Below are 72,089 nucleotides of genomic sequence, written 5' to 3'. Positions count from 1 at the left end.
TAGGATTGGTGACTGGAAACCAAGGCAGCTCACAATAAGAAATAAATCCCTTTAAAATCCAATAACCATAAAGTAAGAATAAACCGTTGCAAAACAGCTTAAAGAGGCATGATTCTGAATTTTGGGTTGGGTGAATGAAGTTTATTTATTATTTGATTTATTATTTGATTTATATCCCGCCCTTCCTTCCAGTAGGAGCACAGGGCAGCAAACAAAAGCACCAAAAACACTTTAAAACATCATAAAAACAGACTTTAAAATATATTAAAACATGTTTACAAACATTTTTAAAAGTTTTAGAAACTTTTTTTTTTTAAGAAAAGGTTTAAAAACATATTAAAAAGCAGTTCCAACACAGACGCAGACTGGGATAAGGTCTCAACTTGAAAGGCTTCTTGAAAGAACAAGTTCCTTATCACTTGAGGTTGCAGTTCTCTGTACGCTTCCCTGTTTGAGCAAACCCCATTGAATACATTGGGACTTGCGTCTGAGTAGAAAAACATAGGATTGCGCCATAAATATCTTTACAGATTATGATTGTGTTTGCTTGTATTTTATTTTGTATTATGTACTGCTCTCTATTATTGTAAGTCGCCTAGGGTGTCCACTAACCTGGACAGATAGGCGACCAACAAATAAAATTTATTATTGTTATTATTATTATTACAGATTGTGTTGTTAATAAACATATTTGATAGTCATGCTTATACAAATATTTCTTCATACTGTGTCCCAATAAGTATTTGATTTCACACGATGGGTGTAGCTGATTTTTTCCTCTACATTTTAAGTGTGCGCTTCTTCCTGGGGGTGGTCATGGTTCTCCCTTGTTTTCATCCGGAGGGGCAGATAGGCTGAGAGATGGTGAGTAGCCCATGGTCACCCGGTACACTATAGCTCATCTCCATTTTAAAATGATTTACATGCAGGCAACGTTGATTAAGTAGATCAACACATTTAAAGCACATCCAACTCACATTTAAAGTGCATGATTTCCTCTAAAGAATCCTGAGAAGTGTAGTTTTCCCCTCACAGTTATAGTTCTCACCACTCTTAACAAACTGCAGTTCCCATGATTCTGTGGTGGGATTCATGTGCTTCAAATGGGTGTTGCATGTGCTATAAATGAATGGGTGTGGATCTGCCCTAAGTATGATGTGCATTCAGGAGTGAATTGCAAAGAACAATTTTAAAAGATACTTTTTTAAACAAGGGGAGGGTTGTAGCTCATTGGTTGCCTGGAATCCTGGAGAGCCGATGCTAGTCCATGTCATCAGTCCTGAGCTAGATGGTACCAAATGGCCTGAGTCAGTATAAGGCAGATTCCTTTGTTTGTAAAGTGGGAAGAGACTCAACGGCCACAGTGACTCCAGAATTTATTTATGTATTATTATTTACAACATTTATATACTGCTTGTAAGAAATCTCAAAGCGGTTTACAGAAAGAATTAAAACAAGAACATTATTGGCAAAAACAGTCAAGGACAGGTATTTAAAAACATTCAAAATAATAAAACCAACAATGAGTTAAAAACATTTAAAAATGCTTCTACATGCCTGGAGAGGCTTGCCTCAAGAAAAATGATTTTAGCAGGTGCTGAAAAGAGGCATCTGCCTAATGTCAATAGGCAAGGAGTTCCAAAGCATAGGCACTGCCACTTTACAGGACTGATTTCTTACAAGAGCAGAACAAGTACTGTACTATGTGGCATCCATAACATGGAAAGCACAGCTTGAACTTGGCCTGGTAGCAAATCAGCAACCAATGCAGATTTCATGTCAGCAATCGTGCTGTAGCATTCTGCATTAACTGCAGTCCCTGCGTCAGGTTGTGCTGCATGGGGATTTTTGTGACCTTGGCTGACTGGCTGCCAGGATTTTTTTTAATATGGGTTTTTTGTTTTGAATCATGACTGGTTGTGGGATGCTGAGTTTTCTGCCTTATTCATAGGAATCTTGTGGTTGGTATGGTATTGCATTTTGGAAAGTATCACTGCCTTTTGTTTTGTTTTTTTCTATTTGCATTTCACTTATCTTTAACCTCACTCCTTTACAGCCATAGAAGCAACAGCAGTGGTCGAATGTGCTCAGCTCAACCCTCTTAAACCCATTGATGATGCACCTTGTTGGTTGCATGGAAGTTTGTTTCTTGCCCAATAGTGGTAAAAGAGAATTCACATATTTGAAAGTGTGGCTGCAGTTGTTGTTCCCAAGCTGCTGCCTGTTTTCTCTCTGTCAATTATTACTCACTGGAATTGGGTTGGCTGTCAAAGTGAGTTTATAGCAGCCCACAGGGGAGACAGAAAAGGGTAGAGAATCTTCTTACTCTTACTCATTTCTCAGACCTCTTTCTGAAGTGAAGGGTCAAATCTGTAAAGAAGTTTGGAGCAGCCATGTTAAAAGATAAGGGCAGGGCATTCCAGGCAGGGGGTTGCCAACCCTGCTTGGATATGGATGTCTTTGCAGAGGATCCCTAGTTGAGCTTTACTAACAGCACAATCCAAACTATATCTACTCAGAAGTAAGTCCTGTTGAGTTCTATGGGGCTTAGTCCCTTAGTACATCTGTTTAGAATTGCAGCCTTCAGGGGCATCCATCTTTACTCCTCAGTGCTCCCATCTAACATCTCCACAACACTAGGCTCCTTTATTCCTACAATGGCCTTCTGGTGATTGGCCTGGCCTGAGGGCACTTAAACCCTTCTTGCCAAAAGCAGATGGGCTAGAGTAAATGTTCCCTACCCAGGCTCCATCTTTTAGCTAGGATTTCTATCTTAATTTCCAATCAGACAAACATTTTTTAATTGTATGCTCCAAGCAACTGTGATTGATGCTTAATGTATCATGCTTAATGACAGCACTCGGGCCAGCCCCTGTGACATCACTCAGGCCCACCCCCTGACATCACTAAGGCCCACCCCTGAAATCTCAGGTTTTGGGATGCTTCTGACCTGGCAACCCTGATTCCCACCTACCATTGTTGTTAGCCAATGAGGGACACCACAGTTGTCCTGGAAAAATCAAGAATTTTAGTCTGATTGCCTGCTGCATATGCAGAATCTAGCAGGTTAGAAAACTGCACATGCCCACTTGATCAACACCTGCAGCTGCTCCACCCCTTACCCATACACTTTCTGGTTGCGTCAGCAAGGAGAAGCCGCTTTCATCTCAGTTGCATTTCTCAGGATGTGTGTCTTAAGTGGCGAATGCAATGGGAGGGTCTGCCTGTCATCATGGAGGATGGAATAAAAGGGTTTGATTCCACCAAACACTCCCTCCCCTGAACAGATACAAGACATAAAAGCAAACCTCTCTGTAGAAAAGGCAGTGATACTAGCATTTGTATTTTTCAGCCCTGCACCCACCTTGTTAAATGGTGCTTACTCCTAAGTAAAGTTGCATTGGAATGCTGCCTCACTCACCCTGTTGCCTGACAGAGCCTCTGTTCAGCAATTCAGAAAAGGCTAAAAATTATTTTTTAATGCATACCCTTCTTCAAAATGACTGGCAGGCATCTCCCCACCAAAGATCACCCTACTTCCATCTCCCCAGGGATGGATATGTGTGTGTGTGTGTGCGCATATTATATATACATACACACATATTATATACACACACAGCCTCTCTCTCTCTCTATGCATATATTCAATGCAGTGGGGGTGTAACCTTCCCCCCCCCTTAAGACTAATAGGAATGGCACAGATACCCTATCTAATGCTACCACAGCTTGCCAGATCTCTAGAATTCACTGTATTTTTATTTTATTTTTTACAAAAGAGGTGCCAGCACCCGAGTCTTCATCAAGTTCCAGCCTCTATCAAAGAAGGCTGCATTTCCCCTCTCTCTGATTGGATGTGTGAGAATCAGTGTACTAAAGACAGTTCTTACATGCTCAGACATGCGCTCTTTAGATAAGATGATTGACAAAACTGATAATATTGAAATCTTGATTTCTATCTGCGTTAAAAGTAGAACGATTTTTATACTGCTGCATTGACTTGTTTTATGTTCGTTGTGTTTTTATTATGTTTTTACATTGATTGTGCATTTTTATTGTTTTTACTATGTTTGTAACCTGCCCTGAAATCCGTTTTTAACAGTGTGGAAAGGCAGGATATAAATCCTCTTAATAAATAAATATTCCATAATAGGCCTTTAAGGTTGAAAATGAAGGATTTTTTTAAAAAATCTTCACATCGTCCCCCAGTTTTTGGTGGTAGTTGCTAGGCACAAAAACAAAACAACAGGACAATGCAAATTAATATGATTAATTTGCCTAATTAGGACATGGTCTGCATAATATGGAAATTATGTAACTAATTTATAATTTGCATAGTATGCAAATCAGCCCCCCGGATTTCTGGAATTGGAATATTGCAACCCTACTCTCTCTGCGTCTCTTTTCACAACCTGTTACCAAGCACCTACTGCTAAAATAAATCTATACAAGGCCTCGAGCTTTGACATTTAAACTCTGATAGCAACAGAGCTCCCAGAAATATGTTTTCAAAGTACAAATCATAATATATTCACAGGATTTTGCCACAGCATTTTATCTCCTTTCTTTTTTGATTCCATTAGGATACATCTGGGGGGTCAAGGCTGAAGGAGAACTATCTGAAGTATCACTGGAAAAAGCTGAGCAGAAACTGAGGAGTCAAGATGGAGCAAAGAGACAAGAGGAGAGACAGACTCACACAGGGGACAAACCTCATACATGCTTCGAGTGTGGAAAGAGCTTCAGGTGGAGTAGCGCCCTTACTTTGCATCAAAGAACTCACACAGGAGACAAACCTTATACATGCTTGGAGTGTGGAAAGAGCTTCAGTCGGAATAGCACCCTTACTTTGCATCAAAGAACTCACACAGGAGTCAAACCTTATAAATGCTATGAGTGTGGAAAGAGCTTCAGTCGGAGTGGCCACCTTACTTCGCATCACAAAACTCACACAGGGGACAAACCTCATAAATGCTTGGAGTGTGGAAAGAGCTTCAGTCAGAGTAGCACCCTTACTTCGCATCACAAAACTCACACAGGGGACAAACCTCATAAATGCTTGGAGTGTGGAAAGAGCTTCAGTCAGAGTGGCCACCTTACTTCGCATCAAAGAATTCACACAGGGGACAAACCTTATAAATGCTTGCAGTGTGGAAAGAGCTTCAGTCGGAGTGGCCACCTTACTTCGCATCACAAAACTCACACAGGGGACAAACCTTATAAATGCTTGGAGTGTGGAAAGAGCTTCAGTCAGAGTAGCACCCTTACTTTGCATCACAAAACTCACACAGGGGACAAACCTTATCAATGCTTGGAGTGTGGAAAGAGCTTCAGGTGTAGTACCAACCTTAATGTGCATCAAAGAACTCACACAGGGGACAAACCTTACCAGTGCTTGGAGTGTGGAAAGAGCTTCAGTCACAGTAGCACCCTTAGTAAACATGAAAGAACTCACACAGGGGACAAACCTTATCAATGCTTGGAGTGTGGAAAGAGCTTCAAGTGGAGTAGCCACATTACTGTACATCAAAGATGTCACACAGGAGACAAACCCTATAAATGCTTGGAGTGTGGAAAGAGCTTCAGTCAGAGTGGCCACCTTACTTCACATCATAGAACTCATACAGGGGACAAATCTTATACATGTTTCGAGTGTGGAAAGAGCTTCAGTCAGAGTAGCACCCTTATTTTGCATCACAAAACTCATACAGGATACAAACCTTATAGATGTTGTGAGTGTGGAAAGGCCTTCAGTTGGAGTAGCACCCTTAGTAAACATCAAAGAACTCACACAGGAGAAAAACCTTATAAATGTTTGGAGTGTGGGAAGAGCTTCAGTCAGAGTAGCACCCTTAGTAATCATCAAAGAACTCACACAGGAGACAAACCTTATAAATGCTTGGAGTGTGGAAAGAGCTTCAGTCAGAGTGGCACCCTTACTTCGCATCAAAGATGTCACACAGGGGACAAACCTTATAAATGCTTGGAGTGTGGTAAGAGCTTCAGTGAGAGATGCTCCCTTACAGTGCATGAAAGAATTCACACAGGGGACAAACCTTATAAATGCTTCGAGTGTGGAAAAAGCTTCAGTCAGAGTAGCACACTTACGGTGCATCAAAGAACTCACACAGGGGACAAACCTTATAAATGCTTGGAGTGTGGAAAGAGCTTCAGTCAGAGTAGCCACCTTACTTCGCATCAGAGATGTCACACAGGAGACAAACCTTATCAATGCTTGGAGTGTGGAAAGAGGTTCAGTGAGAGTAGCTACCTTACTTCGCATCAAAGATGTCACACAGGGGAAAACCTTATACATGCTTGGAGTGTGGAAAAAGCGAAAATGAGATGCCTCTGGCACAAGCACTAAGTTCCCTTTATGACCCATTTTATGACTCCTATATCTTCACACCAGCCATGCAAGGTAGGTTAGGCTGAGAATTGGTGACTGGCCCAAGTTGGGAAGTGAGAAAAAACAATAAGTGACTTTAAAATACAAAACGGCACATGCTCAGAGTATTTTCTTTTTGTTTAATAAGTTTGCTAAAATATTTTGTTTGTGTTTTGCTGAGAGTTGTGAAACTGCACATGCTCAGAGTATTTTTTGTATTCTGTAAAAGTTTCTGTAAGAATAAATATGTTAGTCTTTAATACACCTCAAGACATATTTTCTGGTACCTTATCCCACACACTTCCTTTTGTGGGGAAAATGGGGCCCCTATCTGGGGAACTGTACCAGGGCCCCCAACCACCTTAATCCAGCCATGGGTTACAGCGGTTTAAAAATACAACTTTGAAATCAGTTAATAGTCTGCGTTCTAAAAACATCTCTCTCAGGGCTCAAAGGAAAGGGTGAAAAGTGTGTCTTCAGCAAATCCCCAGCCGTGGAGACTTTGCAGGCTAAAACCAGCACCTTCAACTGGGCCCAGATTCAAATGCCAGAATTTGGGCCAAGAGCGCATCACGTCTGACTCTGCCAGCCTTAACCACACAAGGAAGGCACGGATCCAGTTTAAAGAGAGTGGCCTTCACTGAGGAATCCTATCCACATTGCCCAGGAAAGAAGACCCAAGTGATGCAAGAGGTTGATTCTGTAGCCTCTGGGAGAGAAGAGCCTGCCTTCACTGCAGGGTCCACGTTGGGTCAATTTTAGCAGGAAAATGCCATCAGGCTTGAGCAGCATCTATGCCGGTCTTCCACTTTGGACTGGAGCTGCCATGGCCTGCATTGGGGGAGGGAGGGAAGTGTGCCTGGGGGAAGGACTAGGCCAGCCTTTCCCAACTAGTGGGCCACCAGATGTTGTTGGACCACAATAACCATCTTTCCTGACCATTGGCAATGCTGGCTGAGGCTGATGGGAGTTGTGGTCAAACAGCACCTGGTGGCCCACTAGTTGGGAAAGGCTGGACTAGGCAGTTCAGTATCAGGCTCTTGAGGTTGGTCCGGAAGCTGCAGCTGGTGCAAAACGCAGCAGCGAGTCTGCTCAGTGGGGCAGGATATCTTCAACATGTCGCTCCTGCTGCTGCTGCTGCTGAAAAAATTGCACTGACTGCCCATTTGCTACTGTGCCAAGTTCAAGGTTCTAGTTTTGGCATACAAAGCCCTGTACAGCTTGGGACCAAGATACCTGAAAGACCGTCTTATCCCTTATGCACCCAGTCGATCACTGCACGCTGCAGGTGAGGGCCTCCTGCAGATACCATCTCATCAGGAGGTCCGTTCTGCACAACGTAGGAAATGGACCTTTAGTGTGGCGGCACCTACCCTGTGGAGTTCCCTCCCCTTAAATATTAGGCAGGTGCCATCTCTGCTATCTTTTTGGAGCCTTTTGAGGACTTTCCTCTTTCAACATGCCTTTTAGCTTGAGACCTACCCCAGTCTGCGTCTGTGTTGGAATGGCTTTTTAATATGTTTTTAAACCTTTTTTTTAATAAAACAGAGCTAAGTAGACAACAGTGCACTAAATGGGCCACTTCATGTGTCGTCCTTTGTCCTTTAGTTCAGCTGTGATAGTTGAATAGTGAGGCTATTCTTTCAATACTGCCATTCTGCCAGCCCTCCCCAGTTTCCTATTCTGTTAGAATTAAGGTCACCCTTTAATTTAGGGAAGCAGAAACGTGGCCCTGCCCCCCTTGTTTTAGGGTAGCCTGGCAGACAAACTGTTTAGCGAGTGACATTTTTCCTGAAACAGGTGCAGATTGGTGGGAGCTACTTCCTACATGCCAGGTGTAAGTTCCCTACTAAATCAGAGGATATTATTCAGTTTCTCCACACCACGCACCTTTCTTTCTATCTATCTGTCTAACTGTCTATCTTTCATTAAAAACACTTTAAAATGTCATAAGGACAGACTTTAAAATATATTAAAACAAAACATCTTTTAAAGCATTTTTTTAAAAAAGTTTGAAGACATCTTTAAAAAAAGGTTAAAAACAACATTTTTATTAACAACTTGGATGAGGAGGTACAAAGCATGCTTATCAATTTTGCAGATGATACAAAGTTGGGGGGCATAGCTGATACCGTGGAAGACAGAAACAAAATTCAAAGGGACCTCGATAGGCTGGAGCATTGGGCTGAAAACAACAGAATGAAATTCAACAGGGATAAATGCAAAGTTCTACATTTAGGAAAAAGAAATCAAATCCACAGTTATAAGATGGGGGATACTTGGCTCAGCAGTATGACATGGGAGAAGGATCTTGGGATTGTCGTTGATCTCAAGCTGAATATGAGCCAACAGTGATGTGGCTGCAAAAAAGGCAAATGCTATATTAGGCTGCATTAACAGAAGTATAGTTTCCAAATCGCGTGAAGTATTAGTTCCCCTCTATTCAGCACTGGTTAGGCCTCATCTTGAATACTGCATCCAGTTCTGGTCTCCACACTTCAAGAAGGATGCAGACAAACTGGAACGGGTTCAGAGGAGGGCAACAAAGATGATCAGGGGACTGGAAAAAAAGCCCTATGAGGAGAAACTGAAAGAACTGGGCATGTTTAGCCTGGAGAAGAGAAGACTGAGAGGACATATCATAGCACTCTTCAAGTACATGAAAGGTTGTTACGTAGAGGAGGGCCGGGATCTCTTCTCGATCATCCCAGAGTGCAGGACACGGAATAATGGGCTCAAGTTGCAGGAAGCCAGATTTCGACTGGACATCAGGAAAAACTTCCTAACTGTTAGAGCCATACAACAATGGGACCAATGACCTAGAGAGGTAGTGGGCTCTCCAACACTGGAGGCCTTCAAGAGGCAGCTGAACAGCCATCTAATAAACTGGCTTCTTTTTGTTGTGCCACTTCCAGTGTGTCTCCACCTCTCTTTTCAAAACAGGGGCACATTATGCTAGTCAAACTCTGCCCCTTTTTACTTGTAAAACCTTGTCAGATCAGCTCATGACGTGCGGAGGACAGGGACTTTCAGTACCAGTGTTCAGTTCCCTTAGTTTTATCCCAGTTACTTTCCTCATTCAACAAGCCTTATAAGTTGAGACCTATCCCAGTCTGCCATCTGTCGGGAATGCTTTGATTTGGATTCCTGCATTGAGCAGGGGGTTGGATTCGACAGCCTTATAGGCCCCTTCCAACTCTACTATTCTATGATTCTATGAGCAAAGTTGGTTACCTCGCTTCTCATCCCAAATCACAGGTACTAATCCTGATGATTGTTGTGGGGGCACTTTTTACATTCCTCCATTGGGAGAACTGTTCATTTATTCCTGCTTTCTCCTTCCTGATCTTTAAACACTTCCTTATGCATGAGAGTGTATTTCCTCGTATCCCATGATTGCTGTGTTGTACTCCATGTTTGGTAATTCTGCTTTTGATAATATTTTCCACTACTTTTCCCGGAACAGCTAACAGGGCTCTGATTTCCCGGATACCTCCTGTGTGTCAGCTCTACACTACATCAGCAGTGTCAGGGGGGGCTGGAAATTCCTGGGTCTTTGGCAGGGAAGGAAAGTCCTTAGCCAGCAGTCGGGTTGTAAATCTGCCAGGCCTATCCGAAGCGTACTTGCCGAGTCAGAAGTCCAGAAGCGAGGTCAGTGGAGGTCCGGGATCAATTGCCAAGGGGGTCAGTCAAAGAGATGCTGCAGGGAAACTAGGTCTACACAAAGCCACGCCTGACGTTGCAGTCAGCCACAAGCTGCAGCCAAGGTGTGCCTTATAAAGAGCAGGATGGACAGCAGGTGTGAGCCCTCAGCGTTTGGGCCTTAAGGAGACAGGCCTGCCTCTCTTCTGCCTGACCTTCTGCTGTCTACGTTCTGCAGGTGAGGGGGGAGTATTCTGTTCACTGTCTGTGTCTGGCTGCAGGGCCTCTGCTGTCCCTGGGGTGCTCTGCAGCTGAGGGGCAGAAGGAGCTGGATTCTCAGGAGGCTCCTCCGTGTCTCCTGCTGCTCCTGGGTCTGCTGCTGTTACTCCCGAGTCGTCCTCATCTGAGGAGTCCTCTGACAGGGCCATGACACTGTGTCCATTTCGCTTTCAAATGCATTTGCCAGTCCATATGGTAGCAAGTCTTTGGGAGAAGGTACATATTTTTGTTAGAAGATCAGCAATGACACATTTAGGTTGGTTTCAGACCTCTCAGGTAGATGCCATCTGGACCTGAGATGATTTGTGGACACTAAAGGAAAAGATCCCGCTTGCCCCACCTCTCTTCAGAGTGCGAGTGGAGGGCAGATGATGTCCACGCCTTGCCTGGGAGTATTAATGAGGAAGGCAATGGTTTTCTTCTTCCAGGGTGACCTTTGAGGAAGTGTCCTTGTACTTCACCCAGGAGGAACAGGCTCAGCTGGATCCAGACTAGAGAGCTCTGTACAAGGAGATCATGCAGGAGATTCAGGAGATGGCGACCTCTTCTGTTAGAATTAGGAGAGGTTAAGGATAGCCTTCTTACTCCCTTCCTGGCACCCCTGCTTTGCAAATTTGACCCACTATGCATTTCAGATTATCCGGTGGAGCTGCCATCATTTCCTACACCCCCGTTTCCCTGCCAGGAAGACTCTGGGGGGCCAATTTAGTACCTATAATTCTGGGATCCTAGGACAGCACACCCTGCGCTTCCCAGCCAGAGCCCTCTTTAACTTACTGTAAGGCCTAAAACCAACACTCTCCCTCTATTGCTTCCACCAATCTGAAGCTTTTCTTTATCACCTCAAAATCCTTTTACTCATTAGTGGGGAACCAATGTTTCAGCTCAAGTATCTACCTGATCCTACTTACCTCCAGGATATTCGTCCTCTCATGTGTAAAACTGTTTGGCTGGTCCCCTGCAGGCTTTTTCTTGATGGTGGATGAGGCACAAAGGCTGCATATCACAGCCCACCTTTTAAGGATGTTTCCTCCCACATAAGTTTGCAGAGCACTGGGGTCTCTTGGATCAATTAAAGCTGAATTCACATAGTGTAGGTGTGTGTGCGTTATGTGCCTTTAAGTAAATTACAACTTATGGCGACCCTATGAATCAGTGACCTCCAAGAGCATCTGTCATGAACCACCCTGTTCAGATCTTGTAAGTTCAGGTCTGTGGCTTCCTTGATGGAATCAATCCATCTCTTGTTTGGCCTTCCTCTTTTTCTGCTCCCTTCTGTTTTTCCCAGTATTACTGTCTTATTTAGTGAATCAGGTCTTCTCATTATGTGTGCAAAGTATGATAACCTCAGTTTCATCATTGTAGCTTCTAATGGTAATTCTGGTTTAATTTGTTCTAACACCCAATTATTTGTCTTTTTTGCAGTCCATGATATGTGCAAAGGTCTACTCCAACACCACAGTTCAAATGAGTTGATTTTTCTTTTAATTGTCCAACTCTCACATCCATACATAGAGATCAGGAATACCACGGTCTGAAAGATCTTGACTTTGGTGTTCAGTGATGCATCTTTGCATTTGAGGATCTTTTCTCATAGCATTGATGTTGCAGATTGTGTGAAATTATTCTACAGGATAAACTGTATCTGTGGCTACTTTCCTGGTTCCTGGCAGATACTCCTGCAGGTGGGAAATTTAAACAAAAAGCCGGAGGCAGGCTCAGCGTCGAGGCCCTAGCAGCAGCAGCAGGCAAGCCGATCAAAGCCGCCCGGCACCAGCCTCCCAGCCGATGCGCGGGAAGCAGCTTACACACGGCTTCACCTCAATTCAAGCCACCCGGCTGGGCCCTTGAGGCGGGGTAGATAACGGACAGTGGGGTGGCAACTTAAAGATCCGGAGGCAGGCTCAGTGGCGCGACTCTGGCAGCAGCAGGCAAGCCAAGAAAAGCCGCCCGGCACGCGCCGCCCAGTTGGCAATAGAAGGCAACGAAGGTAGCCGCAATCAAGCGCAGGTCTGCCCTGTGAGGCAGACGGACAGGCGAGCTGAATAGGCCGGCCAGATGCCTGCTGCACAGCTGACACACAGGAAGGGCCCGGCAAACAAACAAATGTTAAGAGAGCAGCCGCTGCTCAGAGCTGTGGTGCAAGCCAGCAATAGGAGGCACAGATCAGCATTGTACTCAGAGCTTGGAAAAGTTACTTTTTTGAACTACAACTCCCATCAGCCCCAGCCAGCATGGCCAGTGGATTGGGCTGATGGGAGTTGTAGTTCAAAAAAGTAACTTTTCCAAGATTTGATTGTACTATAGGGCTGGTGGGCAGGGAGGAAAGCGACCCACCCCCCACCCCCCAGCTAAGACGTGGGGAAAGACAAGGGGGAAACCCCACACATACAGCCGCTCCGGCATGCCTGAACAACTATTGGGAACGCATGGGTTAAAAAGCAGGAAACCTCCTCAACAATACAGTCACCAATGATGACTCAAAACTGAGGTTAGTCACGATGAGCAGGAAGATCTGGGCCAGTCACGGAGCTTTTTCACAGTGAGCCGCAAGGCAAAAGGCACGTTTTTAGGGAGGAGCAGACTATTTATGGCTGCTCAATCCCTCACCTAATTGGTCAAAATGCCCCACCTGACCAATTCGAAACCTTCTGGAACCTTCCGAGTCTTCTCAGCAATGGGGTGGCAGCAAACACGCCCCTGCACAAGGCGGGAACACCATTATTTGTTTCCCCTTCCTTCCTTGTCCTCATATTTTGTTTAGATCTTACACCTTTATGGGGGAGAGATATATTTATTATTTTATTTTACGTACAGGCCATGTGCATCTGATGATGCTAAACAAATAAATCAATATGGTGCATTTATGGTTATTTCCAGTCATGATGGCATCAGGGTGGTTAGACATGATCCTTCTTCCAATACTGTTTGTACCTACAGAAGTTTTTGGATGGACATTGTTAACACATGTGCATTGGGGATGCTCCTGTGGAGCGAACACCCTTGTGATCCCAACCCCTAAAAATCAACTGATTGCCAGTGCTTGTAAAACACTGTGGACAGGACTTTGCAAGTTCCACCAAGCAGTTTATTGGTGTTGCCTGCAAACCCCTTTGGACCAACAATGCCTACCCGACCTATATCAGGATAACTTGATCCTGAAACTTGTGAAAGTGTTTCATCAAGGTTAGATATGTTTAGTTGTCCCCTTGTGTTATCCACCTTGGAGTTTAGAGACACATCTGAGAATTTTTGCAAACATGTTTTTCTTCAGTCATTCACCTGCGCATGGAGTTAGAGAAGATGATTCTCCCCCTTATAATTATCAAACTCATCGTTTTTTTTTCATCATCTCATCAAAGCTCCAAGGATTTGTTCAAGATTGCTGTTGAGTCCACTAAAATAAACATCAGAATTGAGAGCAACATGAGGTGATGTCTTGCATCTGAGCCAGATGGATTTAGGGCAGTTGAGGACAATTATCTGAGTGTGAGGATTACTTCCATCCCCTTCAGGAGTGAAGCCTTGGCTGGGCTCTATTAGTATTAGGGTCGCCTTTCAGAAAGAGTTTGGCATCATTCAGTCATTCTTCAGATTAGTTGGGGGGAAGCAGCAACAAGGGAGGAGGCTGTTCCAGGCAGACACAGGATGGTGCTTTTGCTGCTGCTGCTGCCTCTGCTGCTGCCTCTGCTGCAAGCGCCTTATGCAGACTGTGGGATGCTGAAAGCAAAATGCCCCTTGACTTTGGAGAGGGATGAGATAGACCCAGTCAGTTATTACAGGCCAGGAGATCACTTCATTGGCGGGGTTATGTCTGCTTCATTTGCTTTCTTTCATCCACACGTCTTCAGTGAGCCTCCCCCTACCAGCTTTAACCAGTAAGTCATTTTATTGGGATGGAGTTACTGCTGCTTTATACACTATTGATGATGATGTTGATGATCTTTCCTGCTCCTAGTAACTCCCTGCCCTGTTTTGACTTGGGGGGGGGGAGCCTTTGGGAATGCATCAGGGCTAAGACACCACTGACTGTTTAACCTGCCTTTTCAGATGGTCCTTTTCCAACCATAACTGGCACTAACTCAGGACAATTGGGCTTTTCTGCTATAAATTTAATGTATGGGGGGGGAATCTCCTTTTTTTACGAGCCCTGAGAAGAGAGACAAATCTGTAGCTTGATTAGTTTTGCCAGTGCAAAAGCCCAGAAAACTCCCAAACACCCCCTTTGCCCTGATTAATCACTCCAATAGCTGCCTATTGAGTCAGTCAATGATGCCCAGTTGCAGCTTTTCTGTAGTAAATCTACTATGAAGTTCAGCAGCCTATCAGCCATTTGAATGTTTTCAAAGAAGGAAATAGTTGCAAGTCACTTCCAGATGACCTCTTTATTGAGTTCTGATTTGTTTGCATGATACAATGGTGCATCAACCAATTGTTATCCAACACTTCCCAGTGCATTTCCCATAAGTGTTTTTTCTCTTTCTTGGAAGTGGGTTTGTTGTGCAACGAGGCAGCAAGCCTGGGGGGCAGTTATGTTTGGAGGTTATGTATATTGTCAACTATTAGAGATGGGAAGGTGTGTGATTTTAGGCTGTACATGTGGCTGTATTTCTGTGTGTATTATTGTAGTTGTTTTGTTAATAACCCACTGGTGTAAAGCTAAAGGTGTCCCCGCACTTGTAGTGTGAGTCGTTTCTGACTCTTAGGGTGACATCTTGTGACGTTTACTAGGCAGACCGTATATATGGGGTGGGATTGCCAGTTCCTTCCCCGGCCTTTCTTTACCCCCCAGCATATGCCAGGTACTCATTTTACTGACCACGGATGGATGGAAGGCTGAGTGGACCTCGACCCCTTTTACCAGAGATTCGACTTCCTCCTTCCGTTGGAATCGAACTCTGGCCGTGAGCAGAGCTTTGGCTGCGTTACCGCCGCTTACCACTCTGCACCACGGAGTGTAGCCCTTAAATAATCCATAAAATCAATTAAACTCTTCTTAAAGTCACAACACCCCAAAAAGAAGCAGGTTGGTTCCTAAAAATATACCTCTCAGGTGTCACTTGATCTGCAATCTGTGATAATGTAGGAATACAGAGCAGACTCCTTCAGTGTTGGGTCTCCAGATGTTCTCGGACTACAGCTCCCATCAGTCCCAGCCATCTTGGCCAATGGTCAGGGGCAATGGGAGTTATAGTCCAACAACCAAAGGGGACCCAAGGGGGGGAGACTCTGGATACAGAGCACATGGGAGTTGGACACAGTGGCCAGGAAAAGGGAATGTCAGGAATATGGAATGCTGGGAAGGGAGTCATGATAGCTGCTGCTAGGAAACAGTGGTTAGGAAGTCGAAAGAGATCAGCTGGGCAATGCAGTTGTGCTGCCCAGCTAGCTTATTCTTTCTATATCAACACATCTTTACTTGAACAACTATTTAGACATGCAAAAAGGATACTTCACAGGTCTGGCTAAGACTTTTAACTCAACAAAGAGACTGGCTTGTCCACTTTTGCAGTTCCTTCCACAACTGACTCCCACCTTAAAGATATAAAATCATGGGTTTGGAGGGGACCTAAACAAACTCTTCTAACCAACTCCAGCAACCATTCTGACAAACGCCCTCAATCCTATGACACTACAGAGCAAAAAATATAAAGCCATCAAAATCTAAAAACTACAGAAATATTGTCTTGATGATGGCTGTGGTGGCAGAGTGGCACAGCTATGCTGCTTTTGGTAAGAAGATCTCGCTCGATGGATGGGCTCTTGTGGAAGGGGAGCAAAGGCTTATTCTTCCCCTGTACACAGACACGGTTATCTGGGTTTGCAAGGGGAAGCTGCAAGTTTTAGTTTTGGAGTTTGAGGAAATGGGGAAGGTGGAACTGATGGAAAGTTAATGCAGACCTTTAGCCTGCGTAGATGTGTACATAAACCAGATATTAGTAACCTCCAAGGAAGCAAAACTTGAGTGTACCCCTTGAGTTCTCACCTTAAAGAACAAAATAAATGCTAATAATTATAAAAGTGCAGTGAAATTACATCACTCTCAGACACCTGGTTTGTGTAATTTAGTTATTTTATTTAACCCAGATGAATCCTGTTTTGCTATCAACAGATTTCAAATCAGATGAGATCCAGAGCATGTTAATAGCATAAGACTCTATGATAAATGAAGGCATCCCAACTCTCCCCTCTTTCTCATTCAAACAACAGAGAGGGAGAGATTTGTTCACTTATTGCCTGCCTAATTTAGAATCTGAATGCTCCATTTTAGTTCCTTCAGTCACCCCATCTTCGAAAAAAACTCACATAGATAGCAGTAAATGTTCCCCATAATTTAATGAACCTTTTGAACCTTTTGTCTGCTATTGTTGTTTGAAGGGTTGGGTATGTCTAATTTCATTACTAGAATGATTACCTGCCTTAGTGGTATTTTTAAAAGGGTAATGGCTTCTGATTTTTGGAAAAGATTATTGTTGCCCCCCCCACATATGCCATTAAGTGAGGATTGTCTGTTGAGCTTGCGGCTTTGGCTTTGAATCAGTATTAGCAGCTAGAACTTAAATCTATAGTTTTACATTGTCTATAAAACCTTGTCAAAAAAGCTGAATTTCATACATTCAAAGAATGCAGGATGATGATGCAATATGCATATTTTTTTCAGGAAAGCAAAAACAGTATATTGGCTGACCCTCTCCTTCCTGTTTGCTGTTCAGGATATCAACAAGAATCCCAGGCTCTTGCCCAACATCACACTGGGTTACAACATCCATGAGAACTTTTTTAATGAAAGGGTGATGTACAATGCTTTGTTAGACCTGCTGTCTACTGGGGAGGCAAATGTTCCAAACTATAACTGTGGAACAGAGAATCATTTAGTCGCTGTTCTTGAAGGGTCTAAGTCTCAAAACTCCATTCAGATTTCAAGCTTGCTGGGCATCTATAAAACTCCACAGGTAGGAATGAAGAGGGAGCGGGGCACATGCTGGGTGAGCCTATTTCCACATTAGAATCTCTCTGGAGAATTCAAAAAGTGAGTGGAATGGATATTGGGTGAGACTGGAGACAGATAATCATTTTTGAAAGAGTATTGCAACTAATTTCAGAGACGTTTTGCTACTCCTGGTGGACAGACACATAATAATGAGGAGGAGGAGGATAGTGGCATCATATGCACATGGCATTGTACATAAAATAAAAGAATAAACAAGTTCCTCACTGAAAAGGCATACAATCTCATAAAATAAAATGAGGACAACATAAGGGAGGGGTACAAATAAAAGAGAAAATCAGGACTTCAAACACACATACTTGAGGTGTCCAAATTATGAAAAGTAAAAAACCTAAGATGAAATCCAAAAGTTTTGGAATAAAAGAAGGTTTTTAAATAAGGCTTAAAAACTGAAACTGGGGGCGCAGTCTGCAAGTGCTCCGGGAGACAATTCTAGGAATATGGAGCAGCAAGAGAAAATGGACAAAGTCGAGCTATTATTATTATTATTATTATTATTATTATTATTATTATTATTATATTCAATTTCTATACTGCCCACAGCCAACGGCTCTCTGGGCGGTGTACAACATAAATATAAAAATACAGTAATATAATAAAATCACATAGTAAATACAAACATACCACAAAAATTCCCCAGAGCTCAAAACATATTACACAATTTAAATTTAGAATACCAGAATGTGCAAATATGCTAAAATATGTTAAAATGCCTGGGAAAAGGGGAAGGTTTTAACCTGGCGCCGAAAGGATAACAAAGTTGGCACCAGGCGCACCTTGTCGGTGAGACTATTCCATAGTTCAGGGGCCACCACTGAGAAGGCCCTAGTTCTTGTTGTCATCCTCCGGGCCTCTTTATGAGTCAGTACCCGGAGGAGGGCCTTCGATGTTGCACGTAGTGTACGGGTAGGTTCATATCGGGAGAGGCGTTCCACCAGGTATTGTGGACCCGTGCCATGTAAGGCTTTATAGGTCAAAACCAACACTTAGAATCTTGCCCGGAAACGTATAGGCAACCAGTGCAAACGGGCCAGAACAAGTGTTATATGTTCTGATCGTTTGGTCCTTGTCAATAGTCGAGCCGCTGCGTTTTGCACTAGTTGCAGTTTCTGAACCGTCTTCAAAGGCAGCCCCACGTAAAGCGCATTGCAGTAGTCCAATCTTGAGGTTACCAGAGCATGGATAACTGAGGCGAGGTCGTCACTGCCCAGATAGGGACGTAGCTGGGCTACCAACCGAAGTTGGTAGAACGCACTTCGTGCCACCGAGGCTACCTGGGCCTCAAGTGACAACGAAGGATCTAAAAGAACTCCCAGACTACGAACCTAAAGAGCTAAAGATCAAACAACACTGGGATGAGTGAGAAGCACAGAATTTGAGGAGCAGAGATCCCCAGTAGGGCTCTTAAAGCTTTAAAAGTTAATTCAAGAAGCTTGTATTGATTCCTGTAATAAATAGGGAGCCAATATGGACTGCCTTCAAGTCAATCCCGACTTATGGCAACCCTAAAGGTAAAGGTGTCCCCGCACTTATAGTGCGAGTAGTTTCCGACTCTTAGGGTGACGTCTTGCGACGTTTACTAGGCAGACCGTATATATGGGGTGGGTTTGCCAGTTCCTTCCCCAGCCTTTCTTTACCCCCCAGCATATGTTGGGTACTCATTTTACCGACCACGGATGGATGGGAGGCTGAGTGGACCTCGAACCCTTTTACTGGAGATTCGACTTCCTCCTTCCGTTGGAATCGAACTGCAGATGTGAGCAGAGCTTCGGCTGCATTACTGCCACTTACCACTCCTTCCTCTGAGTCTGTGAGGCAGTGACTGGCCCAAGGTCATCCAGTGAGCTTCTTGGCTATGTGGGGATTTGAACCCTGGTCTCTCAGGTTGTAGTCTAACACCTTAACCATTACACCACACTGGCTCTCATATTAAGCAGAAGAAAGAGACAGGTTAATAATGTAAAGAAGAGAAGAAAGGATAGCAGGAGCAATTAAAAGACAAGAAGGAACCAGATCCAGAAAACAAGATTTGAAGATGATAGCAAGATGGACAGTACATCAGATGAAACCGTAGAAAAAGTAGAGAAGGCAGAAGAAGAAACAGACATTTGAATGGCCGGTAACGAAGGAGAGTAAGATGCAGCAACTTTAGAATGAACACTTTCAAATTTTGTATTCAAGAAAGTGGCCAAATCATTAATGGAAAGTGCAGCGGGAAGAGGTGGCAGAACAGGCTTTAAAAGAGAATTAAAAGTAGAAAAAGGTGCTGAGTGTGCCTAGCTGTAGCTTGAATTTATGCTGCATAGTACTGCTGTTTGGATAGAGAAATAGCAGAGGAATTTTTTTAAAAAAAATAAATAAATGTGTAATGAACATAGCCTGACCACTCCCTGGTCCTCCTCCAAAGGTGTTCAGCAGCCAAGGCTGAGTTACAAATAAAAGGAGTGATCCAGGGCTGGGATTGAGTTGGACGGACCTTATGTATGGACGATGGAGCAAAATTGTCCAGAGTTGAACATAAAATAGAATTAAGTGAAGAGAAGCTAATCAACAAGTAAAAACAAATGGACTCAAGCTGCAGTGTAGGATCAAACAAATCATTATGTGCACTCAGTACAATCTGTCCTGAGCACTGAGAATGTCTTCAGCTCAGTCTCTTGGTAGATGGAATGAAAATGTATTCAACTCAGCCCCAAAGTTAGTAAAGTGCCTGTGTTAGCCCAGCATCTAAGTAGAGAAGGCTAGGTGAAAAGATCAACCAAGAAAGCAACAAATCAGCAGGCAGATGAGGCTGGAGTCAAACAACTCAAATGGGAGTTTCAAAATTTCAAAACTGGACAAAGGAGGCTTTCACGCAGACATTTATTGTGAACTGGGTGTTGCTCATGCAGTCAGTTTTGTGTAGCATCGACACAATGCCATCCTCAACAAAATGAAGAAGACCTGGGACATCAGGAAATGGAATTTTATTTCCAGGTCCGAAGAACTGTGGGAACGAACAATTGAGAAAATGGAGACCTTTCAGAAGAACTGGATATCATTTTTGTATTGGAATCAAAGAATACTGATGAAATCATAATTATTCACCTATATAATGTGAAATGCTTTGTTCTGGTGTTGTAAATAGAATCAAGTAAATGGAAAACCCTCAAACCTACGGACAGATATTGGCAGCAGTTCTATTTTCAGTTATTTTCACACAAGCGGTCGACAACATCATCAAGGTATCCACTGTAACCCCAAGGTTTTATTCCTAGTCAGTCATTTCACCGCTATTTTATGTTCCATGACTGTAGACGGGGACTGCGAGCAGCAACTGACCAAAGAGACCTTGGGGTCATAGTGCATAATGTGTTTAGGATTGCAGCCTTAAGCCTTTTTTTTTGTTTGATGAGAGGAGAGCAGGAATGGCCACAAGGGTTGCCCTCCTCTGCCCTTCCTTCCCTTTGTGTCAAAGGGGGATTCTAAGCACTCTTGGTTTCTCTCTATGGTCACATTTGTTGCACATTTATTTATTTATTGCATTTGTTTACTGCCCCATAGCCGAAGCTCTGTGGGCGGTTCGCAACAATTAAAAACATTAAAAACAAATATACAAATTTAAAAAAACACATTTTTAAAACGCAATTTAAAAACACACTCTGAAATGCCTATGAGAAGAGGAAAGTCTTGACCTGCCGCCGAAAAGATAACACATGGCTTCCTCCAAAAGAATAGTGGGAGCTGTAGTTTACCCCTCACATTTCCCAGCATCCTTAGCAAACTACAGTTCCCACAACACTTTTTTTAAGGGGCAGCCATGCACTTTAAATGTGCTTTAAATGTATGTTTTGAATGTGACCGTGTGTGTGTTTCTGGGGAACAGAAGAGAGTTTCTGTTGTACGGTTGGTTGTGCGACTAAATAAAGGGAAGTTTTCCTTATTTATTTAAAACTCAGCATTTTAAAAATCTCTAACAGGTGTTGAACATGCAAACAGTAGCAAAATGCTACAAACAAAAATACAACATGCAATCAGTAAAAGTAGTATAAAAGCATATAAAACAGGAATTTGGTGGATTCATGCATATTAAACTGTTCGTGTAGGTCAGAGAAAGTGTAGGCAAAAAGATTCTATTTTTACAATGAGAACATTTTGGTTTTGATCTGAAAGGGGAAAAGAAGAGCTTTCATCTCAAACAAAACAAGTCATGATTCTTTCTTTTCTTCCCAGGTCAGTTATGCTTCTGTCTCTCCTATTCTCAGTGACAAGACCCAGTTCCCTTTTTTCTACCGGATGGTCCCCACAGAAGAAGCCCAGTACCCAGGGATTGTCAAGCTGCTCCTGCACTTCGGATGGACGTTCATTGGTCTTGCTGCTTTTGACACCGACAACGGAGAGCGGTTCATGAAGACCTTGACGCCTCTGCTCCTCAGGAGTGGCATTTGTGTTGCCATCTCAGAAAGGTTCCCACGACTGAATATAGATGAAATATCATTCAATCCTCTTCCATTCCTCAAGTGGACACAAGTCCATGTATTTGTTTACTATGTAGAGACTAATTTTGTCTCAGTGGGAATATTTATTCTAGCAGCAATATTTGACCAGGTCATAAAAACGATTGTAGGGAAAGTCTTGATCACAACAACTATGTGGGACAGCTCCTTGGAATTAAAGTACAGTGGCTTATCTTTCCAACACATCCATGGTATTTTTTCCTTCTTTCTCAAGACAAATAAAAGAGCAACACATGATGATTCTATGCCCTTCTTCTCTGCTACAGAGCAGTTTAGGGAGAAAGCTTTTAATTGTTCCTATTCAAAGCATGCATTGTCAGTGAAAGGCTGGACAAGATGCAGAGAGAGAGAGGACCTGGAGATGCTGCCCCAAGAAAATCTGGAAAGGATACTCTCTCTAGATAGCTACAGGATTTACAACACTGTCCAAGACGTGGCAAGGGCCTTAGATGTTGTTTATTCATCTAGATCTACATGGAGGGTGAAGGACAGGCTGGAAATTCAAAGGCTACAGCCATGGGAGGTATTTCCTTTCCTATCAAAGACATATCTGCTGAACATGACAATTGATCATCCAATACTAGAATCATTGGCTTCAAATTAGAATCTGAGAAAATGTGAAATGTAAAGGAGAGGTGAATTTTTGCTACCCAGTTGTGAGACTGTTTGAGGTCACACTTCATGCCTCATACATTGTGCCCTGGAGAACACAGCCCCCATCACTGGACTTACTCTGCCCTTTGCCTGCAGTGGCCCATTTGGAGTAAGTCCTTGGGCAATGGAGATGGCATTGCACAGGATCTCTCCAATCCTTTGTGTCTCCTGACTGAGGTCTGACTTTAGCATCTACCTTGTCGCACTGTGGAATCTGTCTCCCTCCTCCAGCCTTACTGGAGATAATCTCTGAGTAGACATGGTTAGGATTGTGCTGCATTTAACTTTAATTTACAATTTGCTGCCCTTTAAAAATGCAAAAAATGTACTGTGTGAAGTGACTGCCCTGGCCTTCCACTTGAGTAAGGCGACACCAAGCTCTGAGAGTGTTTATGTGTCTTCCCAAACTCCTAAAGTAGATAGAGGACATTCAGGAATGAAACAAGGCCCCTTGTAAACATTTTGAAAAGACACACAGCTACTTGAGTCTGCAACCTTCCCAAGTCAGAATACTACAAGCATAATAGGGGGCAGAATGGACAGACAGTATGGTTTCCCATATTCTAAAGGCTGCTGTTTTCTCTCCTATTCTAGCTCCACCGTTTCCTGAGAAGCCCGCAGTTTTACAATTCTTCCATTGACAGCGAGTATTTCACTGAGAATGGGGAACTGGGAGCCAACTTGGATGTTGTGAACTTGGTGGTGTTCCCCAATACCTCCATCCTTAGGATTAAGTTTGGGAGTTTATGCAATAAGGGACCCACAGGCCTACAGCTCACCATCAACCAGGGGGCCATTGTGTGGCCCAAATGGCTCAACCAGGTAAGAGAAAAATCATAAGAACATAAGAAGAGCCTGCTGGATCAGGCCAGTGGCCCATCTAGTCCAGCATCCTGTTCTCACAGTGGCCAACCAGGTGCCTGGGGGAAGCCCACAAGCAGGACCCGAGTGCAAGAACACTCTCCCCTCCTGAGGTTTCCGGCAACTGGTTTTCAGAAGCATGCTGCCTCTGACTAGGGTGGCAGAGCACAGCCATCATGGCTAGTAGCCATTGATAGCCCTGTCCTCCATGAATTGGTCTAATCTTCTTTTAAAGCCATCCAAGCTGGTGGCCATTACTGCATCTTGTGGGAGCAAATTCCATAGTTTAACTATGCGCTGAGTAAAGAAGTACTTCCTTTTGTCTGTCCTGAATCTTCCAACATTCAGCTTCTTTGAATGTCCACGAGTTCTAGTATTCTGAGAGAGGGAGAAGAACTTTTCTCTATCCACTTTCTCAATGCCATGCATAATTTTATACACTTCTATCATGTCTCCTCTGACCCGCCTTTTCTCTAAACTAAAAAGCCCCCAATGCTGCAACCTTTCCTCGTAAGGGAGTCGCTCCATCCCCTTGATCATTCTGGTTGCCCTCTTCTGAACCTTTTATACAACGGCATTATGATATCGGCTGTTTTATTTTCAATACCTTTCCTAATTATCGCTAGCATGGAATTTGCCTTTTTCACAGCTGCCGCACACTGGGTTGACATTTTCATCGTGCTGTCCACTACAACCCCGAGGTCTCTCTCCTGGTCGGTCACCGCCAGTTCAGACCCCATGGGCGTATATGTGAAATTCAGATTTTTTGCTCCAATATGCATAATTTTACACTTGTTTATATTGAATTGCATTTGCCATTTTTCCGCCCATTCACTCAGTTTGGAGAGGTCTTTTTGGAGCACTTCGCAATCCCTTGTTGTTTTAACAACCCTGAACAATTTAGTGTCGTCATGTCTTTCATTTCATTGTATTTCCCATCCCTTAACTCTGACAAGTGAACCATGCTCTGTATGGGGTGTCTTCAGATGCCTGTCAACTCCAATGTTCAGCAGTTATTCCAGATCTCAGACCGAGGTCTATTGTGCATCAAAGCTACTGCATAGAGGCAAGTTCCTGCAAAAGTATATGTATTCATTAGAATCCATGGTGTGTTACGAGGAAGACAGACAAATGAGTTTCTACATTTGGGGTGCCACAACAGAGGAGGCCCAGTCCTGCATTGCCATATAGCACGGTGCTCTTTAAGCATCACTTGGACTTCAAGTGACAACGCAGTTCTTTCAGTGTCTCAGGTTTAATCTTTCTTACAAGCTTCAAGTTCAAATCTATGGTGTGGCCACATTTGGAACATTGTGTATAGTTCTGGACACCTCAACTCAAAAATGATATTGTAGAGCTGGAAAAGGTTCAGAAAAGGGAAAACAAAATGATCAAGGGGATGGAGCAACTCCCCTCTGAGGAAATGATGTGATATTTGGGGCTTTTTAGTTAAGAGAAAAGGCAAGGAAGAGGTGATATGATAGAAAGGTATAAAGTGATGCATAGCATGTGAAATGGTGGATAGAGAAAAAAATTTCTACTTCTCTCATCACACTAGAAATGATGACCATTCAATGAAGATGAATCCTGGAAGATTCAGGACGAACAAAAGAAAGTACTTCTTTACATAGTACATAGTTTAACTATGGATTTCGCTCCCACAACAGGCAGTGATTATCACCAACCTGGATGGCTTTGACAGAGGATTAGATAAATTCATGGCAGATAAGGCTATCAATGGCTACTAGCCATGGTTGGTATGCTGTCTCATTGGCAGAGGCACTAGGCTTCTGAATACCAGTTGCTGGAAACTGCAGGAGGGAAGAGTGATCTTTGCACTCAGGTCCTGCTTGTGAGCTTCCCATGGGCAACTGGTTGGCCAGTGTGATAAACAAAATGCTGGACTAGATGGGCCATTGGCCTGATCCAGCAGGCTCTTCTTATATTCTTAAGTTAAATCTGTGATTAGAGGTCCCCATAGTTAATTTAGATAAAATATATTTTCCTTCACTCTCCTTGTCTTCATGCTTAGACCCTGCCTCCTTCCAGGTGTGTGGAAAGCTGCCGCCCCGGATTCATCAAGAGGGTTCAGGAAGGAGAGCCACTATGCTGCTATGATTGTGTTCCCTGTGCAGAGGGGACCATCTCCACTCTGGAAGGTGGGTGACTCCAGTGGAAAGGATCACCCTTGGGGAAGAAGGCAATGATTCACACAGATATCCAGGGCTTTTTAAAAGGGGAAATTTAGAACTACCCAGTGGTATGTGATTATTCACATGCAAAGTGCACCCCGCTTCATTACCCATGTGCATTTTCCTTTTGTGTGCATATATGCTTTCTTGCTGGGTCACGTTCCATGAGCTTTAGAAGCCTACATAGAGTGGGAGAATCTTCCGTACTGGGAAATCCAACAGCACTCATGCAGAAATGTTCTGGTCAAACTTCATGCTACGGCCATCATGATCTCCAAAATGTGATTAAGTTTTCAGGCACAAATGTCTCATATAGCTTTGTCCCGATAACCAGTGGCAACTGGTAACATATTCAGTTCTATAACTTTGCTATTTTTGTCACAGTCACATTTTTATGGCATCTATTTTGAAAATAAGTACACATGTGCAGAATGCCATTGTCTCCTCACACACAAATAACCCCAAGTGATTATATGCACATCTATGGACAGGGGAACAGTTTTCATGTAAGATGGCTGAAATATGATTTTAAGATAAGATTGACTTCACAGCTATTTTTTAGAAATTAAGCCAAACCAAACGCATTGATTACAACTACACATCTATTGCCAAAAACTGAAACACACACAGTTAAAAAAACCTAGGAACACTTGCTTCCAGTTGCGTGAAGTAGCACAAAAGAGGACAATCTTTTTTAGCTATATGTGTGTATGGTTTTAATATTGGAAATAGTTTAATCTTATTTTAATATAGACTTTGTATGTTTTTAATTATATGTATTTTTTATCTGGAAGCTGCCATGAGTTCCAGTTTTGGAAAAATGACGGGGTATAAATAAAGATAATCATCATCATCATCTCCATTGTGGTACCTATCATGTGGAATATTCTCCCTGTTGAGATCATGTGAACACACATTGTGGGGTGTTTTCACCACCAATTGAAGACATACCAGTTTCCCAAGCTTACCGTTAACATGCAATATGCTTGATACAAGTATCTGATCACCTAGGTCTGAGGCAATGATTTTATTAATATTACTGATTTTTATAATATGTAGGGTTTTTTAGATGTAGGTGAACCACTTTATTACTTCCTTCTGTAAATTAAAATTGGTACAGATGGATTGAAGGGAGATATTACTCTTGTTCTTTGCAGATGCAGAGCATTGTACTAGGTGTCCAGAAGATCAGCATCCAAACAGGGATCGAGATCAATGTATCCCCAAGGCTATCACCTTCCTGGCCTATGAAGAATATTTGGGGATCCTCTTGGCTTCCTTGACCCTATTCTTCTCTTTGATAACTGGCATTGTGTTAGGAATCTTCAGTAAATTCCTAGACACTCCAATAGTCAAAGCCAACAACAGAGACCTCTCCTATATCCTCCTCGTCTCCCTCCTGCTTTCCTTTTTGTCCTCCTTCCTCTTCATTGGACAGCCAAGGAAAGCGACATGCCTTCTTCGACAATTGGTCTTCAGCATCAACTTCTCCGTTGCCGTCTCTTCTGTGTTGGCAAAAACCTTCACTGTGGTGCTGGCCTTCCTTGCCACAAAGCCAGGGAAGAGGGTGAGGAGATGGCTGGGGAAGAGTCTGACCAACTCCATTATTATTTTCTGTTCCAGTGTCCAAATTGTCATCTGCACTATCTGGCTGGGGACCGCTCCCCCATTCCCAGAGTCTGACATGCACTCGCAGCCTGGAGTGATCATCCTCCAATGCAATGAAGGGACTGTTGCCATGTTTTATGTTGCTCTTGGCTACATGGGCTTCTTGGCTGCCATCTGCTTCACAGTGGCTTTCCTAGCCAGGAAACTGCCTGGGGCCTTCAATGAAGCCAAGCTGATCACCTTCAGCATGCTGGTCTTCTGCAGTGTTTGGGTTTCCTTTGTGCCCACCTACCTGAGCACGAAGGGGAAATACATGGTAGCCGTGCAGGTCTTCTCCATCTTGGCCTCCAGTGCTGGTCTTCTGGGCTGCATCTTCATTCCCAAGTGCTACATTATTGTCCTGAGGCCTCATCTGAATACAAAGGAGCATCTATCAACAAAAACAAAAGCAGAAATTTGATTGTTATGAAACATTTGTTTCCTGTTCATCATTTAGCAAGCACAAGGTGCAATGCTTTTGATGTTGCAGATTGTGTGAAATTATTCTACAGGACAAACTGTATCTGTGGCTACTTTCCTGGTTCCTGCCAGATACTCCAGTCTAAAATGCACCCTGAATAAGTTCTTTTGAAATATGACATCATTTGGGAAAATAGTCTGGAAATCCACTGCAGTACAAATCATGTAAATGACCAATAAAAAAGACTAATTGGGGTGTGTGTAAAAATGGCTTCTGATACATATTGTCCTTTACCTTTCCCTCCTCCCATGTCAATGTAATTCCCAGTAAGGTAGATGGAATATGGCAGGAAGCACAGAAAAAGTACAATACCCCCAAAGTATGGAAAGACAAAATTCTAATTCCACGTATAGCTTGAAAGTGCTATGAGGCCCCAACCATCTGGAAATAACCTTTGTCTCCTGGAGGTATGGATATGTGATTTGAATCGGCCAAACCTGGCTATTTAGGGGTTCAAACTGGCCATTTTGTTGTGTCCAAATGGGCACCAAGTACTGAGCATAGTATCCACCATATGCTTAGAGGCACATTTTACCCAGTTCTTCCAAACTACACAGGAAGTGGATTGGACTGTGAAAGACCAACGCAAATTGTGTTTGCATTTTTACAGATTCATAGGCCAGTACAATATCTCAGAGAGGAGGTCAGGCCTCCTGCTGCCCTGTTGCATTCACTATAGCTGCCCAATTTCCCTGCTTTTTAAAGTTTGGTAGAAATATCTGTTGGCTATAGGTACATTATTAAACCACACAGGTGATCACACATTTTATTTCTATGCACAAGTATGAATTGGAAAAGACGTGAAACCACTACCACCCGCATGAGTGACATAATCACTCATTTCGGTACCACTTCAGTAATGGATCCTTGCCCCTCTTGGCTAATTAAAACTAGCAAGGAAGGAACAGTTGGCTGGGCCAAGGAAGTGATTAATGCCTCTTTACGAGAGGGAGTGGTCCCTGGCTGTCTGAAAGAGGCGGCAGTGAGACCACTCCTGAAAAAAACTTCCTTGGACCCAGAGGATGTCAGCAGCTACAGACCAGTAGCCAATGTTCCGTTCCTGGGCAAGATCCTGGAACGTGTGGTTGCTGACCAGCTCCAGGCGCTATTGGATGAAACCGATTATCTAGATCCATTTCAATCGGGGTTCAGGCCTGGTTTTGGCACTGAGACTGCCTTGGTCGCCCTGTTTGATGACCTATGTCGGGAGAGAGACAGAGGGAGTGTAACTCTGTTGATTCACCTTGACCTCTCAGCGGCTTTTGATACCATTGACCATGGTATCCTTCTGGAGAGGCTTGCGGAATTGGGAGTTGGAGGCACTGCTTGGCAGTGGTTCCGCTCCTACTTAGCGGGTCGTCTCCAGAAGATAGTGCTTGGGGAACATTGCTCGACACCGTGGGTTCTCCAATGTGGGGTCCCGCAGGGTTCGGTTCTGTCTCCCATGCTTTTTAACATTTATATGAAGCTGCTGGGGGCGGTCATCAGGAGTTTTGGAGTGCGTTGTCATCAGTATGCTGATGACACGCAGCTCTACTTCTCCTTTACATCTTCTTCAGGTGAGGCAGTCGACGTGCTGAACCGTTGCCTGGCTGCGACAATGGACTGGATGAGAACTAACAAACTGAGACTCAATCCTGACAAGACTGAGATGCTGTTGGTGGATGGTTTCTCTGATCGGATGGTGGATATATACCCTGTCCTGGATGGGGTTACACTCCCCCTAAAGGAACAGGTGCGTAGTCTGGGAGTCATCTTAGACTCTTCCCTCACACTTGAGGCTCATGTAGCCTCGGTGGCCCGGAATGCGTTCTACCAACTTCGGTTGGTAGCCCAGCTACGTCCCTATCTGAGTAAGGAGGACCTCTCATCAGTGGTACATGCTATGGTAACCTCGCGTCTGGACTACTGCAATGCGCTTTACGTAGGGCTACCTTTGAAGACGATTCGGAAGCTACAGCTAGTGCAAAATGCGGCAGCCAGACTGCTAACAAGAACTAAGCGGTCTGAGCATATAACACCTGTGCTAGCCCGTTTGCACTGGCTTCCAATATGCTTCCGGGCCAGATTCAAAGTGTTGGTACTTACCTATAAAGCCTTATACGGCGTGGGACCACGATATCTGTCGGAACGCCTCTCCCGATATGAACCGGCCCGTACACTACGGTCTACTACGAAGGCCCTCCTCCGGGTTCTGACTCATAGGGAAGCCCGGAGAGTGGTGACAAGATCTAGGGCCTTCTCAGTGGTGGCCCCCGAACTATGGAATGGTCTTCGTGAGGAGGTGCGCCTGGCGCCGACACTATCATCTTTTCGGCGCCAGGTTAAAACCTTTCTCTTCTCTGAGGCATTTTAATTCCTGTTAATTGTAAATTATTATATTTTGATTTTAGACTGTACAGTTTTGTGTACAGTTTCGTGTTATTTTTATTGTATTTTTAATGTTCACTGCCCAGAGAGCTGTTGCTAGTCGGGCGGTATATAAGCTTAATTAAATAAATAAAATAAATAAAAAATAATCCATTCTAGATCTTCTTTCCCTTTATAATAATTCCAGCAGGGCCTCAAAGATTTTTCAGACATCATTTACCATTTTCTATCATTTCTAAACTGCCATAATCCCAGTTGTAGAGTGAGCATTGGTCTCAATCCATACTGCTGGTTGTTATCATGGAGATGGATGAATAAAGTACATCATAATTTTATTTAATATTATTTATTTATTAAATTTATATCCCACCCTTCCTGCCAGAAGGAGCCCAGAGCGGCAAACAAAACACTAAAAACACTCTAAACATTTAAAAAAACTTTCAAATACATTCATACAAAACATCTTTAAATACATATTAAAAAAACATATGTTAAAGAAGCTTTAAGACATATTAAAAAGCAATTCCAATGCAGACACAGACTGGGATAAAGTCTCTACTTAAAACGCTTGTTGAAAGAGGAAGGTCTTCGGTATGCACCAAGAAGATAACAGAGATGGTAGCTGTCTAATAGGGAAGGGGAATTCCAAAGGGTAGGCACCACCACACTAAAGGTCCATTTTCCATGTTTCGAGGAAGAACCCTCCTGATAAGTTGGTATCCGCAGGAGGGCCTCACCTGCAGCCAGCAGTGACTGACTGGGTAAATAAGGCATAAGATGAACTTTCAGGTATCCTGGTCCCAAGCTGTATAGGGATTTGTAAACCAAAACTAATACCATGAACTTAATGATGTCATTTATGATGTCACAAGCAAGGTTAGCTCCAAGCCTCAGCAATGTGAAATAGAGTTAACAATTGGGACCAGGCTTTCAAGATGGATCTTCATGGCAGATGATGACACAGTAAAATTTGGGTCTATGTTAAATTTTCCCATGGGCTAAAGTTTTTGGAACTATTGCAAAGGACATTCACATGGTCCTTCTCTGTGTATTCTGTCATGGAAACCGCAGCCATTTCTTTGTTTTGCTGCTCTTTCCATCAAATGTTCTATTCGATTTAATTTTTTAATTGGAAAGCTTAGTAACTGCATGGTGACAAAGGGAGGAGGAGGAGGTGGTCATGATGTTAAATTTTCCCATGAGGGAAAGTTTGTGCAATGATTTGCAGAGGACATTCACCTTGTCCTTCTCTGTGTATTTTGTCATGGAAACTAGAGCCATTTCTACATTTGGGTGCTCTTTCCATCAAAAGTTTTGTTTGATTAAAATTTTTAATTGGAAAGTGTGACGTCCTTCTCCGGCACCACCTGTGAAGCTCTCACTTTGTGGCTACCAACAGACAGGAACGTCAGGTTTATTCTTACCCTTTACAGCACTAGCATCGATCTCAAAAGATCCCACTGCTAGGCAGCAGCACCTGACACTCTGTAACCCTTTTAGCCAATAGACTGTGCCTAGTCTCTGCCTGGCTATCTTGATACCTTGTGTCTATGGGTATAGGTAATTCCCAACCCCCCCTGCAGCCTCTTGCACTGAAGCTTACAGCCCTGGGTTTCTCTGTGGGACTGGATACAATATCTTTTCCTCCACCGCTGCCACCATTTGATACAACTGTTCAGCCTTGGTTACTTGCCATTCCCCCTGGTATGTGTATCCCAGCTGAAGGAATCAGGCTTTTGTTTAACCAAGAAATATTTATTAAGAATTAGAAATAACAAGATTACTTAATTACTTTGTTGACAAGCTTATGGTTTCATATATGTTCTGACATGTACTTTACTTCTCATTAATTGCCTCAGAACTCCGACTTTAATTAATTAAACTCACTCTCAACAACACCAATCTCTCCTTCACCTCTCTCAACCTCCATCATCCACCTCCAAACCTTTTTGATTCAACTGTCATTCTTCCATTTATACTCCCAGCCATTCAAATGCTCAGCCAATCATCCAGTATTCTACTGCTTATGTACTCCCCCCTCCTCTTTCACTCCACTTACCATACGTCTTCTATATAACCAGCACTTACCATATTTACAATATAAGCGGGAACATCACAGAAAGCTTAATAATTGCAAGGTGCAAAAGGAGGAGGAGTCTGTCATGATGTTATGTAGGACCCAAGCCATGCTATAATCACAACTTCAAAGGAAACGTGTTACCCTAAAGGGTAAAATGGGCATGCTAGAACATAATGGGGCAATATATATTCCTTCCTACAGAAAAGCCATTGCAGCCATCAAGTGACAAGGTTAAGAAAATATGGAATTATCCCTGTAAGGAAGGAAGCACCAAAATGGAAAAAAGGCAGCAGTAAGCGACATTTTCTATCGGTAAATGGTCTTTCTGAACCAATACTAATGCCAGAAACTGTGACAGCCAGTTTCTTCTTCTTCTGAACAACTTATCTTGTCACTGAGCTGATTTTTCCTTCTGGATTCAGGAGTCTCCTTCCTGCCATCTGAGGAAAGTGGTGAAACTCTTGAACTCCTGCTCTAATCAACCACTTATTTGCATGCTATCAGCTTCAGAAAGCCACTGTAGTCTCCAATATGCTTTGAAGCTCTGTGCACAAATTTTGTGCGATATCACTCTTAGCAAACTTTTCATGCCTCATGAACTTTTCTCTTACATGTTTAGCAGTAAGACTCCTTAATTTGCAAAACAAAACTTGTTGTTATGTGTCTTCAAGTAGATTTTGTCTTATGACAACCTTATGAATCAGCAACCTCCAATAGCATCTGTCATGAACCACGCAGTTCATATCTTTTAAGTTCAGGTCTGTGGCTTCCTTTATGGAATCAATCCATCTCTTGTTTGGCCTTCCTCTTTTTCTACTCCCTTCTGTTTTTCCCAGCATTATTGTCTTTTCTAGTGAATCCTGTCTTCTCATGATGTCTCCAAAGTAGGATAACCTCAGTTTCATCAGTTTAGCTTCTAGTGACAGTTCTGGTTTAATTTGTTCTGACGCCCAATTATTTGTCTTTTTTGGGGTCCATGGTATGTGCAAAGCTCTCCTCCAACACCACATTTCAATTTCTGTGCCAGCTGCTTCGAACTCTGTGCTAGACCTTTCTGCTAGGAGGAGGAGGAGGAGGAGAAGGAAACATCATGCTGTCAATTTAATGAGATGTTTCCTACATGAAGAAGACAACATGAGAGAAAGGCCATACCAAGCTCTGAAGGTATTTACACTATACTGTATGTTTTCCCAACTGCTAAAACAGATAGAGGACATGAAACAAGGCCTCCTGTAAACATTTTGAAAATACACACAGCTACTTGAGTCTGCAACCTGCCATATAAACAGCCAAATGTGTTCTAGCAGGTCCAGTTTCTTAATAGAGAGCAAGACATTTCCTTTGAAGTTGTGCTTTTAAAGCTGTAGAGCCCTAAATGGCTTTGGCCCTACATAATATTGCAACAACCTTCTCTTTTTGTTAATTTGCAATTTCAGTTTTGTCCTTGAGCACAGGCAGAACAGTAGACATGAAAGGCACCCAAATGTAGAAATGGCTGCAATTTCTTTGGCAAGTTTCATGAGAAGGACCACATGAACCTTTTCCCTGTGGTTAAAATAATATAGCCCCAAACCTTCCCATTTCATCACCTGTCTTGGAGATTTGCCTTGATAACGGTGAGTCTGGGCCTAAATGTTAACTGTCTCTCACTTTGCTGAATCTTGGAGCTTATCCTGCTGCTGACATCACACATGATGTCTTAATGATTCATTTGCATTCACCCTAGAGCATCTCCATGGTAACACCATCTACCCCCACCTTCCCCACATAAACCTGATGCTCCCATCCTTGCCCTCTATTATTATTATTATTATTTGCCCAGCTTTTGCCAATAGGTCTCAGTGCAGGTTACAATATCTAAACTTCAATATTAAAAAGAATTAAAACACATTTCATTCGCAAGTATTGGGTGGGTTCTGAAAGCATACCGAAGGTCAGGGTAAAGAGGTATGTCTTTAACAATCACCAAAACCTGCATAGTGAAGGTGGCAGACACACCTCCATACTGAGGGGATTCCATAACTTAGGAACTGCCACAAAGAAAGCCCTCTCCTGCGTAGGATTGCCAGGTTCAGGGCCTGAGACTGATCCTGCATCTTTAGGAGAAGAGAAAGTCAGCCAAGTGCAGGTGTTCTTGCAACGCTGCGTTGGTTGGTTGGTTGGTATACCGCCCCTTAGCTGAAGCTCTCTGGGCGGTTTACAGTAACTAAAAACATTAAAAACTAATATACAAATTTAAAACACATCTTTTAAAAACAATTTTTTTAAAAATTATTTTTATTTTTTAAAAAACATTAAAAACACATGCTAAAATGCCTGGAAGAGGAAATTCTTGACCTGGCACCGAAAAGATAACAGTGTTGGTGCCAGGCGCACCTTGTCAGGGAAATCATTCCATAAGTTGGGGGGCACCACTGAGAAGACCCTCTCCCTTGTTGCCAGACTCCCAGCTTCCCTCGGAGTAGGCACCCGGAGGACCGCCTTGGATGTTGAGCATAGTGTATGGGTGGGTTTGTATTGGGAGAGGCGGCCCATCAGGTATTGTGTCCTAAGCCATGTAAGGCTTTATAGGTTAAAACCAGCACCTTCAAATGAGCTCGGAAACATATAAGCAGCCATTGCAAGCCAGCCAGAATCAGTTTTATATGTTTGGACCGTCTGGCCACTGCATTTTGCACAAGCTGCAGTTACTGAACCATATTCAATGGCAGCCCCATGTAGAGTGCATTCCAGTAATCTAGCTTGGAGGTTACCAGAGCATGGGCAACTGAAGCCAGGTTATCCCTGTCTAGATAGGAGTGTAGCTGGGCCACCTACCAAAGTTGGTAGAAGGCACTCTGTGCCACCAAGGCTACCTGAGCCTCAAGTGGCAGAGATGGTTCTAGGAGAACCCCCAACCTATGAACCTGCTCCTTCGGGGGTGTGCAACCCCATCCAGGGCAGGTTGGACATCCACCATCAGGTCAGAAGAACCACCCACTAACAACATCTCAGTCATGGCTACTAGCCATGATGGCTGTGCTCTGCCACCCTAGTCAGAGGCAGTATGTTTCTGAAAACCAGTTGCCAGAAGCCTCAGGAGGGGAGAGTGTTCTTCCACTCAGGTCCTGCTTGTTGGCTTCCCCCAGGCACCTGGTTGGCCACTGTGAGAACAGGATGCTGGACTAGATGGGCCACTGGCCTGATCCAGCAGGCTCTTCTTATGTTCTTATGTTCAGTCTTGTCTGGATTGAGCCAAAGTTTATTAGCCCTCATCCAGTCCATAATCGCAGCCAGGCACTGGTTCAGCACATTGACAGCCTCATCTGAAGAAGATGAAAAGGAGAAATAGAGCTGCGTGTCATCAGCATACTGATGGCAATGAACTCCAAAGCTCCGAATGACCGCACCCAACGGTTTCATGTAGATGTTGAACAGCATGGGGGAACAGAATTGTAATGGGAAAAACCACAAGGTGGAATTCTCCATTCCCCCTGCACAACTTTTAAAGATACAGAAGTCTTCTTGGTTGCCAGGCCTGGAAAAGCACCAAGTATTGGTCAAAAAGAGAAGAGACTGGCTCTGGTGCTTTTTGGATTATTAATTAAGTGCACTGTACAACATATGACCAGTAAAAATAGTATAAAAGCATATAAAACATGCCCTCACACTCAATGGTCACATCCACATCACACATTTAAAACACATTTTGAGAGTATGACTCCCCCCCCCCAAAAAAAAGTATCCTAGGAAGAGTACCTTGTTAATGATGCTGGGAACACATAATAAATCATCCACAAACTTTTTCATCTCAGAAATGTGTAGAGCACTTAATAAATCATCCACAAAGCACCAGAGCCAGTCTCTTCTCTTTTTGACCACACCTCCAGGAGACAAATGTCATTTCCAGATGGTTGGGGGCTGTCAAGCCTCCGGTCTCTCTCGACGAGCAGGGAGGGGGAAGGCATGAATTGCAGGCGCCTCCACGGCCAGAAGGTGCGGAAGGTCCAGCTGCTGTTGTGTCTTTTCCAGCCTTGGAGGAAGGGAGTGTGTTAGATGCTCTGCCAATTCCCACGGGTGAACCCTCCCCCTTTCAGGATAGTGCTCAGCCTCCAAACGCCCTCTCGGAGCCGTTAGGGGAGGATTCCAAAAGAGCAGGTCCTCCTTTGGCAAGCTGTGAAAGAGCAGGAACTCCCCCTTTCTCCACCCGTAACTTAGAGATGTCTGAGGCTTCCCCATCTTCTACTTCCCTGTCTGTTGATAAGGACCCTGTTTTGTCAGATGAGCCCTTGGAAGTTCGCCCCCCTTCACCTCGCTCTCGATGGCGGGAAAAGCGTACTGGTCAGAGGGCGGGGGTACGAAGGAGTGAGAGATTGCGCTCCAAAACATCCCCTATATAAGTCTGCTGAGTTGGGAGTGGGGTGTTGCGTCAACTCTCTTTTACTTTGCAGAGCAGGTCTAAAGTGTTGTTAGGGAATTATAGTGAGTTATTGTAGGAACTCTATGAAGCGCACTGCTTTTGATGTATCCATTACTCTAATAAAACAGGATTTACTTGCACCAACGTCTCAGCCTCTTGGGTCCAACTCTGGACGGGACAGGGGCCTCATAACTCTTGCAAGCTACATGTGGAATTAGAATCGACTTTCCACACTTTAGAGGGTATTGCACACCTTCTGTGCTTCCTGCCATATTCCATCTACCCTTCTGGGCATGAGATTGAAATGTGAGCAGATACCCAGTTTCAATTCAAGGTTGGCCACTGAACAGGTATTCTACCAGATGTGAGCAATGGAATTTTAACAAATGGCTTTGCTCAGTATACACCACTCCTTTTGAGCCTTGTGCATACAAATTTAGTAGTGCCACCTGTGTATGGCTGTCATTTCTGACTTATGGCAACCCTATGAACCCGAGGATGGTCTCCCCGAGGAGGTGCGCCTGGCGCCGACACTATCATCTTTTCGGCGCCAGGTTAAAACCTTTCTCTTCTCTGAGGCATTTTAATTCCTGTTAATTCTAAATTATTATATTTTGATTTTAGACTGTACAGTTTTGTGTACAGTTTTGTATTGTGATATACTGTGTTGTGTTATTTTTATTGTATTTTTAATGTTCACCGCCCAGAGAGCTGTTGCTAGTCGGGCAGTATATAAGCTTAATTAAATAAATAAATAAATAAATAAATCATGGGTTTACCATTGCTTTCCTCTGAGGCTGAGAGGCAGCAACTGGCCCAAGGTTACCCAGTGAGCTTCAAGGCTGTGTGAGGATTCAAATCCTGGTCTACCAGGCCGTAGTCCAACACGCTAACCACTACACCACACTGGCTCTCTACTGTATTGTATGGCCATTGAATATGATACTAAAACATTAGGGTGGGAGGCAGATGAATGGAATATTACTTTCCTTGTGGGTTTCAATGTCAGCTCAGTAGCCCAAGGTTTACAGGAAAGTAATGAGGTCCAAATGCAATTAAAGACATTGCCCAAGAGTGATAAGGGGATGATGTTGAACATTAAACATGAACAGGGAAATATTGTTCGACTTACTCAAGATATAGAGGCAGGTTTCCCACGACTTTTCTAAAAGGAAAACTTGATCCTGACTCTTGTGAATGTGTTTTTTTATCAAGGTTAAGACAATTTCAGCTGTTCCCTCTGTTATACATTCGAACAACATCTGGGAGGTTTTGCAAAAATGTTTTTCTCCACTGGTTCACCTGAGCATGGAGTTAGAGAAGATGCTTTCTCTCCTTATAATTATCAAAATCGTAGTGATTTCTTTCATCTTCTCACCAGTGCTCCATGGATTTGTCCACAGATTGCCTTTGAGTCTACAAATTTCAGTTTTGTCCTGAGGCACAAGCAGATCATTATTTGGAAGGGCACCTGAATGTAAAAATGGCTGCAATTTCCTAGACAAGATACATAATAAGGACCACGTGATCCTCCTCTGCAAATTGTTCCAGAACCTTTTCCCTATGAGTAAATTAATATAGCCCTAAATTTTACCTTTTCATCACTTGTTAGTAAGATCCTGTCGCTCACTTTGCTGGGGCTCGGAGCACCAATAGGTCCAAAGTTGGGTTAGAAAATCTAAAATTCAATATTTAAAAGAGTTAAAACACATTACAATCACAAAGATAGGGTGGGTTATGAAAACATAAATTTCAGGCACAAAATGCCAGGATAAAGAGGTGCATCTTTAGCATTCCCCAAAAACTGTATAGTGAAGGTGCCAGCGGACAGAGGGAATTCCACAATTTAGGGGCTGCCACAGAGAAAACTCTCTTCTAAGCCACCATCCCCCAAACATGTGAGGGTGGTAGAAATATCAAGAAGTCCCCTTCCATTGATCTTAACACCCAAGAAGGTCTGTAGGGAAGGAGACAGTCTCAGCTATTTGGGGCCTAAGTCGTTTAGGGTTTTAAACGCTAACGTGAGCAACTTAAATTAGGCCTGATCATCCCTGCCCATTAGCCGTGTTGGACGGGTCTTGTGGGAGATTATTTGTTTATTTTCTGCATTTATATCCCACCCTTCCTTCAAGCAGCTCAAGGTTGCCTACATAGAATCATAGAATAGTAGAGCTGGAAGGGGCCTACATGGTTCTCTCCTCCCCATTTTATCTTCATATAAACCCTGTAAGGTATGTTAGGCTCACAGGGAGGGACTGGCCAAAGGTCATCCAGAGAGATGCAGTCCAACCACACCTGGAGGGCACCAGGTGCTTAACAGCATTCTTACCAACCTTACAGGGGAGGGAGGGAGATTAGTGGGGCTGGGGTCTCCCAGGATCCCTAACTGCTTTCCTGAATCAGCTGCAAGGAGACCCCTCCCTGTCCCTTCCCCCTGCAAAAACAAATGGCCCTTCTCCCTCAGGCCTTTGCTCATGACTTCAAAAATACAAACTCCATCAGCATTTTTCTGTGCTCTGAGGCCACCTTCTTTTGATGCACATCAGGAGTAAGGTCGTCGTACCTCTGATGTAAGATGTCAGCACTGTAATTTTTGCTGCTGAGTCCATTTGCATGCCACCTTCTTCTGTTACTTTCCCAGAGAACTTCTCTCTTCCTAGATTTTATCCTCTGCTTTTGAAATGGCAGGAACTGATGCCGGGGACCTTGATTGGGGCTGCGATCTATCCAAGGGACTCTGTCAATCTCAAATGGCAAACACCTGGCTAGATGGAGGAAGAGCTTGTTATGAGATCACCTTACTGGTTTGGATACAAATAGCCTCAGTGGGAAAGACGTGGGAATATGAATTGGGGATGGAGAGCAGTTTTGGGGATGGGGGACATAATCTCTCTTTGCCGCATCTAGGGGCTGTGTGCCGGGGTGGGATTGGTGAAGACAAAAGCGGGCGTCACCAAAGTGCATATGGCCACACACACACACACACACACACGGCCACACACACGGCCACACACACGGCCACACACACGGCCACACACACGGCCACACACACGCACACACACGGCCACACACACGCACACACACGGCCACACACACACACACACACGGCCACACACACACACACACACGGCCACACACACACACACACACGGCCACACACACACGGCCACACACACACACACACACGGCCACACACACACACACACACACGGCCACACACACACACACACACACGGCCACACACACACACACACGGCCACACACACACACACGGCCACACACACACACACGGCCACACACACACACACGGCCACACACACACACACGGCCACACACACGGCCACACGGCCACACACACGGCCACACGGCCACACACACGGCCACACGGCCACACACACGGCCACACACACGGCCACACGGCCACACACACGGCCACACGGCCACACACACGGCCACACGGCCACACACACGGCCACACGGCCACACACACGGCCACACGGCCACACACACACACACGGCAACACACACACGGCCACACACACGGCCACACACACGGCCACACGGCCACACACACGGCCACACACACGGCCACACACACGGCCACACACACGGCCACACACACGGCCACACGGCCACACCCACATGGCCACACCCACGGCCACACCCACGGCCACACCCACGGCCACACGGCCACACCCACGGCCACACCCACGGCCACCCACACGGCCACCCACACGGCCACCCACACGGCCACCCACACGGCCACCCACACGGCCACCCACACGGCCACCCACACGGCCACCCACACGGCCACCCACACGGCCACCCAAACGGCCACACGGCCACACGGCCACACGGCCACACGGCCACACGGCCACACGGCCACACGGCCACACGGCCACACAGCCACACACACGGCCACACACACGGCCACACACACGGCCACACGGACACACCCACGGCCACACGGCCACACCCACGGCCACACGGCCACACCCACGGCCACACGGCCACACCCACGGCCACACGGCCACACCCACGGCCACACGGCCACACGGCCACACCCACACCCACGGCCATGGTCACACCCACAGCCACACCCACGGCCACACCCACGGCCACAGCCACACCCACGGCCACAGCCACACCCACGTCCACACCCACACCCATGGCCACACCCACACCCACGGCCACACCCACGGCCACACCCACACCCACACCCACAGCCACACCCACACCCACGGCCACACCCACGGCCACACCCACACCCACACCCACACCCACGGCCACACACCCACCCACGGCCACACACACACACACACACACACACACCCCACACACACACACACCCCACACACACACACACACCCCACACACACACATTTTCATGCACATACTTACATATATGCATTTATCAATAAATATATTCTGTTTAAAACATCAAAGCAGTTTACCAGTTAAAAGAAAGAAACAAACAACTATACAACGAGAACTAGCAGAATAGAAATGTTCCCAGCAAGCACTTAAAAGTTAAAACAGAAGGTGTGATGATCCCACCTTTGGCTCCCCCTGTCAGGTTCCCACCTGCTTGTGGCTACTGCCTTTCACTAGGCACCACCAGGGACACCACCAGTCAGGACCGTCCTTTATATGGTTTCTCACTCCGCTCTAGCACAGATCTCCCTAGATCCCACTGCTAGGCAGCACCACCAGTCACTTTCTGTAACCCAAACTTCCAGAGACTTTGCCTAAGTCTCTCTATAGCTTGTTACTTTGTGACTGTGTGCCTATGCTGTTCTCAACCCCCTTGTATCTTTATATTTAAAGCATACAACTCTGGGTTGCTCTGGATACTTGACTTGTTACAATCTCTCCCTTCACTGCTGCCACCATTAGATACAGATTCTGTTCAGCCTTGGTAATTACCTTGCCCTCCCTTCTGGTCTGTATATTCCCCAGCCAAGGATCAGGCCTTTGGTAAACCAATAAAAGTGTTTATTTAACATCAGAAATAACAAGATTACTTAAGGAATGTTTCACAAGCATATGGTTTCATCTATATCCTGTTAGATACTTAACTTCTTACTAATTGCCTCAGAACTCCGACTCATTCTCAACACCACCACCTCCAAACCTCCAACCTCTCTCTCAACCTCTCAAAGACACCACCTCAACCACAACCTCCCAGATTCGGCTGTCCTTCTTCCATTTATACTCCCAGCCATTCAAACGCTCAGCCAATCATCCAGGATTCTACTGCTCATGAACTCCTCCCTCCTCTTTCACTCCACTTACCATATGTCTTCTATATAAACAGCACTTACCATATTTACAATATAAGCAGGAACATCACAAAGGCATCTGCTAAATCTCTTTTCACAGAGCATTCTGTAGAACTGGGCTGAGGACACTGAAGGTCTGATTATGTGTTGATGTTAAATGAGCCTCCTCAACTGAGGGGATGATCAGCATCGCTCCTGCAGATGATATCAATGATTGAGCTGCGATATAGGGGATGAAGTGGTTCTGAAGATACCCTGAACTTAAGTTGTTCAGGGCTTTGCAAATTAATACAAGCCCCTTGAACTTTCCTCAGTAGTGGATGGCCAGCCAGTGCAGATCTTTTAGGAGTGGTGTCACATGTTGTTGGCCATGTGGTAGCATCCGTAGTCTGGATGCTGCATGATCCTGACTTTAGCATTCAGTGATACATCTTTGCATTTGAGGACCTTCTCTAGTTCTCTCATAGCTGCCTTCCCCAGTCCTAGCCTTCTTCTGATTTCTTGACTATTGTCTCCATTTTGGTTAATGACGTGCCAAGGTATTGATAATCCTTGACAAGTTCAATGTCCTCATTGTCAACTTTAAAGTTACATAAATTGTCGGTTGTCATTACTTTAGTCTTTTTGAGGTTCAGCTGTAGTCTTGCTTTTGTGCTTTCCTCTTTCACTTTCATCAGCATTCATTTCAAATCATTACTGGTTTCTGCTAGTAGTATGGTATCATCTGCATATCTCAAATTTTAAATTTCAAATGCTAATTTTAATTTTTTTTGTTGCAATCTTGTTTTCACATATGTTTTATAGTGCATTTTATTTATACTCACTTGTATTTTAACCTGTTTTTATTGTTGTACACCGCCCTGAGAGCTTATTGCTAAAGGGCGGTATAAAAGCACAATAAATAAATAAATAAATAAATAAATAAATATCTTAAATTATTGATATTTTTTCCTCCAATTTTCACACCTTGTTCATCTTGGTCCAATCCCACTTTCCGTATATGTTCTGCATACAGATTAAACAAATAGGGTGATAAAATACACCCCTGTCAAACACCCTTTCTGATGGCGAACCAATCGGTTTCTCCATATTCTGTCCCTTCAGTAGTCTCTTGTCCAGAGAATAGGTTGCGCATCAGGACAATCAGATGATGTTGATTGATTAAGCAGTATATTTATAATAAAGCAGTAGTAATAGACTTCCGGGAAGGGTGATTTCGCCTGTGCTGCCTCTGAGACAGCTCTTGTCTCAGAAGAAGCTTTTTCAGCTTTAAAATCAGTCAGAATGTTTTTTTTTTGACTGGTTAAGACTTTCTCCCGGTCAGGGAGAAACGTGAGATTAACCACAAAGCCTGTTTTTGTTGGGAGGACTGGATTTCATTAATTTATGAGAGAAAGTTCAGCCAGCGAATGCCGGATGGACTTCCATCAAAGCTCTTGCTGATTAAGCGACACATTTATCTTTTCTTCAAAGAAAAATGAACTAACAGGCAAGCATCCTTCTTTCCATTTTTTTTTTTACTTGGTTTAAATTGTTGCACCAAAAAGACATTTGTCAATGAATCAGCTATAAAGAACTGCTGGGTGAGTTAAAAATTTTCTCTTTCACTCACGAAACTAAGGAGGAAAGAAATCGAAAAAAGCTTATCTTTGTTTTTATTGCAAAAAGCGGGCCTGGAAGTGCATTCTAAAGATATTAACGGAAGACGGATTTTTATTTCGAGGAGGGAAAAAAATAAATAAATTTGATTTATGAACTTTGGAGTATTATGTCTGAAACTTTTTTTTTTTTGGTCTATTTCATTTTGACGAATCTGCTTACTCACGACGCCACTAACTGTTTGAAGCTGGGAACTAAACTTGTTTTGTTTTCCTGAATATATAAGAGATAAGGCAGGCTGTATTGATGTCTGCAAGCCTGAAACATTAACCCAATTGTGGCTGAAATAATTTTTTGTTTTTGTGGTTTTAAGAATGACAACCAGGAAAGTGACTGAGACCATGGAAGAAATTATGTTTCAGAAAATAATGAGTGAGATTGAGATAATGAAACAAACCCTGACACAGGGCAGACAGGGGATGAAAATTGAACTTAGCAAAATGATGCAGGAGTTTAAAAAAATAGGGGATTCTGTGAAAGAGGATTTTGATGGGATTAGAGATGAGAAAAGAAAAATTAAAGGGAAGATACAAGCCATGGAGATTGGAACAAATGAGGAATTGGAAAAAGATCTGGAGTTTACGGATGTTAGAAATAAAGTTTACTGTTTGGAATTCAACGTTGTCTCTGAAGAAACTAATGAAGATATTAGTGATAAAGTTATCAATGTCTTGGATAATTTTCTTGACTGGAATGATGTGATGGAGCTTAACATAGAAAAAATCTATGGAATTAATTACAAATATGTGACAATGGAAAAACTCGTAAGAGATGAGCCAGTGCATTTTGTAAAAAAGAAGAGCAGAGAAGTGACTTTACAACAATATTTCAGAAACATATTCAGAATTGATGGCAAGGACATATTTGTGAAGGGGGAAATTCCCATCAGACTCTTATTATATGACTATGGCTATGACAGCAAGATCATCATGAGATACTGATAATGGATGAATGGATACTGAAACCACTGGATTTAACAGGACTATTGAAGATGGAAGATGGAATTAATATTGATAATGGAAGAATGGTTATGGAAATTATTGGACCTAATAGATTTGACAAGATGGATTAATCAATATGTTTATTTGGATTATGGCTATGACAACAAGATTATTATGGGATACTGATAATGGAAGAATGGCTGCTGAAATTACTGGACTTAACAGGATTATTGAAGATGGAAGATGGAATTAATATAGATAATGGAGGAATGGCTATTGAAATTATTGAACCTAATAGATTTGAATCAGATGGATTAAGCAATATGTTTATTTGGAGAAAAATTGAAAGATATATCTCTCAAGGAATTGAAATCTCTTTTGGACTTTTTGTGGAAAGAATAAAGTAATGTTTATGAGATTTGATGATTAATTAAGATAACTACTGGAGGAAAGTGATTTTGTAATATAATTTTAGAGACAGGATTGTTATATATTGTAGACCTATGGTTGATCTGCGACAAATCAGAAGTCAACATTTTATTTTTTTTGTATAATTGTTTTTGTTTTGTGTTGTTTTCTGTTTTTGAAAATTGGAATAAAAATTAATTTTTTTAAAAAAGCAGTAGTAATAGTAATAATATTATATGAAAGGCAGCTGGAAAGAGGTCTGTTTTCACAGCAAGATCCCCCACTCTGCCTTGGCAGTTCCCTTGGGAGCTTCCTCCTGACACACCCTGTGTTACTTCTACTTGGGGGTGTGGGAGCCCAGCCAGGGGCTGCCCCAGTTCATGGTGGGAGCAGCCCATCACTCATTATTATGTTGTCACCCGGAGGTGCTTGCCTCAGGTCAGCAGGATGGTGGCTGTGCAGAAGGGTGACCCTCAGTACTGGAAGGGTAACATCCTGAGACTGAAGAAGATTAAGCAGTTTTTCTAAGTTAACTTGGAGGTCCTGCAGAAATGCTACAATCAGAGCTGAAGTGAGTGGAAGGTGGAACAGCACATTGTGCATCGGGGGAACTGGGCTGCATCAAGAACTCACAAATTCCCACCAGGGTTGACTCCCAAGCCCAGGACAATTGATCCCAGCCAGGCACAACCCATTTCTCCCTTACCAGGAATGAGTTAAACCAAAAACAACCCTGCAAGGTAGGTAGACTGCCACCATCCCTTAAACCTGGTCACCCACTCTGGGCCAAGGGGAAACCCAGTGCCAGAAATAGACCTGTCAAAGATTCCAAAAGACAACAGCTAAGGATGCACTCCTTGCCTTGGAGACTTAAGGCAAAATACCCAAATATACAGTAGTCTGTGGCCAATTGGCCAAGGTGCTGGATTCAGAGCCAATTTCCCCTTGAAATGAACACACACTGGTAAATAAGAGATAGCTTTATTAGAATAAAATATAAGTGCAAAAATATAGCAGTAAAATAATTCCTTAAACCACACACATTAGGTACAATGTGTACAATACAAAAATACAGAGAGTTCAAGTCACAAGAAAAATAGCAAATCTGTCTAACCTATTCTATACTCACACTATAGGAAGACAGCAGAATAATTTCATGGTTCCACATCTCCCCAGAGATGTATAGCCTGGATAGCAGATAGAAGATGGACTCCCAATGCCAGGTAGCACCAAGGAACATTGGGGGACAAAGACCCAGAACTATAACTCTACTTTTATTGGGAAAAAGCCCAACAACAGACAGGAATTAATCAGCCAATCAGAGGGCTTTCAGATGTTGAAATCTTCCAGAGCTTTCATGCCTGACAGTCGGGCACTTCTCCACCCTTCCCAGGCCTGTGACCTTGAGGTACCAGTCTCAGGCTGATAAGCAGGTGTTCTTACTCACAGCCCAATTAACTGAGTTCAGCTGTGAGAACCAACACTCTCATGGCCTTCCAGAGGCCCTAATTCAGGCAAGATGTTTTTTCCCACAACTCCTCACCACAGAACCGTTTTAGTTAACAAACCAGACATTCTTGACAAGCTCTTACTTTTAAAACTTCAAATAAGCTTTTTTTTGTTAACAAATATCTGGAAATATGTTCCCTGCCCCATAGGAGGAAGAGACTGACTCCGTCCAATGGTTTCATCACAAATCAGTGCCAAAGAACAACAGTTTGTTTGTTCTTCAGGATTTGTTTGAATACGGAGCACAGCCCTGATGCCCAGCTGTCCAACTGAGGTTCTCTTCTGTTCTCCTTTTATACACAGACACAGAGTGATTGGAATCTCTCTTTGACACAAAGGGAAGGAAGGAGGGGTATTATCAAAGATTGCTCAACAACTCATATGACCATTACTGGTCTTCTGCTCTTTGCCTAAAAGGATAGCCCTGCTGGTAATTGGACCTCATTCTCCTTTTTTATTCATTAAATAAATAATTAAAAAGAAATAGGCTTCAGTCTACAGTCCTAAAAACACTATCCACTATAACCGTCCTGATAAAGCACTGCCATATACCATAGTGGATAGCTCAATGAAGATGTTGACCCAGTGTGCAGTAACTGTGAAAGAGGTAAGTTCCAGGCGAGGAATATTAGGGAATGGAATTGAAATAAAACTGCCAATATCTATTTTTATTCAAGAATTGTTTTTGCTTGATTCTATTTACAATACCAAAGCAAGTCATTCATATTTGCCGTACCCATAACAATAAGAATTTCATCAGCATCCTTTGATTCCAACACAAAGTGTATAGGATGCAGACAAACTGGAACAGGTTCAGAGGAGGGCAACAAAGATGATCAGAGGACTGGAAACAAAGCCCTAGGAAGAGAGACTGAAAGAACTGGGCATGTTTAGCCTGGAGAAGAGAAGACTGAGGGGAGATATGATAGCACTCTTCAAGTACATGAAAGGCTATCACACAGAGGAGGGCCGGGATCTCTTCTCAATCGTCCCAGAGTGCAGGACACGGAATAATGAGCTCAAGTTGCAGGAAGCCAGATTTTGACTGGACATCAGGAAAAACTTAGTAACTGTTAGAGCCATACAACAATGGAATGAATTACCTAGAGAGGTAGTGGGCTCTCCGACACTGGAGGCATTCAAGAGGCAGCTGGACAGCCATCTGTTGGGAATGCTTTGATTTGGATTCCTGCATTGAGCATTGGACTCAATGGCCTTATAGGCCCCTTCCAACTCTACTATTCAATGATTCCAGAGCTTGGAAGTAACTCGTTATTTTTAACGAGTTACTTGTAATTAGTTACAATTTTAAATAACGAGTGGGTAATTCCATTACATTTGGCAAGTAAAGGAACGACTAGTAATTTCCCTACTTTTCAGCTGCAACTTTATCGTTTCCACGTTAGGTTGGACGTTACTTGGGGGCGGGAACAAGGGGAAGTCAGCTCCTGGTTGTGATTGGTTAACACAAGACATGTGCCTCACACTGATTGGACCTCTGCGCAGACTGTCTCTTCCCTCGTGATCTGTGTTAGGATGCACGAGGGAAGAGGTGAATAGGCAGGGCCTGCTAGCGTCTGAGAGGACAAAATGGACGCCGGAGAAAAAAGCCAGGGCAAGGAAGGCAGCAGCAGAGTGGCGAAGAGCTGTGGAGGTGAGTGACGATGATTTGTGTGTGTGTGTGTGTGTGTGCCCTGGTGTGTGTGTTTTTGGCTGGAGTCTCTGGTTTTGGGGGGCCCTCCAGCTCTCTGGCTACCACCCCTTACTCTCCGGACTCTCAGCTTCAATTTAAAAAAAAAGTAAGTTTCTAGGTGGTCTAATTCCCGAGATATACACCAAAATGTGAACCGCCCCCCCGCACAACTTTTTTTAAACAGATTCATGCTCTAGCTACAACTCCCATCAGCCCAATCCAGTGGCCATGCTGGCTGGGGTTGATGGGAGTTGTAGTTTAAAAAAGTAACTTTTCAAAGCTCTGGCTGTAACCCCGCCCTTTCATGATTGTAGCCAATGACGCCAGAGTTGTGACTTGTTGATTAGGCAGGGTTTATCACAGTTTTTATTATGTAGGAAACTAATACTCATTTTTAAAAAAAATGAACGAAGTTTATTTATTTATTTTAATTATTTGATTTATATCCCATCCTTCCTCCCAGTAGGAGCCCAGGGCAGCAAACAAAAGCACTAAAAACACTTTAAAAATCATAAAAACAGACTTTAAGATATATTAAAACAAAACATCTTTAAAAACATTTTTAAAAGCTTTAAAAACATTTCTTTTAAGAAAAAGTTTAAAAACATATTAAAAAGCAATTTCAACACAGACGCAGACTGGGATAAGGTCTCAACTTAAAGGACTTGTTAAAAGAACAAGTTCCTTATCACCTGAGGCTGCAGTTTTCCCTGGTTGAGTAAGCCCCATTGAATACATTGGGACTTGCTTCTGAGTAAACAAACATAGGATTGCACTATAAATATCTTTACAGGTTATATAAATAAACATATTTGATAGTCATGCTTATATAAATATTTTCATAGAATCATAGAATAGTAGAGTTGGAAGGGGCCTATAAGGCCATCAAGTCCAACCCCTTGCTCAATGCAGGAATCCAAATCAAAGCATTCCCGACAGATGGCTGTCCAGCTGCCTCTTGAATGCCTCCAGTGTTGGAAATCCCACTACCTCTCTAGTAATTAGTTCCATTGTTGTATCGCTCTAACAGTTAGGAAGCTTTTCCTGGTGTGAAGTTGAAATCTAGCTTCTTGCAACTTGAGCCCATTATTCTGTGTCCTGCACTCTGGGATCATCGAGAAGAGATCCCGGCCCTCCTCTGTGTGGCAATCTTTCAAGTACTTGAAGAGTGCTATCATATCTCCCCTCAGTCTTCTCTTCTCCAGGTTAAATATGCCCAGTTCCTTCAGTCTCTCCTCATAGGGCATTGTTTCCAGTCCCCTGATCATCCTTGTTGCCCTCTTTTGAACCTGTTCCAGTTTGTCTGCATCCTTCTTGAAGTGCAGAGACCAGAACTGGACACAGCACTCAAGATGAGGCCTAACCAGTGCTGAATAGAGCGGAACTAATACTTCACATGATTTGGAAACTATACTTCTGTTAATGCAGCCTGATATAGCATTTGCCTTTTTTGCAGCCACATCACACTGTTGGCTCATATTCAGCTTGTGATCAACAACAATTCCAAGATCCTTCTTGCATGTCGTACTCCTGAGCCAAGTATCCCCCAACTTATAACTGTGCATTTGGTTTCTTTTTCCTAAGTAGAACTTTGCATTTATCCCTGTTGAATTTCATTCTGTTGTTTTCAGCCCCATGCTCCAGCCTATCAAGGTCCCTTTGAATTTTGTTTCTGTCTTCCACGGTATTAGCTATGCTCCCCAATTTTGTATCATCTGCAAATTTGATAAGCATGCTCTGTACCTCCTCATCCAAGTAGTTAATAAAAATGTTGAAGAGCACTGGGCCCAGGACCGAGCCCTGTGGTACCCCACTCATTACTTCCACCCAGTTTTGTCATGCTGTGTCCCTATAAGTATCCAATTGCATACCATGGTTGTACAATACTTCCTTTACATTTTAAGTATGCCTTGGGGTAGTCATGGTTCTCCATTGTTTTCATCCTGAGGGGCAGATAGGCTGAGAAATGGTGAGTAGCCCATGGTCACCCACTACACTTTATAGCTTATTTCCATTTTGAAAAATTAATTAAAACAATTTACATGCAGGCAAAATTTATTAAGCGGATTCACACAATATATGAAAAGCACATCCAACTCGCATTTAAAGCGCATGACTTCCCCTAAAGAATTCTGGGAAGTGTCATTTCCCCCTCACAATTATAGTTCTCACCACTCTTAACAAACTGCAGTTCCCATGATTCTGTGGTGGGATTCATGTGCTTCAAATGGGTGTTGAATGTGCTTTAAAGGAATGGTGTGGATCTGCCCTAGGTATGATGTTCATTCAAGAGTGAATTGAAAAGAACAATTTTAAAAGATACTTCTTACTCTTACTCATTTTTCAGACCTCTTTCTGAAGTAAAGGGTCAAATCTGTAAAAACATTTGGAGCAGCCACATTAAAAGATAAGGGCAGGGTATTCCAGGCAGGGGGTTGCCAACCCTGCTTGGATATGGATGTCTTTGCAGAAGAACCCTAGTCAAGGTTTACCAACAGCACAGTCCAAACTATATCTACTTAGAAGTCAGTCCTGTTGAGTTCTATGGGGCTTAATCCCTTAGTAAGTGTGTTTAGAATTGCAGCCTTCAGGAGCCTCCATCTTTACTCCCCAAAGCTCCCATCTAACATCTCCACAACACTAGGCTCCTTTGTCTCTGCTGTGGCCTTCTGGTGACTGCCCTAGCCTGAAGGCACTTAACCCTTCTTGCTGAAAGCAAGTAGGCTAGATTAAATGTTCCCTACCCAGGCTCATATATATAAAATATAAACGGCATTTTGTCAAAAGTATTTTTGTCTACATTTTATACCTCATCCTTGGTTTTCCAAGCTTGGCATGGAATGCTTCTCATACAGAATTAATTTGAAATGCTGCATATTTATTATCATAATCATCATATTCAAAATAAAAAATATATGTACCGCCTTCAAGTTGATTCCAACTTATGGTGACCCTATGAATAGGGTTTTCATGAGGCTGAGAGGCAGTGACTGGCCCAAGGTCACCCAGTGAGCTTCATGGCTATGTGGGGATTTGAACCCTAGTCTCATTTTGTTCTCACAACAACCCTGTGAGATAGTAGGTTAGACTGGCCCAGGCAGGGTTATTTAGTGAGCAAAAATGATGCAAATAGGATCTCTTTTAATTGTGCTATTGACCTGCTTACTTCCACTCTGACTGGGGGATCTTGCAGCATGGGGAAGAGATGGGGGCACATCACAGCTGAAGTTCACCCATATAGGAGCATTATCTCTTGTTTATTACAGAGATGCCTGTTGCAGGTTTTGCTGCTGACAGCAGCAGTCAGTTAGTGCGGCCACTTGAGTCACAGCTTGTTGATCCTGAGGAGGCAAAACTAGAAAGTGAGGTTCAGAAAGGAGGCCCTGTGCACGAGGAGGAGGAGGGCATGAAGCAGTGCCAGTTGCCCACAGCCACATCTGCAGAACAGCAAGTACCATGGTTTGGCTTTGAGAAAGCTTGTACATTTGTGAGCCAGAGTGGGAAAAATGTTGTTGTACGATGCAATTACTGCCTTCCAAGGATCAAAAATCTGAGATCAGCTGTTTCCTCCTCATCCAATGTGAAGAAACATTTTGAGGTAAGCCTTTGTCATGCTGGTCCTCAAAGAGTGTCCATTGTCTATTTATGTTTAAATTGTGAAGTTCCTCTTCCATTTTTTCTTGGATTCATGCTTTGTTCTTCTTCCTCAGAGGGCACACCTTGAGAAGCTGAGAGCAATTGAAGAAGCAATAAAGGCAAGGAGACGTGGCCTTCCTGAACCAATGCATGACACCCCTCCTCCCAAAATGCTGAAGGAGCAGCAGACAACCCTTGAGAGGTGGGGATCTGGCAGGGAGCCTGTCACCCAGAGCAATCTCGACAGGAGAATCATTGATTTCATTGTAGAGGAGACATTACCACTTCAGACTGTGGACAAACCATCATTCATTAATCTGGTTCGCATTGGACTCCCCAAAGATCTCACCATCATATGTGCCAAGACTCTGAGAGACAGAATTGAGAAGAGAGCATGCCACATGAGAGAAACTCTTGCAAACCAAATGGGTGCTGTGGCATATATAGCAACCACTGCAGATTGTCGGACCAATGGCAAGAAGAGTTACTTTGGGGTAACAGCCCACTGGATCAACCCAACTACCCTGAAACATGAGGTCAGGGCCTTGGCTTGTAAGCGTCTGAAGGGGCGCCATACATACGATGTCCTTTCAAAAGCACTGCATGATGTACATGTGCAGTACAGGATCCACAATAAAGTTATGTGCACTACTACAGACAGTGGCTCCAACTTTGTGAAAGCGTTCAGTGTTTTCATGGCCAAAGAACCAGTGGAAGCTGCAGGCACCAGTGACGATGATGGTGATAACCAGGAGGAGGAGGAGGCTGAGGTGGAGTTTGTGCCTATCTGTGAGATCCTGGACACAGGACCTGAGGCAGAGGAAGAAGCTGCAGACTCAGGAGAGGATTTTGTTTTACCACCACACCAGAGATGTGCTAGCCACACCCTCAACCTTGTGGCAACACAAGACATAGAGGCCATGCTTTCTGACTCCTCCAAAAGTAGTCTTCTTGGTCCTTTCAAGAAACAGTTTTGTTCCTTGATGGGAAAGTGCAGCAAGTTGTGGTCCAAGCAGAACCAGTCAGCCCAGATTGCTGAGTATATCCATGCGCAATGTGGTGTGTATCTGAAGGTACCGAATAAGACCAGGTGGAATCCCACCTTTGATGCGTTGAAGCAACTACATGAGCTCCTGTCAACTGTGCCACTAAAAATGCATGCCATAATGGACCGCTGCTCCTTGTCCAGGATCACAGGTGCTGAGATTGAAGTGGTACAGGAATACACAGAGATTATGGAGCCACTAGCCCAGTCCCTAGATATCCTGCAACGGGAGAATGGCATGTTCATGGGGTATTTGCTACCAACGCTCTGCAATCTGGACCGCAAGTTAGAAGGACTGGAAAACAAACCTGAGAGGTACACATACTGTTTTCAGCTGCTGAGAGGTGTGCGCGAAGCCCTAAGAAAGCGGTTTGCAGCTATCTGGGAGGACAAGAGGCTTCTTCTGGCAGCCTGCCTACACCCTCGCTTCAAACTCGATTGGCTGGAATCGTGTCAGGCCACCACCCATACCAACAAGTAAGAACATTAGGGAAGCCCTTTGGGTGGATTACTCCAAGGGAAATGTTGTCTCAAGGGTGGCATCAGAGGGCTTAAGGTGGTAGGCAGGGGCTGGGCCTTTTCTTCCTGGGGCTCCTCATCACAACCTTGGGTTGCTGCAGGTAATCCTTAAGGGTCTGCTGTGCTGCCCCATGAGTGTGGTGACTTGGTCACCTTCCTACCTTCTATGTCATCATCCACAGGCTCAGGCTGGACCCTGAACCAGGGGACATGACAAGCATCAGGAAATGAAGAGCAGATGATGGTTTCCTAACATATATGTGTTAACATATCCTCTCTCTTTCTTAGATACACAATGGAAGCCTTGCTGAAAGCTGAAATAAAGATGGGTGTACTTAATGAGGACAGTGATCAGTCTTCAGATAAAGACCAGTAAGGAGATGACTTAGATGACTTCTTTAACTTTCTGCCCCAGGGCAAGAAGTCAGCAGTGGACACTGCTGAGGAGGAACTGGTGAGGTACCTGAGGTCTCCCAGCAGGGAAGTGTCATCACTCCATGGCTTTCCACGTGTGCTGCGGTGTTTTTTGCAGCACAACACAGGCATGCCTTCAAGCGCCGCAGTAGATCGCCTGTTCAGTACTGGTGGCAACGTAATGACTATAAAAAGACATTCCTTGTCTGACATGCTCTTGGAGCATCTTGTTCTTTTGAGACATAACAGAAACATATTATAAAAGCATTTCAAGTGTAGAATTTGATTTCAAGAGTTGGGGTATCTTCATTGCTTGGGGGGATGTGAGATTCTGTATGCCATTATGTTAATTTTATGGATATTTTTTTTTATTCTACTACCCCCTGTGTGTGTGTTTGTTTTTAATATTGTTTTAGGCTTCTTAGATGTGCAGCAGCCAAGGCCAGCACCTTGTAGGAGTTTTTTTAAAAAAAGTAACTGAAATGTAATTGTAGTGATTACTTTTGAGAAAAAGTAAAGTAATCAGTTACTCTCAGAGCAATTGTAATTGTAACGGTAATTACTACTTTTTTGGGCCAAGTAATTGTAACTGTAATTTATTACTTTTTAAAAGTAATCTTCCAAGGTCTGAATGATTCTATGATTCTATGATCTTTATTGCCTGAATTACTCCCCTCAAAATTGCTTGCAACTTATGCCCCAGGTCTTCCTCATTTCATTGAGGATGACATTGTGTTGATGCTACACAGAACCTGCATGCACATGCAGCATCAAGTCATATAGGACCTTGAAGGTCAGCATCAGCAACTTGAATTGGTCTCAGAAACCAGCTAGTCACAAGCAGTGAAATTATTTCAATTTTGGCCTTGCACATAGTCACAGGAAGGTGAAGAAACTTTTTAAATAAACAAATTAATAATAAATTGGGAAGAGGGTGAATGAGAGGAGAAAAAGCCAATCCAGAAGCAGAGCCTCTTAGGCCCACCCTCCATGACCTGAGAAGTTTTGAAGGGAAGATCCTGAGGGAAAGGGGAGGTGGCTTTAACCCATGACAGACTAAACTGGACCGATTTGTCAAAGCATCCAGCAGATGATATTTTGCATTTTGGGGGGTGGGTGGGAAATACCAGAATGAGATTTTGTTAAAATTCATGAGAAATTATCTGCATCCAGTGTCAAAGGCTGGATCTTCCCACCCCCACCTGTGATCCCATCACAGCTATAGATTAGCCTTAAAATAACCTCCCTTTTGGGTGACCACTGGGGTTGAAAAGTCTGAGAAAGCTGGTCTCAGGCAGACACAGGAGAGAGCCAATGGGATGGAACACTGGGAGGAGAAAGAACCAATCATGAAGCATGACCCTCAAGGCCTGTCCTTCATGCTCTGAGGTGCATGTTTGCTTTTTAATATCTTGCATTTATCCAAGCATGAGCACATGAACAGAACTAGTGTAAAACTTAAATCACATTTGACCTTCTCCATCTGAAATACCATGTCTGGTCTCATAATGAATGTACCATTGAAAGCCTACGTTCAGTAGGTAAAAGAAGTACATTAACATCTCCTACAACTCATGAAAATTGAGTTGTTTGCATGGTTTAGGGATGTTGTTGGAGAACTGCAGGACTCTTGGGCCTTTTACAGCTATGTGGTAGGCTGTAAAACAGTGTAAAGCCTTTTGTAATATGGAAGTACAATTAAAGGGAAAGCACCCGTTGCTATTTTGTCTGTGGGACATCACATTACTTGTATATGACCCCCAAATTATTTCTGGGCCCTCCAACCCCATTTACAAAAAAGGTAAATGTGTCCCCACACTTGTAGTGCGAGTTGTTTCTGACTCTTAGGGTGACGTCTTGCGATGTTTACTAGGCAGACCGTATATATGGGGTGGGACTGCCAGTTCCGTCCCTGGCCTTTCTTTACCCCCCAGCATATGCCGGGCACTCATTTTACCAACAACGGATGGATGGAAGGCTGAGTGGAGCTCGACCCCTTTTACCGGAGATTCGACTTCCTCCTTCCGTTGGAATAGCACTCCGGCCGTGAGCAGAGCTTCGGCTGCATTACTGCCACTTACCACTCTGCACCACGGAGGATCTTACCATTTACAAAAGAGGACACAAATTTACATGTAAAGTATATGCAAATGTTATGCAAATTCCTTTGCCAGCACAGCAGAGGGCCCAATCCACACACTCAGGCCAGAAACTCCTGGTCTGGTAGTGCCCTTAGTCTATATTATTAATCAGTTATTTTTAAAAAGATAATGTTGTTATTGGCTTGGGGTAGAACAGAGTACAAAACAAGAATAGCTTATACAACATTGAGAGAAAATAGTGCAGTTGACAGTAGGAGTTATTGTACCTATAATGCTCTAGGGAGATAAGTATATATTAAATGGTTATTGTCCTGTATTGTTTTCCAGATAATTATCCCAATGGGGACCGCCAAATCTGACCATGCGAGGTTGGAGTCTTGCAAGTCCCATCACTTGGACTGACAAAAACAATAAAGCTATACCATTGTTCATAGAATTTGTCTGCATCTGTTCCTTGTCTCATTGCTATGTATTAGTTTTTCCATAAGCGCTAATTTCCATATTTTCTGACACCATGTATGAATCATATGTGGGTCAAGTGTTTTCCAGGAAATTATTTGATCGGTGGTGCAGTATTTTGCTAAAGAGTGATTGCTGAATTTCTGTCATTATTTTAGAAAAACTTTTAAAAAAATTGGTCTGGTCACATTTTTAGGTTGGAAGTGTCTGACACTTACTGCCAGGAGCCAGGAAATAAATAGTTTCTCCTGTGGAAACCACCTCATATACAGGCAGGAGTTTTCCTTTCTGCAAAAAGGAGTTTCAGATGAATCAGATTTCTACTTTTGTTTTAGTTGTTAGATGCTCCTTTGTGTTCAGGTCAGGCCGCAGGACAATAATGTAGCACTTGGGAATAAAGATGCAGCCCAGAAGCCCAGCACTGGAGGCCAAAATGGAGAAGACCTGCACGGCTACCATGTATTTCCCCTTCGTGCTCAGGTAGGTGGGCACAAAGGAGACCCAAACACTGCAGAAGACCAGCATGCTGAAGGTGATCAGCTTGGCTTCATTGAAGGCCCCAGGCAGCTTCCTGGCTAGGAAAGCCACCATGAAGCAGATGGCAGCAAGGAAGCCCATGTATCCAAGGGCCACATAAAACATGGTAACAGACCCTTCATTGCATTTCAGAATGATCTCTCCAGGCTGAGAATGCATGTCAGATTCTGGGAATGGGGGAGACATCCCTAGCCAGATAGTGCAGATGATGACTTGGACACTGGAGCAAGAAATGACAATGGAGTTGGCCAGACTCTTCCCCAGCCATCTTCTCACCTTGTTTCCTGGCTTTGTGGCCAGGAAGGCCAGCACCACAGTGATGGTCTTTGCCAACACAGAAGAGACAGCAACTGAGAAGATGATGATGAAGGCGTTTTGTTGGAGAAGACAAGTCACTTTGTTTGGCTGGCCAATGAAGAGGAAGGAGGATAAAAAGGAAAGCAGGAGGGAGATGAGGAGGATATAGGAGAGATCCCGGTTATTGGCTTTGACTATTGGAGTTTCTAGGAATTTAATGAAAATTCCTAACACAAAATATGTTGTTACAGACAAAAATAGGGCCAAGGAAGCTAGGAGGATCCCCAAATGTTCTTCGTAGGCCAAGAAGGTTATAATCTTGAGGACACATTGTTCTTGGGCCTTGTTTGGATGCTGATCATCTGGACACCTTGTACAATGCTCTGCATCTGCAAATAATAAGAGTAAAGTCAATTTATCCACATGAATCACTTTTCATTTACAGAAAGGAATGCCAAATCAGTTCCCAGTAGAAGAAAACATAACTATATCCAATAAAAGTCAATAAAAATGGTAATACCATTGCACAAGACCAAGGAGATCAGAAATTGTAATTCATAATATTACAGGTCAGGTAAAACCTGGGGGAACAGATATGCAGTGGATGGTGGAAACAATGGGGAGGAGAGAGCATTCCACATGGCAGGGGCCACACCAGAGAAGACCGTCCTTCACATGTCACAACAACCATATAAGGTAGTTTAGGTTTCAACCTTTCAGTGATTTAAGTATTTCTATTCTGTTGTTCCAAGCAGCTTTTAAAACAATATCAGGATCATCATCACAGTTACAGTTTAAAATATTGGAGAGCTATAAAATGCTTGAGACATAGAACAGAATTCATGCCTCCCGAATCAAAGGTCAACACAAAAGATACCTCATGGGGCACTCAGTGACTATTTCCTGCTCCAAACCAGGACTTCTACATGAATTGTATGAAAGTTTCTAATATGCAGGAAATAATTTGAGAATATTGAGACCCCTTTTCTGAGAAATCATGCAAAGTTGTCAGTGTTATGTTAAGGGCAGTAATACCAGAAATATCCAATATGACACTCTTAATAGGGATATTATTGGAACAAACTATGTGAAGCATCTGTGCCTGAAGTTATCATCAAATGTCCAAATTTGTGATGCCTCTTGTATGAAGCCTGACCAACACTTTTCTGCATTAGTGCTCTTAAATTCCCTGTTCTGAGGATTTTCTCCCACTCTATGTAGGCGCCTAAATGCCATGAATTGTGACTCTAAGCAAGAAGGCATGTACGTACACATGAGGAAAATGTGCAGTTGAGTTGAAACAGTGTGCACTTTAGATGTGAATTAAAGAGTTATGTTTGTTTAACTTTTATTCAGGTAGACCCACTGAAATTAATGAACCATAGTTAGTCATAGTCATTAATTTCAGTGGATTTTACTCTAAGTTAGTTCACTACAACTGATACTCACATACCACTGAGCAGTTCTACATTTCTCTTTTTAGAAGCCCATGATATTGATGTGAATCTTTGCCCTGTACCCTAAGGATGCCCCTTTCCATTGGAGTCACCCACCTTCCTGAGTGGAGATGGTCCCTTCCGCACAGGGAACACAGTCATAGCAGCAAAGTGGATTTCCTTCTTGAACCACCTTGACAAATCCAGGCTGGCAACTTTCCACACACCTGGAAGGAGGCAGGGTCTAAGCATAAAGACAAGGAGGGTCAAGGAAAATCTGCGAGTGGTAAATTATCTACAGTAATGAGACAAAGGATCGGAAAGGACCCAACAGAAGTTCTAGAGCCATGGTTTAGTCTGAGGCTCAGGCAACCTCAGCAGAATGGAGTGCTGATTTCTAGCTCTGGCAGGTTCACCAGCTACAGTCATTCCTAGGCAGGAATATCCTGACCTCAGTTAACTATGGTCTGATAACTGATCGGTTGTATTATTGCAATACCCTGTAGGTAGGGCTACCTTTGAAGATGGTCTGGAAACTGCTGATGGTGCAAATTGTGGTTGACAGGCTGCTCACTGTGTGACTGTCAAATGGGATCATCTCCAAGAGCGTCAATGGTTTCCTTTTTGCCTCCCTACCCAATTCACAATGTTGTTACTTGTGTATAACACCATAAATAGCTCAGAAGGACACAAGTTCTTAAAGGGGGAGGGGGCTCATCAATACTTGCCAGCCTGAACTTTGAGATCTACAGTGAGGCTCTGCCTGTAGCCCTGTTGGCTAGCGCAGCATGTTGCATAGTAAACCAGGAAATAACCTTCCCTGTTGCAGCACCACCATTATAGGAATTCATTTGCCTACATTTCTTGTAATGTACCCTGGGATTCTAATGAATGAAGGACACAATAAAAATATAATGAATAATAATACTGTTTCCTTCTTTGCTCCTGTGTCCTCTTCCCTTCCCTTTCTCTGTTATTCAGCTGTGTCTAATTTTAAATTGTAAGCTCCTGAAGGCAGAGACGTTTCCTCTTGCACCCTATCAAGGGTTGTGTAAACTGAGAGCACTGTATAAATCAGAGGTGGCTAACCCTTTTTAGCCTGAAGGCCACATTGACCAAAGTAAACCTTCTAGGGGCCACCATGTCAAAATGGTTGTGGTCCAATATAGCATTGGGTTAAAGTCACTTAGCAGGATACTTGCTGTGCTGGTGAAACATTGTTGTGCAAGGGAAAGCACAAGCACATTACCAAAGACTGTTGCTCAACAGGTTCCACAACAAGAATCAGCTTATTGAACAAGCTTCCAGAAGTTCAACTATTGAATTGGATTCCTTTGTTGCACAGTCTTCAAATTCTGTCATCCACTTGTGCAAGGAACAGAGAGTGTCAAAGAGATGAGAATTATAATTCTCAAAGTTGCCTTTCAATAGAGTTTTCCATCAGCTATTTCACACTAGTTTAAATCTTACTAATAATTATACAGCCACAAGAGTGGCTGTATAATCTAGCCATCATGGAGTTTTCACATTCAGCCATATTTCATTGGAAATACTCCCCCATGCCATTCTGCTGCTTCCCATAAACTCATTTTTTTTAAAAAAAGAACTTACAAAACTTATAGTCCTGAACTCAGAAACACTTGCTTAACAACCCTCTAAGTTTTCATGGTGATATAAAAAAACACTCAAAGAAAATCTAGAGTTCAAAGTATAAAACAAGAGGAAAAAATCCAGATCTCTGTTGGACTTTTTTTCTGTCAGTGGTCTCATAATCTGTTGAAATTAATTAAAAATTAGCCATGTTCATAGAGTACTTGTAATCCTATTTCCAACCTTGCCCCATACTCTAATCTTCATCTTCTGCTGTTTAAAAGTTTAAAAAATGAATGGCTAATTTTAGTTAAATTAAGAAATTTAACATTAGAGTCTATGATAGCACAACAATGCTCATTAAGAACCAATTGTCAGTGTTCTAAACCTAACCACGGTTTGGAAGCATAGTTTGTGAAGGGTGCTCAGAGTTATTAGGAGACTCCAATTCCCCTGAGAGAGTCCCAGTGGCCAGAGGGGTTAAACAGTCTTCTGGTGATTGTAGCTCTGTGAGGGGAATAGAGTGTCTCCTAGCAACTCTCAGCACCATGCACAAACTACACTTCCCAGGATTCTTGGGTGGATGCCAGGACTGTTTAAAGTGGAATAAATGTCTGGTGTGGATGTTGTTAGCGTGTATTTATGAGGTCTATAGCCAAGTACCAGTAATGTAGAGTAAATGCCAGTCACACACAGAAGCACTTCAAGTAAGAAGGACTTTTATTGGCAAGTAGCACCAACAGGTCCTATTAGTAGAGTTCAAACACTCACTAGCACAAGTCACCAACAAAGTTTCCAGCATACCGCTCCGCATCAACACCTTTGTCTCCTTTTACACCCCCACACAGGCTGCTCTCTGGCTCTCGGCTTTATGGGCTAAAGTGTGAAGAGCTAATCTCCCGCAGCTGTGTCCGTAACGTTTGCCAAGGTTAATCACTCAGCCTTCCCGTTAACTCATTCCTCTCCTGTTTTCCTGGAGGATCTAAAACATTTACTCACTGGTAACAGATGTAGCCAGGGACAGCTTTGGTTTAAATTTGGGTGGGAGACTATGTGGCTATTGAAGAATAAAAAGGTGGGGAAAACTCCAAAAAATAATGATACTGTAAACAATTTTGTTTTGGAAAGGAAAGGGGATTTCCCTCTGCCCAGTGCCCACCCAACCTATCTTCATCCCTCCCCTCAACCTCTCCCCTCCACCTTCATCCCTCCCCCTCCCCCAGTCAGTTTCACCTTTTGCCTCCTTTTCCTCTTCCCCTCCCTTCTCCCTTCTCTCATTATTCGTCCTAGAAATCTGTGTCAAATTTATTTTTATTAATTACAAAGTCTTTTTATTGGTCAGTGTCCTATGATGAAGACATAGATCACACCTAGAAATTTGCTAGAATATACAGTATTTCACCTTCCACTTTTTTCATCTTTTCTAAACTGAGACACTCCTCATGTCCACTGGAGACTATTTTGCAGAACACTCAGTGCTTGTTTTTGGAGGTTTTTCAGTGTAAATTATGCAAAGGCTGTACTTCACATGTTCACAGAAAGAGAAGAAAATAATTTACTATAAGAAACTTCATTAAAATTGCAAAGAAAATCCAACATATTTAAAGTGACTATCTGAACTATATCAACTTTCTTAATATTGTTACTTCCTCCTCACTAAAACAAAATCAGCACAGCACATATCTTATTTCTTTCATTTTGGCTGATAAGTGTTGCCACCACTCACCGTATGCTTAGAGGCACATTTTACCAATTCTTCCAAGCTACACAAGAAGTGGATTGGACTGTGAAAGACCAACCCAAATTGTGTTTGCTTTTTGACAAATTTGTAGGGCAGTCCAATATCTCCGAGAGGCAGTCAAGTCTCCTGCTCCCCTGGTGCATTCACTAGAGCTGCCGAATATCCCTGCTTTTGAAAGTTTAATAGAAATATCTGTGGGCTATAGGTACATTTGTAAACCACAAGGTTTTTTGTTGCCTATTAGTAACTTAATTATTAAATTAAGTTTCAAAAATTACAATTTGGTGTGTGTGTGTGTTCATAGTTAGTAAGGATGCTGTTGGGAGCCTTACACTGCTGCACATATTATATGAGGTGTTGTGGGGTTTTTTTACAGTTTAGATATGGCAGAAGGTGGGGAAAACCTCATCTGGATACTAAAATAAGTAACCACCTTCACAAGTGACTGCAAAAAAAACAGGTGACCCCCCCCATAAAGTTCTTATGATAGCTCAAGGGATGAGAAATACAGTGAAATGAGAAACATGATTTCTCCCACCTGGTTGAGCCATTTGGGCCACACAATGGCCTCCTGGTTGATGGTGAGCTGTAGGCCTCGGGATCCTTGTCTGTTGATACTTCCAAACTTCACCCTGAGGACAGAATTATTGGGAAACACCACCCAGTTCACAAGGTCCAAGTTGGCTGCCAGTTCCCCATTCTCATCCATATACACTCCATGCATGGAAGAATTGTAAAACTGGGAGTTTCCCAGGAAATGGTGGAGCTAGAATGGGAGAGAAAAGAACAGCATTTACAATACAGGAAACCACACTGGCTATCCAGTTGTGCCCACTTAATGCTTGGATCTCCTCTGACCTAGGGCTAGAAGCAGATTGAAGTAATTGTGGGTCTTTTAAAATGTTTGCTGCATTGAGATTTGCTCCCAGTGGGGCTTATTTGCATGTATGTAAGCCTAAGGCTGGTGTCCTGTACACACTTACTTGGGTATATGTTCCATTGAACTTAATGGGGCTTCTGGCTACCAACAACTACAACAGCAACAACAACAGCAGCAGCAACAACAACAGTAGCAGCAACAACGACAACAATAAATTTATTTTTGTTATCCGCCTCTCACCTGGAATGCAGATTACAAAGATTTAAAAATACAAAGACACAAAAAACATACATAAACAAATCCACAAAACCCTTAAAATCCTTAAAAACACCCTTATAAGGGCATAAAGGAGAGATATTTAACCAAATGCTTGAGTAAAAAGATGAGTCTTCAGCAGCCATCTAAAAAAAAGAGAGGGCAGTTGATGTTTCTAAGTTGTAAAGTGCATTGCAATTTATTATTATATTATTATTGTTTTGTTATCATCATCATCATCTGCCTCTCACCTGGAATGCTGATTACATAGATTTAAAAATACAAAGCATACAGAAAATCATACAGAGATTTAACAATTCAAATACACACAAAAACCATACATAAACAAATCCATAAAAACCTTAAAAACCTTTAAAACATCCTTATAAGGGCATAACAGACAGAAATGTATCCAAATGCTTACATAAAAGGGTGGATCATCGAAAAACAGAAAGAGAGGGGACTGATCTTGCCTCACATTCCATAGTCTAGAAGCCATGACAGAAAAGGCTCTGTTGCAAATATTTGCCAGTCAGGCTTCTCTGGCTCTCATGCAATGGGAATAGGGTTGTCAGGTTCAGGGCCCAAGATTGATCCTGTATCTTTAGGAGAAGAGAATGTCAGCCAAGTGCAGGTGTTCTTGCAACCCTGTAATGGGAAGAACCACAAGGTGGAATTCTCCCTTCCCCCTGCACAATTTTTAAAGATGCAGAAGTCCTCTTGGAGGCTGGGCCTGTCAACCAAGAGGTCTTCTGTATCTTTAAAAGTTGTGCAAGGGGAAGGGAGAATTCCACCTTGTGGTTCTTCCCATTACAGGGTTGCAAGAATACCTGCACTTGGCTGACTTTCTCTTCTCCTAAAGATACAGGATCAGTCTTGGGCCCTGAACCTGACAACCCTAAATGGGAATGACCAGTGAAGGGAAGGCTGGCAAACAGATACCTAGCTCCCAAACCATTTAGGGCTTTAAATGTCAAAACCAGCACCTTGAATTGTACTTCGAAGCAAACTTGGAGTCAATGTATCTCTTTTATGACAGAGGGTAGAGAGTAGTGTTGTAAAATATTGTGTTTTTGTTATGTTGTTGAAAAAGCCATCTGACTTTCTTCCCTCAGCATCAAATTGTGAAGGTTAATTAAAAATGTTTCTGGCACACAGCTATTATCTGCTCACTATAAAAACAAATGCTAGAAACTTTGCTGTACATAAAGTGAAAAGGCTTGTGTGTGCTTTTTTCAAAAAAGTTCCTAAGTACATACCATTGAATTCATTAATTTAACAAGATTTATAAACAAAAAGATTTATAAACTGCTTGATCAACAAAAACCTTAAGCAGTTCACATAAATCTAGAATTTATTGTTGTTGTCATTAACATTTATTACATGACCTTCACCCAGAGGTCCCAGGGCGGGTTGCAATAATTTTAAAATACATCATTAGCAATGAAAACAACCCAAAATCACAAAATAGGGGAGGTCCTAACAATATCTCTCTCAGCTGTCAAAGGTCAGAGTTAAGAGGAATGTCTTCAGCATTTGGCAAGCAATGCAGCTGTTTTAAAACGATGGTTATATGAGTTCTAAAGGAACTCCAGCCAGCAATCTGCCTGCTTCCTTTTAGAACAGTTCACATTTCCAAGTTTTTTACAAGAGCAGCCCCATGTAAAGTGCATTGGTATTATTATTGTCATGGCCCCGTCAGAGGACTCATCAGACGAGGATGACTCGGGAGTAACAGCAGCAGACCCAGAAGGAGAAACGGAGGAAACTCCTGAGAACCCAGCTCCTTCTCCCCCTCAGCTGCAGAGCACCCCAGACACAGCTGAAGCCCTTCAGCCAGATGCAGAAAGTGAACAGGATACTCCCCCCTCACCTGGAGAACGTAGACAGCAGAAGGTCAGGCAGAAGAGGGGCAGGCCTGTCCACTTAAGGCCAAAATGCTGAGGGCTCACACCTGCTGACAAACCTACTCCTTAAAAGACAAACCTTGGCTTTAGCTTGTTTCTGACTACAACATCAGGCATGACCACTGTGTGTCTTCCTATCTCCTGAACCTTGATTTGGACTGATCTCTCGGCAAACTAGACCCGGACCTTCACTGACATCTCTTCTGGATTTCTGGCTTGGCATGTAAGCTTTGAACGGCCTCTGCCCTTATCTTGCTTCCTCCTTGCTAGCCTGGTGGATTTATAGCCAAGCTGCCGGCTGAGGACTTACGGCCTGGCAATTACCAAGGAATCTCCAGCCCTGCCTGCACCCCCACCGACACTGCTGTCTCAGTGAAGAGCTGACAATTGTTATTGTTATTGTTATTGTTATTGTTATTGTTATTGTTATTGTTATTGTTATTGTTATTGTTATTGTTATTGTTATTGTTATTGTTATTTAATGAAATGTATTTGTTTGCCACCCTGGGCTCCTGCGGGGAGGAAGGGCGGGATGCAAATAAAATAATTAATAAAATAATAAAATAATAAATTTCTCCCAGAAGAAAATCAGGGCAGCAAACAACAAAACACAAAAACATCTTAAAACATCTCAAAAGCAAAACATCTTTAAAACATATTTAAAATAGAACATCTTAAAAACATATTTTAAAATTTTTTAAAAAACATCTTAAAAAGCAATCCCAAAACAGACCACAAACTAGGATAAGGTCTCTACTTAAAAGCCTTGTTGAAAGAGGAAGGCCTTCAGTAGGTACCAAAAAGATAACAGAGATGGTGCCTGTCTAATCTTTAAGGGGAGGGAATTCCAAAGCATAGGTGCCACAACACTAAAGGCCCTGTGGAACAGACCTCCTGATAAGATGGTATCTGCCCTCACCTGCACAGCACAGTGATTGACTGGGTATATAAGGGGTAAAATGGTATTCCAATCCCAAGCTTCATAAGGCTATGTATACCAAAATCAGCACCTTGAACTTGGCTCGGCGGCTAATGGGTAATCTGGATATTAACAGAGCACTGAGTACTGTGGCCAAGTCATATCTCTCCAAATGGGACCAGAGCTGGAAAAAGGCATTCCTGGTAGTTGAGGCCAACTGAGTCTCCACTGCCACCATAGCCAGAGGCAGTATGCTTCTAAAAACCAGCTGCAGAAGCTGCAGGACAAGAGAGGTCCCATTTCCTATGTGATTTGGTTGGCCACCATGAAAACAGGTTGCTGGACTAGATGGGCTATTAGCCTGATCCAGCAGGATCCACCAAAATGTTGGCGGTTTTGGTGATAGCAAGGTTCTGTTTACCCCTGGAATAAGGGCTCATTCACATGGGAGCTGAACTTCATAGTAAAGATACAGCTTTTGTCATCACAATAGATTTGTAAGGTTCACACTTCCTACCTTCAAATCCGCTGTTTTCCATTCACACTATGCATTCCTCTGGAAAGTTTTAGTATCACTATTTCTTTGTGAGAAACAAGTTTACATGTTTACTTCCTCCGGAGTATCGATTTTGCTAATGGAGAAGGGGAGGGTTTTTTGTCAGTTTCATTGTTTCTTACCAATTGCACGCTTCTCCCAGCTGAAGCCAGGAGAGTGTTGAGATGCAATTGACATGAAACTGATTAGAGGTGGGAGTGAGTGAAAAGCAAAGTAGGCAGTGGCTGCCACAGCTTTTGCAGGCAGCATAGAGAGAGCTAGCTGGTGATGGGGCATAAGAGCCCACTAAAAAAATGGAAGCAAAGCACCTACATGGAGGAGTGCTGTGAAGCTGAGATTGTGTTTCCTTCCCTTTTTGCATTATAATTGGATTGGATAGATATGGATTCAAAGGGGAAAACTGTGTTCTCTCTTCTGCTTGCCTGCAACGTCATGTGAACCATGCAAATCCAAAGGGGGGTAAGTAGCACCATACACACACTAAATCGCTGTGCAGATGAGCCCTAAGACTAGGGAGGGTTTATTCTATTTACAGGATCAGTTTTGCCAGCAAAGCCGCCTGTGTAGCTGCCATCTGGAGGCTTCTCATTATCAAGATTATGAAAAGACTTTTCCTCTGCATTCAGCCAGTTGAATCTGTTAATCACTAATATTACAGATTCCTTTGGGTTTAAATGGATATTAGTCAGGGCCAAGAAATTCTCAACTTTTGGTTGTTTGGAATCAGTAGATAGAAGTAAGTCCCAGGGACCTGCCTTGCTTTCCGGGTCCCATAGTATAAATTCCCAAAATACTGTAACAATAATAAAACACAGTCTCAAGAATCTAGATAAAATGTAGTCTCACATATTTAGGCCCACTTTCCTCATTGGAAAGGAAAAGCTAATACTAACAAAGTCAAGCACTGAAGACTGATGGAGGAATCCTTTCCAATTAGTTGAAGAAAAAAATTCCAATTGATTGCCAGGAAAGAGGAAAAAGTCCAAAACAATGGCACATAAATTCTTCACATCATCTCAAAGGGAGGAGCAGAAAATTCCCAAACATCACCTTCTCCTTCTCTTGGCGCCATTCCTTCCAGCAGCAGGAAACTTTCCCTTAGGTCCCAAGAATTAGAACAGGGATCGCTTGGCTGCTTAAGATGAAGGAGGGTTCTGTTTCTCGCTCCTTGCCTTCTGTGATGTCCCTGTATTTTAATATCTGTAAATACGGTAAGTGCGGGTTTATTAAGTGATATATGGTAAGTGACTGAGTGACGGGGGGAAGTACATGGGCTAGAATGCTGGAGAATGCTGTATGATGATTGGCTGAGCGTTTGAGTGGCTGAAGGTATAAATGAGAGGATGACAGTTGGTTCAGGGTTCTGTTTTGTTGGGGGGTTGTTGGCGGCTAGTTGTGGAGTGTGGATTGTGGATTGGAGTTGGTTGTGGGTTGGATTGTATTTGGCTGATATTTAGGCAATATATATATGACTGGAAACATAAAGAGTGACACTATATGAAACCATACACTTGTTAAATATACCTAAAGTAATCTTGTTATTTCCTGGTGTTTATAAATAAATATTTTATTGGTTTACCAAAAGCCTGATCCTTGGCTGGGGCTTCACAGACCAGAAGGGTGGGCAGGGTAATTACCAAGGCTGGGAAACTGTATCAATGGTGGCAGCAGTGAAGAGATAATGTAACATCAAGTATCCAGGGCAACCCAGGGCTGTATGCTTTATTGGCACAAAGATACAGGGGGGTTGTGGCCTGCAAGTGCACCCAGACACTAAGTAGCAATAAACCAGAGGGAGACTAAGGCAAAGTCCCCAGGCAATATTGTGAAATAGGAAGTGGCTGGTGGTGCTGCCTAGCAGTGGGATCTTGCAAGATCTGTGCTAGAGTGAGCTAAAGAAAAATAAAAAAGTGTGATTCTGGCTGCTGGTAGCCACGGGTGGGAGCCTGACAGGTGGTGCCAGTGGGAGGAACATTACACCTTCCTTCCGCAGTTCTTTCTGTGGCCAGGGGCTCTTGCCTCATGTGCACTGTTCTTCTTCAGAGGGCTCCTTCCTCTGCTATTAAAGTAGAAGGAGGACACCACAGATAAAAACAAGCTCCCAGGTCTGGTTTTGTTTGTTTTGTCTTTGTTTGAATCCAGATCAAATGAGGAAAATTCAGCAAGGTGTGGGAGCTTGGCAGAACACCACCACCATCACCACCACTGGAAGCCACACATTTGATCTCTTGGATTCCTGCATTGAGCAGGGTTGGACTCGATGGTCTTATAGGCCCCTTCCAACTCTACGATTCTAGATTCTTGGACAGCGGCTGGAGTTTAGTGCCAAAGTAGATCCCCATTACGAGGAAAGTAGGGTCACAGAGTCTGCACAATGTCATCTCCCCTGGCCAAGGGAACTCCACTTTGAAGGACAGGGGATCTTAATCCAAATGGGCCACTGCAGGCAAGGGGGAAGCTATGCTAGTGATTGGTGCTGTTAACAGAAGGGCTGTGTCCTCTAGGCCAGTGTAAAGGGAAATAAAGAGAGACCAATTCAGAGCAACTGGGTTTGCAAAATGTCACCTCCCCACTACATTTCACATCAGCAGAAATGCCTAGGATGGTAAAGGAAATACCTGCCATGGCAGCAGCCTTTGAACTTCCAGCCTATCTGTCACCCTCCATTTAGATGTAGATGAATAAGCAACATCGACAGGATGGGCTACTGCTTGGATGGTATTGTAAATCCTGTAGCTGTCTAGAGAAAGCGCTCGTTCCAAATCATCTTGGGACAGCATTTCCACTTTCTCTCTCTCTCTACATCTTGTCCAGCCTTTCACGGACAATGTATGTGTTAAATAGGAACAACTAAAAGCTTTCTCCACAAAATCCTTGATAGCAGATGAAAAGGGTAGAAAATCATCATAATTTGTCCTTTTATTTGTCTCAGTAAAGAAGGAAAAAATGCCACGGATGTGTTGGAAATATAAGCCACCATAGATTAAGTGCAAGGAGATGTCCCACATAGCTGTTGTGATCAAGACTTTCCCTTCAATGGGTTTCATGAGTTTGTCAAATATTTTTTCTAAAACTAATATTCCCATTGCAACAAAAGTATTCTGTACATAGTAAACAAATGCATTGACTTGTTTCCACTTCTGGAACTGAAGAGGTGTGATCATTATTTTATCCGTATTGAGTCGTGTGATGCTTTCTGAGATGGCAACACAAATGCCATTCCTGTTGAGCAGAGGTGTCAAGGTCTTCATGAACCTCTCTCCGTTGTCGGTGTCAAAAGCAATGAGACCAATGAACGTCCATCTGAAGTGCAGGAGCAGCTTGACAATCCCTGGGTACTGGGATTCTTCGTTGGGGACCATCCGGTAGAAAAAAGGGAACTGGGTCTTATCGCTCAGAATATGAGAGACAAAAGCATAACTGACCTGGCAAGAAAAGGAAGAATGATAACTTGTTTTGTTTCACATGAAAGCCCTAGTATTTTCCTCGTAAAAACAAAAGTGTTTGCCTACACTTTTCCTGACCTGTAAGATCAGTCCCTGGTTTATCCATATGAATTCCCTGAATTCCTGTTTTATATGCTTTTACATCACTTTTACTGGTTGTACATTGTATTTTTGTTGTAATGATTTTGTTACTGGTTTTATATTAAACACCTCTTAGAGATTTTTAAAATATTAAGCAGATTATAAATGCTTTAAATAAAAAAAATAGAACTCCCAATTATTTAATGCTACAATGAGCTATAGAACACAGGCTCTCTTCTCCTTTTGCACACACACACAAATGATCACATCCAGACCATACATTTAAAGCACATTTCAAGTGCATGGCTCCCCTGCCCAAGAATCCATGGAACTCTAGTTTGCTAAGAATACTAGGAAATGTTAGAGGAAAACTACAGTTCCCATTATTCTTTTCAGAGAAGCCATGTGCTTGAAATGTGCAACAAATGTGCTTTACTTGTATGGTGTGGATGTGACCATAAAGAAAGACCAAGAGCACTTAGAATCCCCCTTTGACCCAAAGGGAAGGAAGGGCAGAGCAGGGTGTGATGTTCCTGTATTAGTGTATATATGGTAAGTGCTGTTTGAATAGAAGATACATGGTAAGTGGAGTGAAAGAGGAGGGGGGACTGAATGGGCAGTAGAATGCTGGATGATTGGCTGAGGGTGGAAAAGGGCGGAGAGTATAAATGGAAGGATGACAGTTAAATCTGGGTGGATGTTAGTGGGTTGTTTTGGTGGGTTTAAGAGAGGAGATTGTGTGGAGAGTTGGTGGATGTGAGGAGAGTGTGGAGTTTGGATTAATATTAAGACCAGTACCTCAGGGATAGATGAAACCATATGCTTAAGTGCCTTTATAAAGAAATCTTGTTATCTTTGTTATTTAATAAATATATTTGGTTTACCAAAGGCCTGATCCTTGGCTGGGGTTTCACAGACCAGAAGGGAGGGTAAGGTAAATACCAAGGCTGAAGGGAAACAAATGGTGGCAGCGGTGAAGGGGAGAATATAACACCACAAGTATTCAGAGCAAACCAGGATTATCTGCATTGATACAAAGGGATTGGGGACAGCTTAAGCACTCAGTCACAGAGGTAACCTGATAGAGAGACTCAGGCAGAGTCTCTGGGAATACTGGTTATAGGACGTGACTGGTGGTGCTGCCTAGCAGGGGGATCTGTTGAGATCTGTGCTAGAGCGGGGAGAGAAACCATAAAAAAGGACAGTCCGGACTGGTGGAGTCCCTGGTGGTGCCTAGTGACAGGCAGTAACCACGAGCAGGTAGGAACCTGACAGGGAGAGCCAGGGAAGGGCGTCACACAGGGCAACCCATGTGACCATTCCTGCTCTCCTGTTCTGTTGCCTGAAATTAAGGCTTTGTTGGTTAGTGGCTCTCACTGTTCATATCTCCCTTTTTTACTCATTAAATAATAAAAAGAGGCTTAAGGCTGCACTCCAAAGTACATTACGCACTATGACCCCAAGGTCTCTTTTGTGGTCCGTTGCTGCTGGCTCAGTCCTCATTTATACTTGTGGGACATGAACTGAAGGTGACTGACCAGGAACAGGACCTTTGGGTCACAGTGGACACCTTGATGATGATGTTGACCCATTGTATGAAAAGAATTGAAAATAAAACTGCTGCCAGTATCTATTATTTGTTGGTTAGAGTTGTGGGGTTTTTTACTTCATTATATTGGCAGTACCAAAACAAAATATTTCACATTTAATATACCCCTCATAATAATAATTTCATCAGTATGCTTTTATTCCAATACAAAAATAGTATCCAGTACTTCTGAAAGAACTCCATTTTCAGAAATGTTCCCTCCCATAATTGTTTGCAAAGGGTAATTTCATTCCGTGTTCTGATGTTCCAAGTCTTCTTCATTTTGATGAGGATGACGTTGTGTTGATGCTGCACAAAAGTTGCTTGCATGAGCAGCACCAAGTTCGCAATAAACATGTGGCAGCCTCCTTTGCCTTCTTTTGAACTTCTGAAACTTCCCTTTGAGTAGAGATGACCTTGTGAGAAAATAAAAATGTGTGTCTGTCCGCCAGGACAAGCGAACATTCTCTGAAATCAGTTGCAATATACTTGCAAAAATTACAACCTGTCTCAAGTCTCATTTAATATCCACCCCATTCACTTTTTAAATTTTCTGGAGAAATTACAAAGTGGAATTAGGCTCAAGCCGCGCAAATGCCCCACCCCTCTCTATTCCTACCTGTGGGAGTTTATAGATGCCCAACAAGCTTGAAATCTGGATGGAGTTTTGAGAGTCAGACTCCTCAAGAACTGC

General features: G+C 43.2%; 3 protein-coding genes across 3 annotated transcripts in view; 2 read left to right on the top strand and 1 right to left on the bottom strand.

Moving 5' to 3' along the window:
• Positions 1-6,645, top strand: part of LOC133381746 (zinc finger protein 883-like) — a 13,304-nt gene extending 6,659 nt beyond the window's left edge. The window contains exon 2 of the mRNA XM_061621147.1: positions 4,581-6,645. Within this exon, the coding sequence (XP_061477131.1) occupies positions 4,581-6,364 (1,784 nt within the window). The 3' untranslated portion in view covers positions 6,365-6,645. The remainder of the gene's footprint in view (positions 1-4,580) is intronic.
• Positions 6,646-13,954: 7,309 nt separating this feature from the next.
• On the top strand, positions 13,955-27,794 carry LOC133379034 (vomeronasal type-2 receptor 26-like). Its single transcript, XM_061613642.1, has 6 exons — positions 13,955-14,184; positions 16,968-17,259; positions 21,528-22,334; positions 23,060-23,287; positions 25,359-25,485; positions 26,676-27,794. The coding sequence occupies exons 1-6, from the start codon at positions 13,955-13,957 to the stop codon at positions 27,584-27,586; spliced, it is 2,595 nt and encodes an 864-aa protein (XP_061469626.1). The 3' UTR covers positions 27,587-27,794.
• A 28,680-nt stretch (positions 27,795-56,474) lies between these two features.
• LOC133379033 (vomeronasal type-2 receptor 26-like) lies at positions 56,475-63,334 on the bottom strand. The gene is made up of 4 exons (XM_061613641.1): positions 63,323-63,334; positions 62,302-62,529; positions 58,550-58,676; positions 56,475-57,385 (listed from the first exon to the last, which is right to left on the bottom strand). The coding sequence occupies exons 2-4, from the start codon at positions 62,485-62,487 to the stop codon at positions 56,475-56,477; spliced, it is 1,224 nt and encodes a 407-aa protein (XP_061469625.1). The 5' UTR covers positions 62,488-62,529; positions 63,323-63,334.
• Between the last annotated feature and the right edge of the window lie 8,755 nt (positions 63,335-72,089).

The sequence above is a fragment of the Rhineura floridana genome, chromosome 3, assembly GCF_030035675.1.
Source record: "Rhineura floridana isolate rRhiFlo1 chromosome 3, rRhiFlo1.hap2, whole genome shotgun sequence".
Taxonomy (NCBI): domain Eukaryota; kingdom Metazoa; phylum Chordata; class Lepidosauria; order Squamata; family Rhineuridae; genus Rhineura; species Rhineura floridana.
The sequence above is the reverse complement of the archived record's forward strand: the minus strand, read 5'-3'. Positions and strand labels throughout refer to the sequence as shown.

Bases quoted from the DNA above. Each gene is read 5' to 3' on its own strand.
- LOC133379034 (XM_061613642.1), top strand. From the start codon at position 13,955: ATGGTGCTTTTGCTGCTGCTGCTGCCTCTGCTGCTGCCTCTGCTGCAA. The intron at 17,260-21,527 runs GTAGGAATGAAG...TTTTCTTCCCAG, and splicing joins GCATCTATAAAACTCCACAG to GTCAGTTATGCTTCTGTCTC. The intron at 23,288-25,358 runs GTAAGAGAAAAA...CTTCATGCTTAG, and splicing joins GGCCCAAATGGCTCAACCAG to ACCCTGCCTCCTTCCAGGTG.
- LOC133379033 (XM_061613641.1), bottom strand. From the start codon at position 62,487: ATGCATGGAGTGTATATGGATGAGAATGGGGAACTGGCAGCCAACTTG. The intron at 58,677-62,301 runs GTGGGAGAAATC...CTTTATGCTTAG, and splicing joins GGCCCAAATGGCTCAACCAG to ACCCTGCCTCCTTCCAGGTG. The intron at 57,386-58,549 runs GTGGGTGACTCC...TATTATTTGCAG, and splicing joins GACCATCTCCACTCAGGAAG to ATGCAGAGCATTGTACAAGG.